Below are 66,739 nucleotides of genomic sequence, written 5' to 3' on the forward strand. Positions count from 1 at the left end.
AATGGCTGAGAGAAGAGCTGTGCTGAATAGAATGACTATTCCTGTCTGTGTGTCTTTTTTGTAACTTAAGGTTTTGCCTAGAGGGATTCTGTATGTTTTGAATTTAATTACCCTGTAAGGTATTTACCATCCTGATTTTACAGAGGTGATTCCTTTACTTCTATTAAAAGTCTTCTTGTAAGAAAACTGAATGCTTTTTCATTGTTCTAAGATCCAAGGGTTTGGGTCTGTGGTCACCTGTGTAAATTGGTGAGGATTTTTACCATGCCTTCCTCAGGAAGTGGGGTGCAAGGGTTGGGAGGATTTTGGGGGGAAAGACGTGTCCAAACTACGTTTCCCAGTAAACCCAGATAAAGTTTGGTGGTGGCAGTGGAAATCCAAGGGTAAAATAATTTTGTACCTTGGGGAAGTTTTAACTTAAGCTGGTAAAAGTAAGCTTCGGAGGTTTTCATGCAGGTACCCACATCTGTACCTTCGAGTTCAGAGTAGGGAAGGAACCTTGACAGCAGTGCATCCAGGAGCAACAGGGAGGGGCTGCTGCTGCTTTCCCCCCACCTGCATCTCTGCCCAGGAGGCTGTCCTGGCCGTAGAAAAATCCCTGAATTTGAGGTATGCTGCTCTAGATTCAAAATGCAGGGCCCCATTGGGACAGGGCAGCAGCCTGGGTTGGGCTGGGAAGATGCTGGAAGTTCTGGTGCCCAGAGAACTGGCCTGACTCACTTCTCAGCAGCAAGCGAGTCAATTCCACGTCCCCTCCCCGGAAAAATCATCCGGGAGCTAAGGGCAGCACTGGCGGCAGTCAGGGGGAGGGGGGGGCGGGTTCCCTTTAGTTCCCAGAGAGGCATGAGGGAACCCAGGGTGTCTCTAGAAGAAATTTTGGAGCTGACCTGGGGAAAACGCCTTTAATAACAGCCAGCTCACGTTTAAACTGACTTTTTTTAATCCATTTTATCACACTAACTAACCCTTGAATCCTAGTGTCACTCCCCATAAAATGGCTTCAGCCTTGTATTTTACCCAGGGTAAAACTAAACATCCCTTCAGGTACAATGGAGTGGAGATCAATCCCTTTTCAGAGTTAATGCACATGAAAGAACCATGTTATGTTTCATCCCTTATGTCCTGGTCCTATCGCCTTTCCCTCCTCTCCGTTACAAGTTGTGGTATTTTGCACAGAAACTTTATTTCCTCAGAGAGACCTGGGAACAAGGCCTGCCTGCTACACGGTACCAGATAAACACCTTTAATAGGAGTCAGCCGTCCCTGTCAGGAAATCATCTCCCACCTTCAGTTCAGTGACATCTGAATTGTTCCTTCTCCCGGTGGAGCCCAAGGATTGAAAGCAGCAAAATCAAACTTCTCTGTACAGAGCAGGAACACTCAGCTCTTTCTTCCTGCTGCTGCTGTTAGTCCGTGAAACAATAAGGCTGGAACGCAAGGCTGAGTTCACGCACCAGTGCCCTGAGACATTTCAGTGCCCCAGAGAAAACTTGACCCCTGCTATTGGAATCCCTGAGTGGCTGGAGATTTGAATGGGAAAGGGACTGTGTGAATGGTCAAAGTTGGAAATGAACAGTCTACAGCAATGGCATTAACACAAACACACTCTCATCGTGCTCCAGCCAGACGGGAAATGGGCAGAAATTCTCGCTCTTCAGCCTGGACACTGGTGCAGAATGGCACAGCAGTGAGTGTGCTGGGGGAGCTGGTCTGGGCAAACAACGGGAAGTGAGAACTCGCAGAGTACAGAACTATAACGTAGTGAGAAAAACTGAAAAGTCAGTTAAGGCGATGGACTAGAAATCCACTCGGGGCCCCCTGCGCAGGTTCGAATCCTGCCGACTATGGAAGCTTTAGCATGATCTCTTTGTTGCAAGGTCAGTGTCTGAGCATCCACAGTGCCAACGGGACCCAGAGCTGGTCTCACTCTTAGGGCTTATCTCTATGTGCCGGTGGATCGATGCGTGGCAATTAATCCACCGGGGCGGGGGGGGGGGGCAGTCGATTTAGTGGGTCTAGCGAAGTCCTGTTAAATCGACCCCTGATCGCTCTCCCGTCGACTCCGGTACGCCACCGGAAGGAGAAGCACAAGGTAAGTCGTAAGAGAAACTTTCCCGTCGACCCAGCACGGCGCAGACACCGCAATAAGTCGATCTAAGCTACATCAACTCCAGCTCCATTATTCACGTAGCTGGAGTTACGTAACTTAGGTCGACTGAGCCCCGTAATGTAGACCTGCCCGTAGGCTGTCTGCACTTAAAACATGGCTGTAGGACGTTGGAGTAGACAGTTGCTACGTTGATCGGAGGCATTTTCCCATCTCCGAAGTAGCCAGGTGGAGAGAAGAATTCTTCCATCCACCTAGCGCTATCCACGCCAGGGCTTTGGTCAGCTGAATGACATCGGTTAGGAGGGTGGATTTCTCACACCCGGAGAGACGTAGCTCTGCCCGTTAAGTGTCCAGAGTACATCAGCCCTTAGATCTCTCTGAGCATTTCAGTGCGTGCAATGAACCGTGAGAGGAAAACATCAACTCACAAACACAGAGACTGAATTCCCCACATTTAATCTCACTGCATTTTCCAGAAAGTCACAAAATCCAGTTCTCAGAGGAACAGCCGTGTTAGTCTGTATTCGCAAAAAGAAAAGGAGTACTTGTGGCACCTTAGAGACTAACCAATTTATTTGAGCATGAGCTTTGGTGAGCCACAGCTCACTTCATCAGATGTGTACCGTGGAAACTGCAGCAGACTTTATATACACACAGAGAATATGAAACAATACCTCCTCCCACCCCACTGTCCTGCTGGTAATATCTTTGAGAGCGTGAGGCACAAACTGTCAGCATAGTCTGTGTGGTATGTAGATTGTAATGGATTACCAGCAGGACAGTGGGGTGGGAGGAGGTATTGTTTCATATTCTCTGTGTGTATATAAAGTCTGCTGCAGTTTCCACGGTACACATCTGATGAAGTGAGCTGTGGCTCACGAAAGCTCATGCTCAAATAAATTGGTTAGTCTCTAAGGTGCCACAACTACTCCTTTTCTTTTTGCAAAATCCAGTTCATTCTTGCTAGGACAGAGAAACATTAAGTGACACTAATTCTTAGGCTTGAGTAAATAAAGTTATGGGTTTAATTAATATAGTAAAAATGAGGGCTGTCGATTAATTGCAGTTAACTCAAATCTACAATCGCAAATTCAAATCTACATCATAAGCAAAACTCCCACCCCAGAGTACGCTGGGCAGTGTCCTTCTCCTCAGTTTCTCCCCTTGCTGTGTGACAGTCCCATCCAATGTTCCTTTAACAGACCCCCCCCCGCGCTCCTTCCCCTAACCCCCACTCCCCACGGTCAGCAAACCCCAGGGGTGGGGGAGGGAGGGGAAGGCATCAAGCGATACCTCAGCTTCTGCTGCTGCCACTCCCTCAACTGGCTCTCAGTTTGCCCTGTTCGCTCTGCGTCACTGCTGCTCCACGGCATTGTTGTTTCCCTGCTGCTGGGAGCTCCCGCGTCGCCCCTTCTCCCGCCGTCGCCCGCCCGTCTCCTGCAACACCCCTTCCCCTGCCATCACCCACCCGTCTCCCGCATCGCCCCTTCCCCTGCCATCACCCGCCTGTCTCCCGCGTCGTCCCTTTCCCTGCCATCACCCGCCTGTCTCCCGCGTCGTCCCTTTCCCTGCCATCACCCGCCTGTCTCCCACGTTGCCCCTTCCCCTGCCATCACCCGTCCATCTCCCATGTCACCCCTTCCCCTGCCATCACCCGTCCATCTCCCATGTCACCCCTTCCCCTGCCATCACCCGCCTGTCTCCCGCATCGCCCCTTCCCCTGCCATCACCCGCCCGTCTCCGGTGTCGCCCCTTCTCCTGCCATCACCCACCTGTCTCCCGCATCGCCCCTTCCCCTGCCATCACCCGCCCGTCTCCCCCGTCGCCCCTTCTCCTGCCATCACCCGCCCATCTCCCGCATCGCCCCTTCCCCTGCCGTCGCCCGCCTGTCTCCCGCATCGCCCCTTCCCCTGCCGTCACCCGCCTGTCTCCCGCATCGCCCCTTCCCCTGCCATCACCCGCCCGTCTCCGGTGTCGCCCCTTCTCCTGCCATCACCCACCTGTCTCCCGCATCGCCCCTTCCCCTGCCATCACCCGCCCGTCTCCGGTGTCGCCCCTTCCCCTGCCATCACCCACCTGTCTCCCCCGTCGCCCCTTCTCCTGCCATCACCCGCCTGTCTCCTGCATCGCCCCTTCCCCTGCCGTCGCCCGCCTGTCTCCCGCGTTGCCCCTTCCCCTGCCGTCGCTCTTCTGTCTCCCACGTCGCCCCTTCCCCTGCCATCACCCTCCCATCTGCCATGTCACCCCTTCCCCTGCCGTCGCCCTCCCATCTCCCAGGTCGCTCCTTCCCCTGCTGTCTCCTGCATTGCCCCTTCCCCTTCCGTCGCCCACCTGTCTCCTGCGTTGCCACTCCCCCTGCCATCACCCGCCTGTCTCCCGCGTCGCCCCTTCCCCTGCCGTTGCCCGACTGTCTCCTGCCTCGCCCCTTCCCCTGCTGTCTCCTGTGTCACCCCTTCCCCTGCCATCACCCTCCCATCTCCCACATCACCCCTTCCCCTGCCATCACCCGCCTGTCTCCTGCAGCCTTTGCACGGCCACGTAATGGGGGAACCTCGCTACAACTGCATAGTGGGCAGCTTCTTTCATTGCAACACCAGGGGTGGGGCATGAACCACCATCTGGGGGAGACTAACCCCTTGCCCCGCCCCTGCCACCTGAGGCCCCGCCCCTTTCACAACCCCCCCTGGAGCCCAGAGCCGCCCCCCCCCCCCCCACTGCAGCATTCAGCTCCTGCCAGAGGCTTGTGCCCCCAGGCTTCCTCCCAGCCCCAGAGTGGGCTGCACGGCCCCAGCCGCCCCAGCACCGGGAGGCAGGTTACGTGGCCCTGACTCGACCTGCCATTGAGTCGCGGGGCTCTGCTCTCCGTCAGCTGGGGCAGGCCAGGCTGCGGCTGGGACTCAGGCTGGGGCAGCATGGTCGCCCTTCCCTGGTGAGCCATGAGACGGGCTGTGTGCAGCCAACAAGGAAGTGGGAGGGAGGCGTCTTTGAGCTGGCGCGTCTGGTACATTTCTCCCTTCCCTTCTCCTTGGGGGGAGGCAGGAAGGGAGTGAAACGTTCCCGGCTGAAGGTTTTGCGCTCGGCCTTAAGGATTAAGCCCGAACCCCCGGCACAGCTGCTGGGAGATGGGCTTCTGAGTTGCATGCAGAGCACTCTGAGGGCCACCAGCTGAAACCACTGGGGCCAAGAGGGACGGTTTTGACTTGGCAAAAAGGGGCCTTTGAGGCTCCTAGCAGGTCTTGAGGAGCAAGGAAGTAGCACAGGCTTATCACTGTCCCTGAGTGGGCTCGAACCACCATCCTCTCAGTTAACAGCCAAACGCACTGGCCCATTGCGCCACAGAGAGACATAGATATAAGCCTGTAGTGAGTGCAAAAGTCCCTAGCACAAAGGTCTCCCGGCTCCAGCACTCACCTGCGGCGGGAAGCAGAGCGCCGGGGCTGGGAGCTGGTGGAGTAGATTGGGCTGGGGCCGGGCTGCTCAGCGTCCCACCACGGCCGGTGAGTGCGGGCTGGGGCGGTTTTCCCTTTCCCCAACCCCACCTCCCGAGCGACACAGCTGGGTCCAGGGCAAGGGAAGCAGAGTGGGCTGCTCCCCGCCGCCCGCTAATGCCTGTGGGGCCCCCAAAAGTGCCCCCACAGCTCCTGCCTCCCAGACCGTGAGGGGAGGGGGAGGCCTGGGGCCCCACACAGCCCCCCAGAGGGCGGGCTGCATAGGGCACTCAAATGGCTAGGGACGGCCCTGAATGTGGTCATGTGGTTTTCCCAAACACAGGCTTGATTCTCTTTCCCTGTTACTAGAAGGTCTCATTGGCTCTCTGCCCCCGCACAGCTGGGGAGTGGGGACGTGTGGCCTTTTCCCCCAGCTGAAGGGTGATGCCTGCCTAGCGAGTGAGGGTCGGTTTGGGGGACCCCGCACTCCGGGCAGGCTAAGTGCAGATCTCTGCCCTTCACTCAACCAAGAAGGAATGTTTTTCGCTAACATCCCAAGTGGGCAAGTCTGTCCCCGCAGAGCAGCCCCATGCTCCGCACTCCCTGAGCCCCGGGGAGAAGGGACCTTCTGCGGCTGGAATCCCGCCCGGCTGGTGCCTTGAACTCGGGGTCAGCTGACACGAGAAAAGGAAGTGAGCGAGCTCGGCGCTCTCCGGCGCCACCTGCTGGACAGCAGAGGGAATTGAGTGAGCGACATCCTGGCAAACCTGGTGGCTGAACTTTCTGACTTTTCCTCACCCATAACTATTTCACATTTGGGAACAATGTATACCTTCAAATCAGCGGCACTGCTATGGGTACCCGCATGGCCCCACAGTATGCCAGCATGTTTATGGCTGATTTAGAACAACGCATCCTCAGCTCTCGTCCCCTAAAACCCCTACTCTACTTGCACTATATTGATGACATCTTCATCATCTGGACCCATGGAAAAGAAGCCCTTGAGGAATTCCACCATGATTTCAACAATTTCCATCCCACCATCAACCTTAGCCTGGTCCAGTCCACACAAGAGATCCACTTCCTGGACACTACAGTGCTAATAAGCGATGGTCACATAAACACCACCCTATACCGGAAACCTACTGACCGCTATTCCTACCTACATGCCTCCAGCTTTCACCCTGACCACACCACACGATCCATCGTCTACAGCCAAGCTCTGCGATACAACCGCATTTGCTCCAACCCCTCAGACAGAGACAAACACCTACAAGATCTCTGTCAAGCTTTCTTACAACTACAATACCCACCTGCGGAAGTGAAGAAACAGATTGATAGAGCCAGAAGAGTTCCCAGAAGTCACCTACTACAGGACAGGCCTAACAAAGAAAATAACAGAACGCCACCAGCTGTCACCTTCAGCCCCCAACTAAAACCCCTCCAACGCATTATTAAGGATCTACAACCTATCCTGAAGGATGACCCAACACTCTCACAAATCTTGGGAGACAGGCCAGTCCTTGCCTACAGACAGCCCCGCAACCTGAAGCAAATACTCACCAACAACCACATACCACACAACAGAACCACTAGCCCAGGAACCTATCCTTGCAACAAAGCCCGTTGCCAACTGTGCCCACATATCTATTCAGGGGACACCATCACAGGGCCTAATAATATCAGCCACACTATCAGAGGCTCGTTCACCTGCACATCCACCAATGTGATATATGCCATCATGTGCCAGCGATGCCCCCCTGCCATGTACATTGGTCAAACTGGACAGTCTCTATGTAAAAGAATAAATGGACACAAATCAGATGTCAAGAATTATAACATTCATAAATCAGTCGGAGAACACTTCAATCTCTCTGGTCACGCAATTACAGACATGAAGGTCGCTGTCCTACAACAAAAAAACTTCAAATCCAGACTCCAGCGAGAAACTGCTGAATTGGAATTCATTTGCAAATTGGATACTATTAATTTAGGCTTAAATAGAGACTGGGAGTGGCTAAGTCATTATGCAAGGTAGCCTATTTCCCCCTGTTTTTTCCTACCCCCCCCCCCCCAGACGTTCTGGTTAAACTTGGATTTAAACTTAGAGAGTGGTCAGTTTGGATGAGCTATTGCCAGCAGGAGAGTGTGTGTGTGTGTGTGTTTGTTTCCGGGGGCGGGGGAGGGTGAGAAAGCCTGGATTTGTGCTGGAAATGGCCCACCTTGATTATCACGCACATTGTAGGGAGAGTGGTCACTTTGGATAAGCTATTACCAGCAGGAGAGTGAGTTTGTGTGTGTGGTTTTTGGAGGGGGGTGAGGGAGTGAGAGAACCTGGATTTGTGCAGGAAATGGCCCACCTTGATTATCACACACATTGTGAAGAGAGTGGTCACTTTGGATAAGCTATTACCAGCAGGAGAGTGAGTTTGTGTGTGAGGGGGCGGAGGGTGAGAAAACCTGGATTTGTGCTGGAAATGGCCCAACTTGATGATCACTTTAGATAAGCTATTACCAGCAGGACAGTGGGGTGGGAGGAGGTATTGTTTCATGGTCTCTGTGTGTATATAATGTCCTCTGCAGTTTCCACGGTTTGCATCCGATGAAGTGAGCTGTAGCTCACGAAAGCTCATGCTCAAATAAATTGGTTAGTCTCTAAGGTGCCACAAGTCCTCCTTTTCATCCTGGCTAATTTAAATCTCACCTTGTTCTCTGCCTGCAGGCTGCCCTGGAGAGCTGGGGAGAGGCCTGAGCGTGGCTGCTCCTTATTTGCATATTAAAAGCGGCAGTTTGGGGCCATTGGGGTGAAATGTGAGTAAGTTTTGGGGCTGGGACCCACCTGTCTAGTGCAGGCGGTGCGGAGCCTGGCTGAGCAGAGCCTGCCCCTGGCAGGGTGCGTGGTCACCTTCAGCTGGGAGCATGTTGCCCAGCTTGGGGAACGTGCGCCAAGGGTTTGCAAACAGGTTAGGGAGAGATTGTGTGTGTGTTGGTTTCTTGCAGCATGGGGGCGGGGGCGGGAAGGGAGTGAAATGAAATGAAATGAAATGAAATGAAATGTGCCCAGCTGAAGGTTTTGCACTTGGCCTTGAGGATTAAGCCCAAGCCCCCGGCATGGCTGCTGGGAGATGGGTTTCTGACTCGCATCCAGCGCACTCTGCGGGCCACCAGTTGAACCCTCTGAGGCCAAGAGAGTCGGGTTTGGGGTGGCAAAAAGGGGCCTTTGAGGCTCCCAGCACATCTTGAGGCGCAAGGAAATAGCACGAGGTTACCAGCGTCCCTGGGTGGGCTTGAACCACCATCCTCTCAGTTAACAGCCGAATGCACTGACCCATTGTGCCACAGAGACACCTAGACACCTGTCTGCTGTTACCAAGGCTGTGCAGCCTGCAGATCTCCTGCCCAAGCTAGAGCTTGCAAGGCGCTAGTCCAGACAGGACCGGATTCACCGTGGCACCAATGGCTCCACCGTGCCAGGCCCAAGCTCAGACGGGCCCATAACACTCGCTTCCTCCCCTCTCGCAGCATTGCCAAAGTGGAGCCTCGGAGCAGCAGGGATCCAGCCTGGGAGCTGAGAGCCCGTGGGGCCCTGGGAGCTGTAGTTCCTTGGCCAGCTCCCTGCCTAGAGAGCCAGCCCTGGAGCAGGGAAGGAACTACATTTCCCAGCATTCCCTTGGCCACCATCCACAGGAAAGGGAGCGGGGGGAGTGGGGAAGCTGAGACCCCATGCGCTACAGCTTGCTGTGAATGGGGAGCTGGCTGCTCGAAGGGGGTGGCGCTGTGAATGGGGAACAAGTGTGCCCAAGGAGTAGAAGGCTTTGGTCCGGATATCACCCTCAAAGACTTCCCCAGGCTGGATGAGGGATGCTGATGTGACCTCGCCTGGCAGCCCCCAAAGGAGGAACTGGGTGGACTGAATGGACAGTGCCCCTCTCTGTCTGAAGCCTAGCAAGGGGGGGTCTGTGGATCCCACAAGAAGTGAAAATGAAAAGTAAGGGAGGGGAGGCTCTACTCGAGGACCTAGGCAGCTGTAGATACAGTACCAGGCCCGTAGGAGGATTTCCATTCTGAGCCAGGGAAGCAGAAATTGGCTTTTCCTTTCTTGATTTATCCAATATTCAGAAAGGGAATCGAGCACCTGCCTTCCACATTTGAACATTCTCAAAACTCAGGAGTGCTCAAGCTCAATTTGGGCTGCTTGTTACTTCATTTCTCCCCAATCAAATATGCTGATCCACTGAAACGTGCTGTGGAAAAAGTAGGATAAAATTGAGCAACAAATGCTGGCATCTCCCCAGTGCTAACTCGGACTGGAATTGCTATTTTCAACAGCCATTCTCATTTGTTTTAGTTTTGATTGTTGAAAGGGAAGACAGTAATATTGCACTGGCAAATTCCCCACAGAAACAAAGAGTGGAACAAGAGAATAACAAAAGCACCTCACTTTTTCCTCATTTATGTAGGACAGTCTTATTATATGGATCCAGATATCCTCCAATCACACAAGCTGAAAATTGTTCCACTTTACCGCAGTTCTGTAACCGTGCAGGGACCAGTCCCGTCCGTGTTCTGTGCACATCGAAAATTCCTCCTGAATTCAGAAGGGCCTTGCTTTTGTGATCACACTACCAGATATTTTCAGCCCTTGTAAGCGAAGCAGGTTTACATTTCGTAATTGGGCAGGAGGCCTCTCAGAAAAAGTTAGGTGTTGTAGGAGGTGTTGCTTATTCACTGGGGAATGTGAGACCTTCCTGTTACCATAGTAAACCAGTACAGCACAGAATGCGCTTTGCTCCCAGAGTCGAGAATGGGGTCCTTTGATTCTGTACGCAGCCCATTAAAGATAATGAAAAGACTCCCACTCACTTCAACAAGCTTTGGACAGAACTGGTTATACACAGGGTAACTCCACTGTCTTCCCAGGGTCCTGGGCCCACAGCGGAGGGGGGCCATGTGAGCTTGTTGCAGAGCTGCTGCTCAGGGATGGGAACTTCCTGGTACACCAGCCTCCAAAATCATCCAGGCTGCACTTTCTGCACGACTACGTGCTAGCTGAGGGGTGCGTGGGAATTGGTGGCCTCTGCTGCAGGTGATGGGCATCTCAGGCACTTAAAGCCATGGCCTAGAGGAGGGAAGAGCTTAACTGCAGAGTCTGCAGCTGCCTAGGGCCAGTGCTGAGGATTTAGAGGCCCTAGTGCCGCCATTGCTAGGTTCAAGCATGCTCAGCCTTGGAATTGCCACCCCTCCCTTGACTAGTAGCTGCGGCTATCTAAGGCTCTCCTCTGACAATTGGCCCCATGGCTATAGTCAGAGAAGCTGCAGGTGGCTCTGTGACTATTGAGGACCATAAAGCTAGAGCAAATAAAGAAACTGGAATTAACCTCAAGGAACAGAGGTCACCCATAGGAAAGGAATGTCAAGGGGATCAGGGAATGAGAAAGCAGGTGAGGCTTGCAGTGGGAGAATAGTCCCAGCTGGTTGGGGAGCATGTCCAAAGTAGAAAGGAAACAAGCGTGGGGAGAGGTGGTGGTGACCAAGCAGTAGACTAGCCTGTAGATGGGAGCAGAGGGAGAAAGGCTGGTGTGTTCAGATTCCCAAGGGCTAAGTCTTCACTTTGGGGAAATGGTTGGCAAGGGGCTTGCTCGAATGGCAGGATGGGTGCTGGGGAAGGGATTTGTCAGAACCTACCAGGTATCTGCTGGCTTTGGATCTTTGAGCTGAGAGTGGGACCACACACAGTGACTGGTGACATGGGATGGCACTGGAGGCATGGCTATAGAAGTTCTGAATGAGGAAGGAGATAAATCTGTGGGGAACTTCCCTGATCACTCTGAAAGTTCTGTTCACTGTGGACACTGGTAAACCCACATGGGTAGAGCTCAGTGAGAAGAACTGGGGGCTGAGGGAGCTGTGTATGGCAATGCAGCTAGTCATGTAGAGGTGTGTGATCAAAATGAAAAATGTCTCTGAGATTCAGGACCGGGGACACTAGGGCATCAATTGCCCTGCCACACCAGGCCCATGCTCGGAGCCCACAATGACGACATAGGGGCCCACAAATATGTTTGGCACCAGGGCCCACAAAAGGTTAATCTGCCCCTAAATCCAGATGCCAGGGGCTGTGGGTGAAGACCCAGCAGAGTGGCGCAGCGGCAGCGTGCTGGGCCCATAACCCAGATGTCGGTGGATCGAAACCGTCCTCTGCTAGGGCTGCACTTGTTTCTTTTTGCTCTGGGCCTTCACGCGAGGCAGCAACCAGCAGAGCCCCAAGAGCCTAGGCTATGAGGACAGAGGTGGCTGAGGCAGGGGCCTGCCAGGGAGCTCCCTGGCACCTCTGACTGCCTGGACTGAAGGCAAGAGGCCTGCGTGTGGTGAGGGCTCCTGTCCCAGCTGGAGGCAGCCGTGCTTCCTCGTCCCCTTCTCCCACCCGCACCGGCAGGCGGCTTCTGCGTAGAACAGGAGGGAGGCTCTCGGGACACTACACAGCTCTGTGCGGCTGTCAGGGGAAAGAGCTGAGGCTCCCGACTCGACCTGCCATTGACTCACGGGGCTCTGCGCTCTGTCAGCCGGGGTGGGCCAGGCTGTGGCCTGGGCAACATGGCCGCGCTTACCTGACGAGGCATGAGGCAGGCCAAGGGCTGTGTGCTGCCAACAGGGAAGTGGGAGGGAGGCGTCTTCGAGCCGGCGCGTCTCATCCGTTTCTCCCTTGCCACTTGAGTGGAGGTGGGAAGGGAGCGAAACATACCAGGTTCAAGGTTTTGCACTCTGCCGTGAGGATTGAGCCCAAGCCCCTGGTATGGCTGCGGGGAGATGGGATTCTGGGTCGCATCCAGTGCACTCTGAGGGCCACCAGCTGAAACCACTGAGGCCAAGAGGGGCAGTTTTCAGGTGGCAAAAGGGAAACTTTGAGGCTCCCAGCAGGTCTTGAGGAGCAAAGAAGTAGCACAGGGTTACCACCGTCCCTGGGTGGGCTCAAACCACCAGCCTTTCGGTTAACAGCCGAACGCGCTGACCCCTTGCGCCACAGAGACACCTAGAGACTGATGTGCTGTTACCAAAGCTGGTGCCTAGCAGCGTGCGTGTGTGGGGCAGAGTGTTGGGGTGTGGGAGGCAGTGAGGGGTGCAGGCTCTGGGAGAGAGCTTGGTGCAGGAGCGGGCTCCGGGCTGGGCAGAGTGTTGGGTTGTAGGAGGAGCTGTGGGGTGTGGACTCTGGGGGTGGAATTTGGGTGCAGGAGGGGTTCCGTGCCGGGGCAGAGTGTTGGGGTGCGGGGTCTGGAGGGAGCCCCGGGCTGGGGTTTGGGGTGCAGGCTCCGGCTGGGAGGTGCTTACCACAGGTGGTTCCCAGTCAGGAGCTGGCTGCTGGCACGTCTGTGCATGCGACCCCTGGGAGGGAGGGGGGCAGTGGGTCTCCGTGCGCTGACCACACCTGCAAGCACCGCCCTTACAGCTGCCATTGGCCGGTTCTAAGCCAATGGGAGCTGCGGGGACAGTTCTGGAGGTGGGGGCAGGGCATGGAGCTGCCTAACCCCCCACTTTCCCCATGGGCCCCAGAGATGTGCCAGCAGCCAGCCGGGTCTGGGAGGGGCCTGGGGCCAGGGCAGGCAGGCAGCCTCTGAGCCCCGCTGCGCTGCTGGACTTTTAGAAGCAAAGAGTGTGGGGCTGTCACTGAGCTGAAGGAGGGAAATGGTTAATTGAGAGAGGTGGGAGAAGAATAAAATAGTCCCAGAAGCAGAGGTGCTGGAATGCGGGGGAGGGAGTGGGGCCTGGACTCCAACTTTTAAAGGTTGGGGAGACTATGCCCTCAAACTCTTTACCAGCCCTAAGGACAAGGGACTGCAGGAGGGGGTGGAGACGAGCAAGCGGGGGCCAGGGTCTTGGGGAGATGGGGCGATGCGGGGTTGGGATCTTGGGGGAATGGGGGGGTCAGGGGGAAGGGGTGGGCCACAGTTTGGGTGCCTGTGGCCCGCACACTTTTAGGGGGCTTCTGCACCTCCGGCCCACAAGGATGACAAAAGATTAGCAGGCTACTGTTTTAGGTACTCAGCGCCCACTGGCAGCCAGCTCCTGCCCGCACCCCCCACCTGCTAGCCGGCCTGGCTCACAACCTCCTCCTCTTCTCCTTCAGCTCCTCCCACCTGCCATTGATCAGGTGTGTGGGAGGAGGGGGGAGAGGAAGAAATAGGGCGGCATGGCAAGAGACTGGACAGGGGTGGGGAGTAGGGCCTGAGATGGAGCAGGAGTCAAGCAAACCCTAGGAACTCTCAAAGTCAGCACTCTGAGTACAGAAGCCTTCCCTGTGTTATACCAGTAAAATAAAAACCAGCAGGATCTTATTAAAGGGGAAAAGGCAAAATGCCACATTTATTGTGAATACAGAAAGAATCATAGTAAGCAGTTAGTTATAGCTATAACATTCCATTCAATTTCATATTTATTCACACATTCATTCATAGGCACACACACTCCCACACACACAGAGGTTCTGCAAGGTTGTTATCATAGTTACCAGCCTTAGAGTTGCTCATGCCAAGCCACTGGCTAGGTGGCCTGGACATGAGAAGGGAGCAGGGCCTTGTCAGATGCTCATCTGATGCTCCTGGAAGTTGGTTTGCAGAATCAGACCCCAAAGTTCTCACTTTCTAGAGTCCATTTTTATAGGAATTTCTTCCTATGCCAGTCTATGGGAATTGCTTCATCATGCTGTTGCTGAATCAATCAGCAGATGGCACATTCCTGACGGCTCCGTGCTGCCAGATGTTATCTTGTTCTTTGGTTCTCCCATCCTTGAGGCTGTTGGGTGGATTCCAGTCTGCCCTCCGGGGGTCCTCTGGTTATTTCCACTTGACGCCTTCTTCAGCTGATGGACACTGGATTCTTAGGCTGGCACCTCCCTGATCATTCAGTTATTATCCACACCAAGCATCCATCCACATACATCCTCTATCTCTATTTTAATCACAATTGTTAACAAAGCGAGATGAATACAACAAAAGGGCGGGGAGTCTCTGGGTGCTGTTTCTGTTCTTACAGAATATTGCTTTGAGTCTCTTTCTGTGTGAGTAGTTGTTGTTACAAAGAATTGCTTTGAGAATAGACTCTGTCTTAGAATGTACTAACACAATTAGCTATTCGACATTGGTGAGGCCTCATCTGGAGTACTGTGTCCAGTTTTGGGCCCCACACTTCAAGAAGGATGTGGATAAATTGGAGAGAGTCCAGCGAAGGGCAACAAAAATGATTAGGGGTCTGGAACACATGAGTTATGAGGAGAGGCTGAGGGAGCTGGGATTGTTTAGCCTGCAGAAGAGAAGAATGAGGGGGGATTTGATAGCTGCTTTCAACTACCTGAAAGGGGGTTCCAAAGAGGATGGCTCTAGACTGTTCTCAATGGTATCAGATGACAGAACGAGGAGTAATGGTCTCAAGCTGCAGTGGGGGAGGTTTAGATTGGATATTAGGAAAAACTTTTTCACTAAGATGGTGGTGAAACACTGGAATGCGTTACCTAGGGAGGTGGTAGAATCTCCTTCCTTAGAGGTTTTTAAGGTCAGGCTTGACAAAGCCCTGGCTGGGATGATTTAACTGGGAATTGGTCCTGCTTCGAGCAGGGGGTTGGACTAGATGACCTTCTGGGGTCCCTTCCAACCCTTATATTCTATGATTCTATGATTCACACAGAGAGGGAGAGAAACAGTACCAAAAACCAAGACACCTCTTAATTAGTAATACCCTGGAAGTTAAACTATGGGGAATCAAACTCATTTGTGATTTTAATACAGAACTTCTTTAATATGATACAACACCTGAGTCTGAGCTACCAGGATCCCTGCCACAGAGCAGGGTGCACAAGTCTAAGCCTCCCTTTCCCACACATGGCTCTGGACAGCACCAGGAATGATTTGGCTCCTGGCACACAAGGGCTGAGTTGCCTGGACAGGGGCTTGATGCCTGGTCCCACCCATTAAGAGCCTGATGCTCTGTGGACTGAGCTGGCCAGGCTTGCTGAGAGCCTCTCCCCGTCCGCTTTTTCCTCCACAGTCACTGCCAGTTCCTCCTCCTCTTCCTCCCTCCTGCACCTCAGGGTCAATAAATCTCTACACCTAGACAGCCAGCCCACCTGCTGCACCCCAATCCCCCATGCCTAAGCCTTCCTGCCAAAGTCCTGCACCTGGCTCCATAGAATTAAGTCTCACATCTCGCTGGGAACTCGACTTCTTGTGCCCAGAGAGCCTCTGCCCCCCTCAGTAGCTGACCTGAGAAACTCAGTATCAAGTTTCCTTCCCCACTCTGAACTCTAGGGTACAGATGTGGGGACCTGCATGAAAACCTCCGAAGCTTACTTTTACCAGCTTAGGTTAAAACTTCCCCAAGGTACAAATTATTTTACCCTTTGCCCTTGGATTTCCACTGCTACCACCAAACTTTATCTGGGTTCCTGAAAAAATGGAGTTTGGACATGTCTTTCCCCCCAGAATCCTCCCATCCCTTGCACCCCACTTCCTGGGGAAGGTTTGGTAAAAATCCTCACCAATTTGCATAGGTGACCACAGACCCAAACCCTTGGATCTTAGAACAATGAAAAAGCATTCAGTTTCCTTACAAGAAGACTTTTAATTGAAGTAAAAAGAAAAGAATAACCTCTGTAAAATCAGGATGGTGAATACCTTACAGGGTAATTAGATTCAAAACATACAGAATCCCTCTAGACAAAACCTTAAGTTACAAAAAAGACACACAGACAGGAATATTCGTTCTATTCAGCACAGCTATTTTCTCAGCCATCTAAAGAAATCATAATCTAACACTTAGCTAGCTAGATTACTTACTAAGTTCTAAGACTCCATTCCTGTTCTGTCTCCGGCAAAAGCATCACCCAGACAGACACAAACCCTTTGTTTTTCTCCCCCCTCCCAGCTTTTGAAAGTCTCTTGTCTCCTCATTGTTCATTTTGGTCAGGTGCCAGCAAGGTTACCTTTAGCTTCTTAACCCTTTACAGGTGAGAGGATTTTTCCTCTGGCCAGGAGGGATTTTAAAGGGGTTTACCCTTCCCTTTATATTTATGACACTCAGTGTCCACCTTTTCCAAAGAACTCTATGGAGAGGCTTCTCTCATGTGGCCTAATGGATAAGGCATCTGACTTTGGATGAAGTGATTGAGGGTTCGAGTCCCTTCGTGGTTGGACTTGTGCAGTTTTCCCTTTGTGCTGAAAGTCCTGCTTTCTTCAGGGTTGGATCCTCTTCTTGGCTGCTCAGGCCAATGCTCTGGCTTCAGCTAGACCCCCGGCAAGGAGTTGGGTTTGGGCGTCACAAAGGCTAGGGCGTGAGCCCCAGGTGCGTCCAGTCTAGCCTTTGTCATTCCTGACTTGCCAAAGTAAATGGGCAGATGCCCGGGCTAGCGTGTAGAGCAGTTTCCCTCCTCCAAATGTGCGGTTGTCCCTGTGCTTGAGGGGGCTAAATAGCGCCTTGGGAGCTGGCTGTTTCTCTGCTTCTCCCCAGCTGGGTAAAAGCCTCTTGGGGTAAAATCTCCTGCCCTGCTGCAACAGTGAGTACCTGGAGTGGGAACGGTCAGAGGCCCCACCAGGGTGGCCCTGCTTTCCTACCATCTTCTGATGCTGGCCACTGAGAATCAGCAGCCGCCCTGCATGCTGGTCTGTGGGTGACATTCAGTGGGTGTTCGGCATGCAAGGGAGCAGGCTGGCCAGATGTCTTATGCCCATCTGATGGCCACACATACACACGGTCCTCCCCTCCTCTTGCCCTACCCTCAGTTGCTCTGTGGCTTATAAACCTTCCCTTGGAGCTGTCAGCACCAGCCGCCTCTGCTGTAGGTGCCCAGACGAGGAGAGGTGTGCTGGTCTCCAGCCTGGGAATCTTCCTCCCTCCTACCTAGCCCTGACTTTGAAGCTTGGCCCTGCCACTCCTTTCTTCAAGCGCCATGTGGGAAAGAGGAAAAGTGTGACAGCAAGCACAAGGGCCAAACTTGTGGGCATCAGGTGAAGCAGCGAGAATCCCAACCACCAGGTCAAACCACAGGACTGCAGGCATCAGTAGCCAGCCCTAGAGCCCCAAACCATGGCAGCCATCCCACCCAAAGACCTGGCTCCAGTGGGCACGAGTCACCCAGTAGAAGGTAAACAACTCGCTTTTGCTCAGCTGGAGACAGGAACACTTTGAGCTCCAGAGATTTACCACAAGGTCACACTGAGATTTGAACTCAGCTTGCAGAATTCAGAGTCCTGAGTGCTGACCATTACACCATGGGACCAGCTTCTGCTGCCTTCTCTGGCCATCAGTGACCCTCACGGGGCTGGCTTGTGTAAGGGAACTGTTGGCCCTTTACTAAAACTTTATGGGGTTTTTTGGTTGGCTAGTTCCCAGTCCCAATAGAAAGGGGAAGAGTCAGTGGGAAATCAGGACCCTGAGAGTGACAGGGCCCTGGGGCAATGGTCACCAAGTGGTAGGGAACAAGTGAGAATTGGTTGATGGAGAAAAATTCCTGGTGAAAATTGGCAAAGCTGTGGATATTTTGAAAAGTTACAGTGAATTTACACATGAAGATACAAACAGAGAGACAAACACACAGAGAGAAAGAGAAAATCACACAGTGCACAGGCCCACACAGACATAAACAAAAACCGCACACACACACACACACAAAGCCATACACACATAAGGGAAAGCCACTCAAAACATACAAAGAACAAACCCACACCAAAAACACAGAAAAAGCACACAACAAGAAAACACAAAATCCACATACCAAAAGAATACTAAGCAAAAAACAATATGCATGCAAAAATCATACACACACGCACACAAAACTGGGGAAGGCATTCACAAAAATCACCCAGGACGCACATGCACATCAACACGACAGACACAAAACATACCAACACAAACAGAGAGACAAACACACAGAGAGAAAGAGAAAATCACACACTGCACAGGCCCACACAGGTATAAACAAAAACCACACACACAGGCAGTGTTTGAGTCTCATAGCCAAGAGAGTGTTCCCAAAGGTGGTTCGGTGAGCAAAGATTGAGGAGGGTCGGGGGGTGAAGAATCACAGAATGGGCCATGCTCTGGGCTCTGTTTGACCCCTCCTGACACTGGTGGCTGGTGGATAGCGGAGCATTGTAGATGTGTGAAATCTGCCCTGCACTTGATAAAGGGAGGGACCTCAGTGTCTTCTGAGCTGGGATTGTATTTTCCACAGGGCAAAATGATTGGCAGAAGCCATTTGCTTAAAGAAAACCAGTGCTCCAGGTGAGGTTTGAATTCACAACCTCAGCACTATTCCACACAGGACTGCTCTATAAGTACTATGTGCTAACCCATTGCACCAGTAGAACCCCTAGTTAGGGGCTTGTCTCCTTGTTCCATGGATGTATGTATGGATGAGGGGGTTGCATTAGCTAAAACAAATCCACATTAAATGCTGCAGGACGGTAGCAACAGAGGTGGGGAGCCTCCTTCCGTGTGATCGAGCTGCTTCCCACCTTCCGCTGCTGAGGGGAAGGTTGGTGCTTTGAGCCGCCCGGTGCTGGAACTTCTCCTGGGTGAGGTTAATGAGACTCTGAAGAAGGGAAGGGAAGTCTTTTCTATCTGTAGGCTCATTGGTCCCCTGTTGGGGCAATGCAGAGGCAAGTCCCGACCTGGGTGAGTCACAAAGAGGCTGTGTCCCATGGTGTATGTGTGGGAGAGGGATAGGGCAGGGTTGGGGTGGGCTCCAGGGGAAAAGGTTGGGTGTGACAGTGTGTGGCGGAGGGGGAAGGGTGTGTTTCTTAGGATATAAATGAGGGCAAACACAGGGGTAGTGACAGTGAAGCCCCGGGTCTGAGTGTTATGACCCTGTGCGGTGCTGCCATTCACCTTCCCCTCCTGTGGTCTCAGGTGTCATTGGAATCCAGCATTTTTCACCTGTCACCGTCCCAGAGGTGTCACACATGTCCCAAATACAAAGTGTCCCTCTTGGAGACGCGAGGACTGGAGCGGATTTCAGCTGCTGGACAGCTCTGCTGGGTTTTCTACATTCGCGAGGCAAATGCTGAGTGTTTACATTCATTTGAAGCATCCCCATTCAGTGGACTCCTGAACACACTAGAGATGGGTCTGGAAATCGATTTTCAATCGAAAAAGTTTTTAAAGGGAAGTGCTTGGATTTGAACTAGGAACCCATTGCCCTGCTGGCAAATATTCAATCAGTGAGCTACACTCTCAACAAAGGACTCCTGGAGGAGGAACAGTTTTGTTAGTGAACTTTATTTCTACACAAACACCACAGCTAACAAAATCCCCACACCCGCTCTGTGTCACCAGAGCACAACAACTTTCCTTGGAGCACACACTGCTCCCCAGCTCTGTGCCCTTCCATCTCCCCAGCATTGCTCCAATGCCTTAAAGCAGGGTCTCAAACTCACTTTCCCTTAGGGCCAGTGTCAGTCCTCAAATTCTCCCAGTGGGCCAATAATGTCACTCATGCCACACAGAACCCGCTCCCCAAAACTCCACCCCCCAAAAACTCTGGCCCCAACCTGCCTAAGGCTCTGGGAGGGAGTTTGGGTGGGAGAAAGGTCTGGGGTAGGGGATTGGGGTGCAGGCTCTGGGAGGGCGTTTGGGTGCAGAAGAGGTGAGAGGCTGGGCTCTGGGAGGGAGTTTGGGTGGGGGAGGGGGTCTTGGGTGCAGGCTCTGGGATGGAGTTTGGGTCCTGGGTGGAGGCTCTGGACTGGGGCAGGGGGTGGGGGTGCAGGAGGAAGGGGTGGGGGTGCAGGCTCTGGGAGGGGGTCGGAGGTCCAGTGCTTACCTGGGGCTCCAAGGTCGGGGGGGACCTCCTCACCCTGCTGCCCCCAGGCACTACCCCCACCATTGGCCGCAGAGGTGCTCGGGGCATTGGCAGCACGAGCAGGGAGGGGCCAGCAGCCACTGGAGCGAGCAGGAAGATGCCGCTCAGCTCTGCTGTGCTGCCCGGGCCCCTGAAGTGGCAGGGGGGAGCATCTGGGGGCAGCAGGTGGGGCCGAGAGAGAGAACCGGCCCCAAAACTGCTGGAGCCCTGCGGGCCACATTGGGAGGCTCGCAAGCCGCAAATGGCCTGGAGGCTGGGAGTTTGAGACCCCGGATATAATTGCTTCGGCCTTGCAGTTCACCAAGTCCAAAAGTAAACATCTCTTCAAATCCAAGGGAGTGGAGATCAATCAATGTTCAGAGTCATCCCACGTGAAAGCACCACATTGTGGGTTCAAGCTGGCCCCATCGTGTGGCCATCATCTTTCCCTCCTCTCCCTTAGAAGTTTTGGTATTTGCATAGAAACTTTCTTCCCTCAGGAGAGACCTGGGAACCAGGGTTGCCAGCCAGACAAACACCTTTAAGAGGAGGTGTCCCTCTCCCAGTCAAAAAATGATCTCCCACCTTCAGTTCAGTGACAGCCTGAAGTGTTCCTTATCCCACCAGAGCTGGCAGTGGGGCCAGATATAAAGAGTGAAACACGACACATCATAGCTATGCCCACAGTGACTGCAAAATCTTTTTATATACTTCTTATTACCTCAATGTCTTGGTTTCTCTGGAGTCTAGACCTTGACTGTCCCTTGTCCAAGAAATTTGGACCTTGACAAAAAGAATCGACTACCTGATTAAGGCCACGGATTTGACACCCACCGGGGTGTCCTACACAGGTACCAGACTAACAGCAATGGCCACCATAGTTTTTAATCAGGGCAATAAATTGAAACAAACTCCTGTTAAATCATTTCTCAGCCAGAGCCCTTCACCCACATTCCATAGGGCATTGGGCCACCATGTGGATGTTTCATTTCCCACCTCAATTTCACACAGAGACACAATTCCCGGATGACTGGAAAAAGGCTAATGTAGTGCCAATCTTTAAAAAACGGAAGGAGGAGGATCCTGGGAACTACAGGCCAGTCAGCCTCACTTCAGTCCCCAGAAAAATCATGGAGCAGGTCCTCAAAGAATCAATCCTGAAGCACTTAGAGAAGAGGAAAGTGATCAGGAACAGTCAGCATGGATTCACCAAGGGAAGGTCATGCCTGACTAATCTAATCACCTTCTATGATGAGATTACTGGTTCTGTGGATGAAGGGAAAGCAGTGGATGTATTGTTTCTTGACTTTAGCAAAGCTTTTGACACGGTCTCCCACAGTATTCTTGTCAGCAAGTTAAAGAAGTACGGGCTGGATGAATGCACTATAAGGTGAGTAGAAAGTTGGCTAGATTGTCGGGCTCAACAAGTTGTGATCAATGGCTCCATGTCTAGTTGGCAGCCGGTGTCAAGTGGAGTGCCCCAGGGGTCAGTCCTGGGGCTGGTTTTGTTCAATATCTTCATAAATGATCTGGAGGATGGTGTGGATTGCACTCTCAGCAAATTTGCAGATGACACTAAACTGGGAGGAGTGGTAAATACGCTGGAGGGCAGGGATAGGATACAGAGGGACCTAGACAAATTGGAGGATTGGGCCAAAAGAAATCTGATGAGGTTCAATAAGGATAAGTGCAGGGTCCTGCACTTAGGACGGAAGAACCCAATGCACAGCTACAGACTAGGGACCGAATGGCTAGGCAGCAGTTCTGCAGAAAAGGACCTAGGGGTGACAGTGGACGAGAAGCTGGATATGAGTCAGCAGTGTGCCCTTGTTGCCAAGAAGGCCAATGGCATTTTGGGATGTATAAGTAGGGGCATAGCGAGCAGATCGAGGGACGTGATCGTCCCCCTCTATTCGACATTGGTGAGGCCTCATCTGGAGTACTGTGTCCAGTTTTGGGCCCCACACTACAAGAAGGATGTGGATAAATTGGAAAGAGTCCAGCGAAGGGCAACAAAAATGATTAGGGGTCTGGAACACATGACTTATGAGGAGAGGCTGAGGGAACCGGGATTGTTTAGTCTGCAGAAGAGAAGAATGAGGGGGGATTTGATAGCTGCTTTCAACTAACTGAGAGGTGGTTCCAGAGAGGATGGTTCTAGACTATTCTCAGTGGTAGAAGAGGACAGGACAAGGAGTAATGGTCTCAAGTTGCAGTGGGGGAGGTTTAGGTTGGATATTAGGAAAAACTTTTTCACTAGGAGGGTGGTGAAACACTGGAATGCGTTGCCTAGGGAGGTGGTGGAATCTCTTTCCTTAGAAGTTTTTAAGGTCAGGCTTGACAAAGCCCTGGCTGGGATGATTTAATTGGGGATTGGTCCTGCTTTTGAGCAGGGGGTTGGACTAGATGACCTCCTGAGGTCCCTTCCAACCCTGATATTCTATGATTCTATTTCCTTTGCACAGATCCATGAACAGCAAAACCTCCTTGTGTCTCTTGTCTGAGCCAGGGCACTCAATTCCAGTGAACCCTTCTCTCCTGCAATAGCAATAGTCAGACAGAGGGACGTAGCCACCTGCGTCCCTGCCGGGGAGACATTGGCTCGGCTCTTTCTTTTTGCTGCTCTTGTTAGTCCATGAAACATCAAGGATGGAATGCAAGGCTGAGTTCACGCACCAACCCCCTGAAAAGTTTCCATGCCCCAGAGAAAACCTGACCCCTGCTATTGGAACGATGTGCTGGAGATTTGACTAGGAAAGGGACTGTTTGCTTGTCAATGTGGGGAATGAACAATGATCTACAGCAATGTCGTTAACACAAACACGCTCTCATCATGCTCCAGCCGGAAGGGAAATGAGCAGGAATTCTCGCTGTTCAGCCATGGACACACTTACACTAATGCACAGCCTTGAGTGTGCTGGGGAAGCTGGTCTGAGGAAACCATTTGAAGTGACAATTCTGTGAGGACTGAATCATAGTGTAGTGGAACAGCTGTACATCAAGTAGTTGTGGCCGAGTGGTTAAGGCGATGGACTAGAAATCCATTGGGGTTGCCCCGCGCAGGTTCAAATCCTGCCAACTACGGAAGCACTGGGCTGTTATTATTACTGTAGTCTTAGTGCCTGAGCATCCACAGTGTGAACTGGAGCCAGATCTGGTCTCTTTGGCTGTCTACACTTAAAATGTTGCTGTGACACTTCTCTAGCACCTTGGGTAGACCGTCACTACACTGACTGGAGGGGTTTTCCCATCCCTGTAATAGCGACAGGGACAGAACAATTCTTCCTTTTATTTAGCGTTATCTAACCAGGGCTTAGGTCAGCTTAACTCTATTGGTTTGGGGGTGTGGATTTTTCACACCCTGAGACACGTAGCTCTGCCAGTTAAGTGACCAGCGTACAGCAGCCCTTAGATCCCTTTGAGTATTGCAGTGCATTCACTGAACTGTGAGAGGAAAACATCAGCTCACAAACACAGAGACTGAATTCCCCACAGTTAATCTCTCTGCACTTTCAAGAAAGTCACAAAATTGAATTCATTCCTGCTAGGACAGAGAAAAAATAAGTGACACTAAATTTTTGGCTTGATTAAATAAAGTTAAGGGTTTAATTACTACAGTAAAAATATGTACTGATTCCTCCAAATAACACCATTACTTGAAATAGAAACACAGACAAATCTTGTCAGTGACGACTAATTTAACAAATGATCTTCCCATTATTAATTTCCACTGTGCCCCCACTGCAGGTCTGTGCCCCTTCAGTGTAACTGCTCTGCATTTGCCTTCCAAAGAACTGGCCTGACTCACTTCTCAGCAGCAAACGAGTCAATTCCACATTGCCTCCCCAGAAAAATCAGCCTGGAGCTAAGGGCAGCACTGGCGGGGGAGGGGAGGTTCCCTTTAGTTCCCAGCGAGGCATGAGGGAACCGAGCGCATCTCTCGAAGAACTTTTGGAGCTGACCTGGGGAAAGCGCCAGGCTGCGGCCGGGACTCAGGCTGGGGCAGCATGGCCGCGCTTCCCTGGTGAGCCATGAGACACGCCAAGGGCTGTGTGCAGCCAACAGGGAAATGGGAGGGAGGCGTCTTCGAGCTGGCGCGTCTCGTCTGTTTCTCCCTTGCCGCTTGGGGGGAGGCGGGAAGGGAGCGAAACGTGCCCAGCTGAAGGTTTTGCACTAGGCCTTGAGGATTAAGCCCGAGCCCCCGGCATGGCTGCTGGGAGATGGGTTTCTGACTCGCACCCAGCGCACTCTTCGAGTAACCAGCTGAACCCCCTGAGGCCAAGAGAGTCGGGTTTGAGGTGGCAAAAAGGGGCCTTTGAGGCTCCCAGCATATCTTGAGGCGCAAGGAAATAGCACGAGGTTACCAGCGTCCCTGGGTGGGCTCAAACCACCATCCTCTCGGTTAACAGCCGAATGCACTGACCCATTGCGCCACAGAGACACCTAGAGATCTGTCTGCTGTTACCAAGGCTGTGCAGCCTGCAGATCTCCTGCCCAAGCTAGAGCTTGCAAGGTGCTAGTCCGGACAGGACCGGATTCACCGTGGCACCAATGGCTCCATCATGCCAGGCCCAAGCTCAGACGGGGCCCATAACACTTGCTTCCTCCCCTCTCGCAGCTCTGCCAAAGTGGAGTCTTGGAGCAGCAGGGATCCAGCCTGGGAGCTGAGAGCCCATGCGGCCCTGGGAGTTGTAGTTCCTTGGCCAGCTCCCTGCCTAGAGAGCCAGCCCTGGAGCAGGGAAGGAACTACATTTCCCAGCATTCCCTTGGCCACCATCCACAGGAAAGGGAGCGGGGGGAGTGGGGAAGCTGAGACCCCATGCGCTGCAGCTTGCTGTGAATGGGGAGCTGGCTGCTCGAAGGGGGTGGCGCTGTGAATGGGGAACAAGTGTGCCCAAGGAGTAGAAGGCTTTGATCCTGATATCACCCTCAAAGATTTCCCCAGGCTGGATGAGGGATGCTGGTGTGACCTCGCCTGGCAGCCCCCAAAGGAGGAACTGGGTGGACTGAATGGACAGTGCCCCTCTCTGTCTGAAGCCTAGCAAGGGGGGGTCTGTGGATCCGACAAAAAGTGAAAATGAAAAGTAAGGGAGGGGAGGCTCTACTCGAGGACCTAGGCAGCTGTAGATACAGTACCAGGCCCGTAGGAGGATTTCCATTCTGAGCCAGGGAAGCAGAAATTGGCTTTTCCTTTCTTGATTTATCCAATATTCAGAAAGGGAATCGAGCACCTGCCTTCCACATTTGAACATTCTCAAAACTCAGGAGTGCTCAAGCTCAATTTGGGCTGCTTGTTACTTCATTTCTCCTCAATCAAATATGCTGATCCACTGAAACGTGCTGTGGAAAAAGTAGAATAAAATTGAGCAACAAATGCTGGCATCTCCCCAGTGCTAACTCGGACTGGAATTGCTATTTTCAACAGCCATTCTCATTTGTTTTAGTTTTGATTGTTGAAAGGGAAGACAGTAATATTGCACTGGCAAATTCCCCACAGAAACAAAGAGTGGAACAAGAGAATAACAAAAGCACCTCACTTTTTCCTCATTTATGTAGGACAGTCTTATCATATGGATCCAGATATCCTCCAATCACACAAGCTGAAAATTGTTCCACTTTACCGCAGTTCTGTAACCGTGCAGGGACCAGTCCCGTCTGTGTTCTGTGCACCTCGAAAATTCCTCCTGAATTCAGAAGGGCCTTGCTTTTGTGACCACACTACCAGATATTTTCAGCCCTTGTAAGCGAAGCAGGTTTACATTTCGTAATTGGGCAGGAGGCCTCTCAGAAAAAGTTAGGTGTTGTAGAAGGTGTTGCTTATTCACTGGGGAATGTGAGACCTTCCTGTTACCATAGTAAACCAGTACAGCACAGAATGCGCTTTGCTCCCAGAGTCGAGAATGGGGTCCTTTGATTCTGTATGCAGCCCATTAAAGAAAATGAAAAGACTCCCACTCACTTCAACAAGCTTTGGACAGAACTGGTTATACACAGCGTAACTCCACTGTCTTCCCAGGGTCCTGGGCCCACAGCGGAGGGGGGCCATGTGAGCTTGTTGCAGAGCTGCTGCTCAGGGATGGGAACTTCCTGGTACCCCAGCCTCCAAAATCATCCAGGCTGCACTTTCTGCATGACTACGTGCTAGCTGAGGGGTGCGTGGGAATTGGTGGCCTCTGCTGCAGGTGATGGGCATCTCAGGCACTTAAAGCCATGGCCTAGAGGAGAGAAGCGCTTAACTGCAGAGTCTGCAGCTGCGTAGGGCCAGTGCTGAGGATTTAGAGGCCCTAGTGCCGCCGTTGCTAGGTTCAAGCATGCTCAGCCTTGGAATTGCCACCCCTCCCTTGACTAGTAGCTGCGGCTATCTAAGGCTGGCCTCTGACAATTGGCCCCATGGCTATAGTTAGAGAAGCTGCAGGTGGCTCTGTGACTACTGGGGGACATTAAGCTAGGAGCAGATAAAGAAACTGAAATGAACCTCAAGGAACAGAGGTCACCCATAGGAAAGGAATGTCAAGGGGATTAGGGAAAGAGGAAGCAGGTGAGGCTTGCAGTGGGAGAATAGTCCCAGCTGGTTGGGGAGCATGTCCAAAGTAGAAAGGAAACAAGCGTGGGGAGAGGTGGTGGTGACCAAGCAGTAGACTAGCCTGTAGATGGGAGCAGAGGGAGAAAGGCTGGTGTGTTCAGATTCCCAAGGGCTAAGTCCTCACTTTGGGGAAATGGTGTTGGCAAGGGGCTTGCTCGAATGGCAGGATGGGTGCTGGGGAAGGGATTTGTCAGAACTGACCAGGCATCTGCTGGCTTTGGATCTTTGAGCTGAGAGTGGGAGCACACACAGTGACTGGTGACATGGGGTGGCACTGGAGGCATGGCTATAGAAGGTCTGAATGAGGAAGGAGATAAATCTGTGGGGAACTTCCCTGATCACTCTGAAAGTTCTGTTCACTGTGGACACTGGTAAACCCACATGGGTAGAGCTCAGTGAGAAGAACTGGGGGCTGAGGGAGCTGTGTATGGCAATGCAGCTAGTCATGTAGAGGTGTGTGATCAAAATGAAAAATGTCTCTGAGATTCAGGACCGGGGACACTAGGGCATCAATTGCCCTGCCACACCAGGCCCATGCTCGGAGCCCACAATGACGACATGGGGCCCACAAATATGCTTGGCACCAGGGCCCACAAAAGGTTAATGTGCCCCTAAATCCAGATGCTGGGGGCTGTGGTTGAAGGCACAGCAGAGTGGCGCATCGGCAGCGTGCTGGGCCCATAACCCAGATGTCGGTGGATCGAAACCATCCTCTGCTAGGGATGCACTTGTTTCTTTTTGCTCTGGGCCTTCACGCGAGGCAGCAATCAGCAGAGCCCCAAGAGCCTAGGCCATGAGGCCGGAGGTGGCTGAGGCGGGGGCCAACAGGGAAGTGGGAGAGAGGCGTCTTCGAGCCGGCGCGTCTCATCCGTTTCTCCCTTGCCGCTTGAGTGGAGGCGGGAAGGGAGCGAAACATACCAGGTTCGAGGTTTTGCACTCTGCCGTGAGGATTGAGCCTAAGCCCCTGGTATGGCTGCGGGGAGATGGGATTCTGGGTCGCATCCAGTGCACTCTGAGGGCCACCAGCTGAAACCACTGAGGCCAAGAGGGGCAGTTTTCAGGTGGCAAAAGGGAAACTTTGAGGCTCCCAGCAGGTCTTGAGGAGCAAAGAAGTAGCACAGGGTTACCACCGTTCCTGGGTGGGCTCGAACCACCAGCCTTTTAGTTAACAGCCAAACACGCTGACCCCTTGCGCCACAGAGACACCTAGAGACTGATGTGCTGTTACCAGAGCTGGTGCCTAGCAGCGTGCGCGTGTGGGGCAGAGTGTTCGGTTGTGGGAGGCAGTGAGGGGTGCAGGCTCTGGGAGAGAGCTTGGTGCAGGAGCGGGCTCCGGGCTGGGCAGAGTGTTGGGTTGTAGGAGGAGCTGTGGGGTGTGGACTCTGGGGGTGGAATTTGGGTGCAGGAGGGGTTCCGTGCCGGGGCAGAGTGTTGGGGTGCGGGGTCTGGAGGGAGCCCCGGGCTGGGGTTTGGGGTGCAGGCTCCGGCTGGGAGGTGCTTACCACAGGTGGTTCCCAGTCAGGAGCTGGCTGCTGGCATGTCTGTGCATGCGACACCTGGGAGGGAGGGGGGCAGCGGGTCTCTGTGTGCTGACCTCACCTGCAAGCACCGCTCCTACAGCTGCCATTGGCCGGTTCCAAGCCAATGGGAGCTGCGGGGACAGTTCTGGAGGTGGGGGCAGGGCATGGAGCTGCCTAACCCCCCACTTTCCCCACGGGCCCCAGAGATGTGCCAGCAGCCAGTCGGGTCTGGGAGGGGCCCGGGGTCAGGGCAGGCAGGCAGCCTCTGAGCCCCGCTGCGCTGCTGGACTTTTAGCGGCCCAGAGATCGGGATCGACTGGCTGGGGCTCCAGGTTTGACCAGTTGATCGCAATCGACGGGTGGTGACCACTGTTATAAAGAGTAAACTGAAATGGCCATGCGATGGTGCCAGAGGCTAAGAAATGAAAAGCCCCAAGATCCCTCACTCCTCATTAACTCTGAACAGGGGTTTAATTCAAATCCCTTTCGTTCTGTGGCTAGTAAAATATAAGGTTCTAGCTATTTGAAGAGTTGTGACACTGGGGTTATGGATGCTGTAACCATATCTCAGACTGAATAATGATTTTAGATCTGATTCCTGGCAGCTTCCCAAAAGCAAACCCAATTGGTTCTTCCCTACAATTGGTGATCCTGGGCAGCAGGGGATCCCCTTCATCTGCTGGGGAACCTCTCTGGGTCCCACTGTCAAATCTCCTCTATTTTCCAGCACTTCAGGTGCTTCTGACTCCTTGGGGAGGTTTTCCTTGCAAGGTCTCTGTGTCAATCTTTGCGTGTAGGAAGCAAAGAGTGTGGGGCTGTCACTGAGCTGAAGGAGGGAAATGGTTAATTGAGAGAGATGGCTGAAGAATAAAATAGTCCCAGAAGCAGAGGTGCTGGAATGTGGGGGAGGGAGTGGGGCCTGGCCCCCAACTTTTAAAGGTGGGGAGACTATGCCCTCCAACTCTTCACTCTCTGCCCTCCAACTCTCCAAGTCTTTCTCAAAACTCTCAGCCCCGGGTCTGAGTGTTATGAGAGAGAAAGATCCCAACTTCTTAAACAATCCTCTAGCAAGACAAAGAACCTCACGTCTATCGATTCGCAAAACACTCCCAAGAAATTGTAACAATAGTTTGTCATAAAGAAAGTAAAGTACTAGAATGTTCCAATTTTTTCCAGCCCCTTGAAGAAATCTGCTCTCAAGAAGCCTTGTCACAGTAAAACTTTCTGCTTTTCTAACCAGAAGATTCTCCCCAAAAGGAGCTGCACCGTTCCTGGAGACACTGCAATACCAGGCCGATGTGTGGGGTGGACAGAGCAAGCTCCTAGTCCGTCCCCCTGTTTCAAAAATCAATTTAATAGACAGTCCTCAAATAAATGACATATCAGCTATTAAACTGATAAGAACAGATTTAATAATTTTATTAAGATAATGTTGAAATAAAAAGAAGACGGTACAGGGTTCAAGCATAGAAATTTCTGGTTATGAGGGGATAAGGTACAGATTATCAAGGGGTGCGAAATTTGGTTTAGGAGCTGGTGGCATAAGGAATACATAATCTGCAATCTCTCTGATTGGGGGTAAAAGTTTAACCGATCAAAGTACAGACATTGAGATATGGGGGTATGTTGTCCATATAATGGCTATGTTCAGGTGTGGAGTATAATGAGCGGATACAATGATGGGGATGGATCTACCCTCATTTGGTGGGATTTAATGTTCAGGGAGTTTATGATTCCAGTTCATACGGTCCAATGGAAAAAGCCTCTCAGTCCCTTTCCCATAGTGGATGCACGATGTCGAACCAGCTCACACCTCCTGGTACTGTTGGTGGCCAGTGATGTGTTCGATGTAGATGTCCCTGGACCATCGGATGGTGTCCGAGACCATGAGGCGCCGCATGAGCCGCGCGTAGTGTTGACCGATCCCACAGGTCCGCAGCACACGCTCGTTGCAGGGGTCCCAAGCGCCCAGGGCTCCGACGATCAGGGCGTCCATCTGCACCTCGTAGCCCTTCGTTCTCAGGGTGTTGGCCAGAGGGGCGTATTTTTCCAGCTTACGAGCTCGGGCTTCTCGGAAGGCCGGGGTCCTGTTCTCGAAGGGGACCGTGATGTCGACGAGGATGATCTTTTTCTGGGCCTCGTCGGTGACTACCACGTCGGGTCGCAGCCGGCTGTCAGTGCCGGGGATGGCGCAGTTCATGGCGACCTCCCCCAGGCTTGGTGCAATGGCTTTCACCAGGTGGTCCTGGATGGCGTTGTGGCGCAGCTGCCAGGCTCTGGAGTGGGGCTTGCAGCTGCACAGGATGTGGGGCAGGGTCTTGTTGGAGTAGCTGCACTTCCTGCAACGCTTGTCTCGGTTCCCGTGGTGGATGGCTCCGTTGAGCGGGACGCAGTTGAGCCGGGTGCAGTGGCTGAACCGCTAGTCACCGAAACGGGTGAAGCCGCCCCCAGGCAAGGAAGTGGCTGCTGGCGTCCCACTTGCTGGTCAGTCGAAGGCTTTACCCTGGTCTGGTTTATGCTTCAGAGCTTCCATGTACAGTGAGTGGATGGCCGCCTTCAGGGTCCTCTCCAGCATGCCCCTGGCGCTCGGGGTGACAATGGTGTTGTCCTCAGACCTGATCTGCGGCCCCAGGACTCCCAGCTCCTGGCGCTCCTCGCACCACTCCCAGCGGCAGCCGATGCGCTTCCCCAGGTGATGCGTGGCACTGCGAGCGCGGGACCACAGTGAAGCGATGTCGCGCCCATCCCGTCCGAATTCACCATCCAGGGAACCGCTCAGGAAGTTGGCGGTTTCTTGGTTGGAGGGGGCTCTGCCGATCGCTTCTTTGTTGCATCATGGAGGGCGTTTGCTGCGATGTTCCTTATCATGGCGTCGGGACACGTCAGCAGGTGGAAGGTGTGGGTGATCACCGCGATGTCACACAGGTCACCCATGTGGGGGACATTGGCACCACCATGCCTGCTTGTGATATACACCAGCTCGTTGCTGGCTCTCTGGGGAAGGAACAGCCACTTCTTCACCAGCTGCCGGACGATCTTGTCTGCCTTGTTGAGGGGTACCTTCATGACAGCGGATCCCCTTAGGACAAATGAGATGCAGGGGATCAGGAAGGTGTTCAGGGCATTTATCTTTTGCCACGGTGCTAGCTGTGAGGCGTCGAACTTGGCGGTATCCTGCAAGATCTCCTGGATGGTGTCCTCGCGTGTCTGCCGGACACGGAAACCTGTCGGCGTGCGGACGTGCCGGTAGGCCTGCCCCTCTGCCAGGGGGATGACGGGCTCGCCCTGGATCTGGAACCCTGTCGTCTGCACCGAGTCCCTTTTGCTGCCGTCGATGTGGAGAGATACGCACTTCTTTGCATTGAAGTGGAGCCCCATCCAATCGGCAGCTTGACTGGTGGCATCCAGAATACTTTGGAGGTTCTCTGGGTCATCCGCGGTCAGGACCAGGTCATCCGCATAAGCCAGGATGCTCACCCTCTCACTGTGGAGGTTGAAGCCATCTGCGCCATTGGAGATCGCTCGCAGCAACGGCTCCATGGCAAGGTTAAAGATGATGGGGCTGAGGGGACAGCCCTGCTTAACTCTGCTCCGGATCGGGACCTCGGCGGTCTCCCCTTCTACCGAGCGAATGGTGGTGCTGCATCCCTCGTACACCTCTCGGATCACACGGAGGAAGTTCTCTGGCATCCCAAACTCCTGGAGCGTGGCAAAGATGTGGTGGTGGGTCATGGACCCAAAGGCGTTAGCCAGGTCGAGACATGCTACCGTGCACTGCCTCCGCGCCCTTCCGGCCGTTTCAATGGTGGTTTGGAGGACAAAGTGGTGTTCATAGCAGCCCTCGCAGGACATGAAGCCTTTCTGGGTGGAGCTGATGGCTCCCCCGGTCACCGACCGCTCCGTGATCCTCGACGCCAGGCAGCTGGCATAGAGCTTGGAGATCGTGGAGCAGAGGGAGATGGGCCTCCAGTTGCTGGGGTCATCCCGCTCACCCTTCTTGTACACCAGTACCGTCATGGCCTTCTTCCAGGAGCTGGGAGTCCGGCAGAATCACTTGCACTGGTTGAAGAGCGTGGCGAGGACCAGGCAGCTGGGATCTCCCTTTTTCAGGAGGCTGTAGCGGATGCCGTCTTTCCCAGGAGCTGTGTTTTTTGTTTTTGAGAGTCTGGTCATCACTTCCCTGGGCGTAAAGTCAGTTTCCAGGACACCTGGTTTGTCGACACGGGGCAGGGGGCAGAGGCACTCTGGGCGCTGAGCCTCATTCTGGGCTGTGCGGTCGAATACATCCTTGAAGTAGCTGTAGAGACGCTCAGATGGGATCGTGCAGTAGGGCGAGGGCCCATCGAGGATCTTTCTCACGGCTTTGGAGTGGTTCGCCCGGTACAGCTTTTGGATCCTTGAAGCTGCTGCTGGATAGTAGCGGCGGCTGGCGTCTCTACTTCTGGCTCCCCTGGTGGTGGTGTTGAGGTTTGGAGCAGGCGTTCTGCGGGCAGGCAGGGCGTTCTCCTGGTTGGAACTTCTCCTGCGAGCGGTTTCCACAGACAGTTCTTGGGTGAGCCTGTCTACGAGGAGGTCAAAGTCGTCAAAGGAAGCTGCCGCCTGTAGCTCCTCGGTCCAGGCAGTCTGCCACGGAGTGGCAGCCCTCACCATCGGCTGCTGGCCCTCATGGTCCTTGACCTCGTCTCATGCAGGCTCAAAGCCTGCATGGACGGCCTGCCTGGAGAGACGTGGTCCGGCTCGGGGGTTGCTGGGACACCGCTGGTCCTTCTAGGAGTGACTGCTGCCTGGGCGGTTGCTGCTGGAGGGTGAGATCTACCGTAGGCAGCGTCGCTCAGAACGGACTCGGGGGCCGTGCTGGACCGTCTGGTGATGAGGGCCTGGTGCTTTACTGTGGCTGCAGGGCTGGTTCCTCCAGTAACGTCTGGAGCTCGCAGGGCGGTCTGAGGCTTGGCACTGGCTCCTCCGGCAGTTGGAGTTCGCAGGGCGGTCTGAGGTGTAGCTCTGGCTCCTCTGGCAGTTGGAGTTCGAAGGGTGGTCTGAGGTGTAGGTCTGGTTCCTCCAGCAGTTGGAGTTCGCGGGGCGGTCTGAGGAGCGGCTCTGGCTCCTCCGGCAGTTGGAGTTCACGGGGCGGTCTGAGGTGTAGCTCTGGTTCCTCCAGCAGTTGCAGTTCGCGGGGCGGTCTCAGGAGCGGCTCTGGCTCCTCCGGCAGTTGGAGTTCGCAGGGCGGTCTGAGGAGCGTCTCTGGTTCCTCCGACAGTTGGAGTTCGCAGGGCGGTCGGAGGTGTAGCTCTGGCTCCTCCGGCAGTTGGAGTTCGCGGGGCGGTCTGAGGGACGGCTCTGGTTCCTCCGGCAGTTGGAGTTCGCAGGCCGGTCTGAGGGGCGGCTCTGGCTCCTCCAGCAGTTGGAGTTCGCAGGGCGGTCAGAGGTGTAGCTCTGGCTCCTCCGGCAGTTGGAGTTCGCGGGGCGGTCTGAGGGGCAGCTCTGGCTCCTCCGGCAGTTGGAGTTCGCAGGGCGGTCTGAGGTGTAGCTCTGGCTCCTCCGGCAGTTGGAGTTCACGGGGCGGTCTGAGGAGCGGCTCTGGCTCCTCCGGCAGTTGGAGTTCACGGGGTGGTCTGAGGAGCGGCTCTGGTTCCTCCGGCAGTTGGAGTTCGTGGGGCGGTCTGAGGTGTGGCTCTGGCTCCTCCGGCAGTTGGAGTTCACGGGGTGGTCTGAGGAGCGGCTCTGGTTCCTCCGGCAGTTGGAGTTCGTGGGGCGGTCTGAGGTGTGGCTCTGGCTCCTCTGGCAGTTGGAGTTCACGGGGCGGTCTGAGGAGCGGCTCTGGCTCCTCCGGCAGTTGGAGTTCGCGGGGCGGTCTGAGGAGCGGCTCTGGTTCCTCCGGCAGTTGGAGTTCGCGGGGCGGTCTGAGGGGCAGCTCTGGCTTCTCCGGCAGTTGGAGTTCACAAGGCAGTCTGAGGAGCGGCTCTTGCTCCTCCGGCAGTTGGAGTTCACGGGGCGGTCTGAGGAGCGGCTCTGGCTCCTCCGGCAGTTGGAGTTCACGGGGCGGTCTGAGGAGAGGCTCTGGTTCCTCCGGCAGTTGGAGTTCGCGGGGCGGTCTGAGGGGCAGCTCTGGCTCCTCCGGCAGTTGGAGTTCACAAGGCAGTCTGAGGAGCGGCTCTTGCTCCTCCGGCAGTTGGAGTTCACGGGGCGGTCTGAGGAGCGGCTCTGGCTCCTCCGGCAGTTGGAGTTCGCGGGGCGGTCTGAGGAGCGGCTGTGGTTCCTCCGGCAGTTGGAGTTCGTGGGGCGGTCTGAGGTGTGGCTCTGGCTCCTCCGGCAGTTGGAGTTCACGGGGCGGTCTGAGGAGCGGCTCTGGTTCCTCCGGCAGTTGGAGTTCGCAGGGCGGTCTGAGGTGTAGCTCTGGTTCCTCCGGCAGTTGGAGTTCGCGGGGCGGTCTGAAAGGTGCCTCTGGTTCCTCTGGCAGTTGGAGTTCACGAGGGAGTCTGAGGAGCGGCTCCTGCTCCTCCGGCAGTTGGAGTTCGCAGGGCGGTCTGAGGTGTAGCTCTGGCTCCTCCGGCAGTTGGAGTTCGCAGGGCGGTCTGAGGTGTAGCTCTGGCTTCTCCGGCAGTTGGAGTTCGCGGGGCGGTCTGAGGTGTAGCTCTGGCTCCTCCGGCAGTTGGAGTTCACGGGGCGGTCTGAGGAGCGGCTCTGGCTCCTCCGGCAGTTGGAGTTCGCGGGGCGGTCTGAGGAGCGGCTCTGGATCCTCCGGCAGTTGGAGGTCGTGGGGCGGTCTGAGGTGTGGCTCTGGCTCCTCCGGCAGTTGGAGTTCACGGGGCGGTCTGAGGAGCGGCTCTGGTTCCTCCGGCAGTTGGAGTTCGTGGGGCGGTCTGAGGTGTGGCTCTGGCTCCTCCGGCAGTTGGAGTTCACGGGGCGGTCTGAGGAGCGGCTCTTGCTCCTCCGGCAGTTGGAGTTCGCGGGGCGGTCTGAGGAGCGGCTCTGGTTCCTCCGGCAGTTGGAGTTCGCGGGGCGGTCTGAGGGGCAGCTCTGGCTCCTCCGGCAGTTGGAGTTCACAAGGCAGTCTGAGGAGCGGCTCTTGCTCCTCCGGCAGTTGGAGTTCACGGGGCGGTCTGAGGTGTAGCTCTGGCTCCTCCGGCAGTTGGAGTACGCAGGGCGGTCTGAGGTGTAGCTCTGGCTCCTCCGGCAGTTGGAGTTCACGGGGCGGTCTGAGGAGCGGCTCTGGCTCCTCCGGCAGTTGGAGTTCGCGGGGCGGTCTGAGGAGCGGCTCTGGTTCCTCCGGCAGTTGGAGTACGCAGGGCGGTCTGAGGTGTAGCTCTGGTTCCTCCGGCAGTTGGAGTTCGCGGGGTGGTCTGAAAGGTGCCTCTGGTTCCTCTGGCAGTTGGAGTTCACGAGGCAGTCTGAGGAGCGGCTCTTGCTCCTCCGGCAGTTGGAGTTCGCAGGGCGGTCTGAGGGGCAGCTCTGGCTTCTCCGGCAGTTGGAGTTCACAAGGCAGTCTGAGGAGCGGCTCTTGCTCCTCCGGCAGTTGGAGTTCACGGGGCGGTCTGAGGAGCGGCTCTGGCTCCTCCGGCAGTTGGAGTTCACGGGGCGGTCTGAGGAGAGGCTCTGGTTCCTCCGGCAGTTGGAGTTCGCGGGGCGGTCTGAGGGGCAGCTCTGGCTCCTCCGGCAGTTGGAGTTCTCGGGGCGGTCTGAGGAGCGGCTCTTGCTCCTCCGGCAGTTGGAGTTCACGGGGCGGTCTGAGGAGCGGCTCTGGCTCCTCCGGCAGTTGGAGTTCGCGGGGCGGTCTGAGGAGCGGCTGTGGTTCCTCCGGCAGTTGGAGTTCGTGGGGCGGTCTGAGGTGTGGCTCTGGCTCCTCCGGCAGTTGGAGTTCACGGGGCGGTCTGAGGAGCGGCTCTTGCTCCTCCGGCAGTTGGAGTTCGCAGGGCGGTCTGAGGTGGGGCTCTGGCTCCTCCGGCAGTTGGAGTTCACGGGGCGGTCTGAGGGGCGGCTCTGGCTCCTCCGGCAGTTGGAGTTTGCAGGGCGGTCTGAGGAGCGGCTCTGGTTCCTCCGGCAGTTGGAGTTCGCGGGGCGGTCTGAGCAGCGGCTCTGGCTCCTCCGGCAGTTGGAGTTCGCGGGGCGGTCTGAGGGGTGGCTCTGGCTCCTCCGGCAGTTGGAGTTCGCGGGGCGGTCTGAGGAGCGGCTCTGGTTCCACCGGCAGTTGGAGTTCGCGGGGCGGTCTGAGGGGCGGCTCTGGCTCCTCCGGCATTTGGAGTTCGCGGGGCGGTCTGAGGAGCGGCTCTGGTTCCTCCGGCAGTTGGAGTTCACGGGGCGGTCTGAGGTGTAGCTCTGGCTCCTCTGGCAGTTGGAGTTCCCAGGGCGGTCTGAGGTGTAGCTCTGGCTTCTCCGGCAGTTGGAGTTCGCGGGGCGGTCTGAGGTGTGGCTCTGGTTCCTCCGGCAGTTGGAGTTCGCAGGGCGGTGTGAGGTGTAGCTCTGGTTCCTCCGGCAGTTGGAGTTCACGGGGCGGTCTGAGGAGCGGCTCTGGCTCCTCCGGCAGTTGGAGTTCGCGGGGCGGTCTGAGGAGCGGCTCTGGTTCCTCCGGCAGTTGGAGTTCGTGGGGCGGTCTGAGGAGCGGCTCTGGCTCCTCCGGCAGTTGGAGTTCGCAGGGCGGTCTGAGGGGCGGCTCTGGTTCCTCCGGCAGTTGGAGTTCGCGGGGCGGTCTGAGGGGCGGCTCTGGCTCCTCCGGCAGTTGGAGTTCGCAGGGCGGTCTGAGGTGTAGCTCTGGCTCCTCCGGTAGTTGGAGTTCGCAGGGCGGTCTGAGGTGTAGCTCTGGTTTCTCCGGCAGTTGGAGTTCGCGGGGCGGTCTGAGGAGCGGCTATGGTTCCTCCGGCAGTTGGAGTTCACGGGGCGGTCTGAGGTGTAGCTCTGGCTCCTCCGGCAGTTGGAGTTCACGGGGCGGTCTGAGGAGCGGCTCTGGCTCCTCCGGCAGTTGGAGTTCGCGGGGCGGTCTGAGGAGCGGCTCTGGTTCCTCCAGCAGTTGGAGTTCGCAGGGCGGTCTGAGGTGTAGCTCTGGTTCCTCCGGCAGTTGGAGTTCGCGGGGCGGTCTGAAAGGTGCCTCTGGTTCCTCTGGCAGTTGGAGTTCACGAGGGAGTCTGAGGAGCGGCTCTTGCTCCTCCGGCAGTTGGAGTTCGCAGGGCGGTCTGAGGTGTAGCTCTGGCTCCTCCGGCAGTTGGAGTTCGCAGGGCGGTCTGAGGTGTAGCTCTGGCTTCTCCGGCAGTTGGAGTTCGCGTGGCGGTCTGAGGTGTAGCTCTGGCTCCTCCGGCAGTTGGAGTTCACGGGGCGGTCTGAGGAGCGGCTCTTGCTCCTCCGGCAGTTGGAGTTCGCGGGGCGGTCTGAGGAGCGGCTCTGGTTCCTCCGGCAGTTGGAGTTCGCGGGGCGGTCTGAGGGGCAGCTCTGGCTCCTCCGGCAGTTGGAGTTCACAAGGCAGTCTGAGGAGTGACTCTTGCTCCTCCGGCAGTTGGAGTTCACGGGGCGGTCTGAGGTGTAGCTCTGGTTCCTCCGGCAGTTGGAGTTCGCGGGGCGGTCTGAAAGGTGCCTCTGGTTCCTCTGGCAGTTGGAGTTCACGAGGGAGTCTGAGGAGCGGCTCTTGCTCCTCCGGCAGTTGGAGTTCGCAGGGCGGTCTGAGGTGTAGCTCTGGCTCCTCCGGCAGTTGGAGTACGCAGGGCGGTCTGCGGTGTAGCTCTGGCTCCTCCGGCAGTTGGAGTTCACGGGGCGGTCTGAGGAGCGGCTCTGGCTCCTCCGGCAGTTGGAGTTCGCGGGGCGGTCTGAGGAGCGGCTCTGGTTCCTCCGGCAGTTGGAGTACGCAGGGCGGTCTGAGGTGTAGCTCTGGTTCCTCCGGCAGTTGGAGTTCGCGGGGTGGTCTGAAAGGTGCCTCTGGTTCCTCTGGCAGTTGGAGTTCACGAGGCAGTCTGAGGAGCGGCTCTTGCTCCTCCGGCAGTTGGAGTTCGCAGGGCGGTCTGAGGTGTAGCTCTGGCTCCTCCGGCAGTTGGAGTTCGCAGGGCGGTCTGAGGTGTCCCTCTGGCTCCTCCGGCAGTTGGAGTTCGCAGGGCGGTCTGAGGTGTAGCTCTGGCTTCTCCGGCAGTTGGAGTTCGCGGGGCGGTCTGAGGTGTGGCTCTGGTTCCTCCGGCAGTTGGAGTTCGCAGGGCGGTCTGAGGTGTAGCTCTGGCTCCTCCGGCAGTTGGAGTTCACGGGGCGGTCTGAGGAGCGGCTCTGGCTCCTCCGGCAGTTGGAGTTCGCGGGGCGGTCTGAGGAGCGGCTCTGGATCCTCCGGCAGTTGGAGGTCGTGGGGCGGTCTGAGGTGTGGCTCTGGCTCCTCCGGCAGTTGGAGTTCACGGGGCGGTCTGAGGAGCGGCTCTGGTTCCTCCGGCAGTTGGAGTTCGCAGGGCGGTCTGAGGTGTAGCTCTGGCTCCTCCGGCAGTTGGAGTTCGCAGGGCGGTCTGAGGTGTAGCTCTGGCTCCTCCGGCAGTTGGAGTTCGCAGGGCGGTCTTAGGTGTAGCTCTGGCTCCTCCGGAAGTTGGAGTTCGCAGGGCGGTCTGAGGTGTAGCTCTGGCTTCTCCGGCAGTTGGAGTTCGCGGGGCGGTCTGAGGTGTGGCTCTGGTTCCTCCGGCAGTTGGAGTTCGCAGGGCGGTCTGAGGAGCGGCTCTGGCTCCTCCGGCAGTTGGAGTTCACGGGGCGGTCTGAGGTGTAGCTCTGGTTCCTCCAGCAGTTGGAGTTCGCGGGGCGGTCTGAGGAGCGGCTCTGGCTCCTCCGGCAGTTGGAGTTTGCGGGGCGGTCTGAGGAGCGGCTCTGGTTCCTCCGGCAGTTGGAGTACGCAGGGCGGTCTGAGGTGTAGCTCTGGTTCCTCCGGCAGTTGGAGTTCGCGGGGTGGTCTGAAAGGTGCCTCTGGTTCCTCTGGCAGTTGGAGTTCACGAGGCAGTCTGAGGAGCGGCTCTGGTTCCTCCGGCAGTTGGAGTTCGTGGGGCGGTCTGAGGAGCGGCTCTGGCTCCTCCGGCAGTTGGAGTTCGCAGGGCGGTCTGAGGGGCGGCTCTGGTTCCTCCGGCAGTTGGAGTTCGCGGGGCGGTCTGAGGGGCGGCTCTGGCTCCTCCGGCAGTTGGAGTTCGCAGGGCGGTCTGAGGTGTAGCTCTGGCTCCTCCGGTAGTTGGAGTTCGCAGGGCGGTCTGAGGTGTAGCTCTGGTTTCTCCGGCAGTTGGAGTTCGCGGGGCGGTCTGAGGAGCGGCTATGGTTCCTCCGGCAGTTGGAGTTCACGGGGCGGTCTGAGGTGTAGCTCTGGCTCCTCCGGCAGTTGGAGTTCACGGGGCGGTCTGAGGAGCGGCTCTGGCTCCTCCGGCAGTTGGAGTTCGCGGGGCGGTCTGAGGAGCGGCTCTGGTTCCTCCGGCAGTTGGAGTTCGCAGGGCGGTCTGAGGTGTAGCTCTGGTTCCTCCGGCAGTTGGAGTTCGCGGGGCGGTCTGAAAGGTGCCTCTGGTTCCTCTGGCAGTTGGAGTTCACGAGGGAGTCTGAGGAGCGGCTCTTGCTCCTCCGGCAGTTGGAGTTCGCAGGGCGGTCTGAGGTGTAGCTCTGGCTCCTCCGGCAGTTGGAGTTCGCAGGGCGGTCTGAGGTGTAGCTCTGGCTTCTCCGGCAGTTGGAGTTCGCGTGGCGGTCTGAGGTGTAGCTCTGGCTCCTCCGGCAGTTGGAGTTCACGGGGCGGTCTGAGGAGCGGCTCTTGCTCCTCCGGCAGTTGGAGTTCGCGGGGCGGTCTGAGGAGCGGCTCTGGTTCCTCCGGCAGTTGGAGTTCGCGGGGCGGTCTGAGGGGCAGCTCTGGCTCCTCCGGCAGTTGGAGTTCACAAGGCAGTCTGAGGAGTGACTCTTGCTCCTCCGGCAGTTGGAGTTCACGGGGCGGTCTGAGGTGTAGCTCTGGCTCCTCCGGCAGTTGGAGTACGCAGGGCGGTCTGCGGTGTAGCTCTGGCTCCTCCGGCAGTTGGAGTTCACGGGGCGGTCTGAGGAGCGGCTCTGGCTCCTCCGGCAGTTGGAGTTCGCGGGGCGGTCTGAGGAGCGGCTCTGGTTCCTCCGGCAGTTGGAGTACGCAGGGCGGTCTGAGGTGTAGCTCTGGTTCCTCCGGCAGTTGGAGTTCGCGGGGTGGTCTGAAAGGTGCCTCTGGTTCCTCTGGCAGTTGGAGTTCACGAGGCAGTCTGAGGAGCGGCTCTTGCTCCTCCGGCAGTTGGAGTTCGCAGGGCGGTCTGAGGTGTAGCTCTGGCTCCTCCGGCAGTTGGAGTTCGCAGGGCGGTCTGAGGTGTCCCTCTGGCTCCTCCGGCAGTTGGAGTTCGCAGGGCGGTCTGAGGTGTAGCTCTGGCTTCTCCGGCAGTTGGAGTTCGCGGGGCGGTCTGAGGTGTGGCTCTGGTTCCTCCGGCAGTTGGAGTTCGCAGGGCGGTCTGAGGTGTAGCTCTGGCTCCTCCGGCAGTTGGAGTTCACGGGGCGGTCTGAGGAGCGGCTCTGGCTCCTCCGGCAGTTGGAGTTCGCGGGGCGGTCTGAGGAGCGGCTCTGGATCCTCCGGCAGTTGGAGGTCGTGGGGCGGTCTGAGGTGTGGCTCTGGCTCCTCCGGCAGTTGGAGTTCACGGGGCGGTCTGAGGAGCGGCTCTGGTTCCTCCGGCAGTTGGAGTTCGTGGGGCGGTCTGAGGTGTGGCTCTGGCTCCTCCGGCAGTTGGAGTTCACGGGGCGGTCTGAGGAGCGGCTCTGGCTCCTCCGGCAGTTGGAGTTCGCGGGGCGGTCTGAGGAGCGGCTCTGGTTCCTCCGGCAGTTGGAGTTCGCGGGGCGGTCTGAGGGGCAGCTCTGGCTCCTCCGGCAGTTGGAGTTCACAAGGCAGTCTGAGGAGCGGCTCTTGCTCCTCCGGCAGTTGGAGTTCACGGGGCGGTCTGAGGAGCGGCTCTGGCTCCTCCGGCAGTTGGAGTTCGCGGGGCGGTCTGAGGAGCGGCTCTTGCTCCTCCGGCAGTTGGAGTTCGCAGGGAAGTCTGAGGTGTGGCTCTGGCTCCTCCGGCAGTTGGAGTTCATGGGGCGGTCTGAGGGGCGGCTCTGGCTCCTCCGGCAGTTGGAGTTCGCAGGGCGGTCTGAGGAGCGGCTCTGGTTCCTCCGGCAGTTGGAGTTCGCGGGGCGGTGTGAGGAGCGGCTCTGGTTCCTCCGACAGTTGGAGTTCGCGGGGCGGTCTGAGGAGCGGCTCTGGCTCCTCCGGCAGTTGGAGTTCGCGGGGCGGTCTGAGGGGCGGCTCTGGCTCCTCCGGCAGTTGGAGTTCACGGGGCGGTCTGAGGGGCGGCTCTGGCTCCTCCGGTAGTTGCAGTTCGCGGGGCGGTCTGAGGAGCGGCTCTGGTTCCTCCGGCAGTTGGAGTTCGTGGGGCGGTCTGAGGGGCGGCTCTGGCTCCTCCGGCAGTTGGAGTTCGCGGGGCGGTCTGAGGAGCGGATCTGGTTCCTCCGGCAGTTGGAGTTCGCAGGGCGGTGTGAGGTGTAGCTCTGGTTCCTCCGGCAGTTGGAGTTCACGGGGCGGTCTGAGGAGCGGCTCTGGCTCCTCCGGCTGTTAGAGTTCGCGGGGCGGTCTGCGGAGCGGCTCTGGTTCCTCCGGCAGTAGGAGTTCGCGGGGCGGTCTGAGGGGCGGCTCTGGCTCCTCCGGCAGTTGGAGTTCGCAGGGCGGTCTGAGGTGTAGCTCTGGCTCCTCCGGCAGTTGGAGTTCTCAGGGCGGTCTGAGGTGTAGCTCTGGTTTCTGCGGCAGTTGGAGTTCGCGGGGTGGTCTGAGGAGCGTCTCTGGCTCCTCCGGCTGTTGGAGTTCGCGGGGCGGTCTGAGGAGCGGCTCTGGTTCCTCCGGCAGTTGGAGTTCACGGGGCGGTCTGAGGTGTAGCTCTGGCTCCTCCGGCAGTTGGAGTACGCAGGGCGGTCTGAGGTGTAGCTCTGGCTCCTCCGGCAGTTGGAGTTCACGGGGCGGTCTGAGGAGCGGCTCTGGCTCCTCCGGCAGTTGGAGTTCACGGGGCGGTCTGAGGAGCGGCTCTTGCTCCTCCGGCAGTTGGAGTTCGCAGGGCGGTCTGAGGTGGGGCTCTGGCTCCTCCGGCAGTTGGAGTTCACGGGGCGGTCTGAGGGGCGGCTCTGGCTCCTCCGGCAGTTGGAGTTTGCAGGGCGGTCTGAGGAGCGGCTCTGGTTCCTCCGGCAGTTGGAGTTCGCGGGGCGGTCTGAGCAGCGGCTCTGGCTCCTCCGGCAGTTGGAGTTCGCGGGGCGGTCTGAGGGGTGGCTCTGGCTCCTCCGGCAGTTGGAGTTCGCGGGGCGGTCTGAGGAGCGGCTCTGGTTCCACCGGCAGTTGGAGTTCGTGGAGCGGTCTGAGGGGCGGCTCTGGCTCCTCCGGCATTTGGAGTTCGCGGGGCGGTCTGAGGAGCGGCTCTGGTTCCTCCGGCAGTTGGAGTTCACGGGGCGGTCTGAGGTGTAGCTCTGGCTCCTCTGGCAGTTGGAGTTCCCAGGGCGGTCTGAGGTGTAGCTCTGGCTTCTCCGGCAGTTGGAGTTCGCGGGGCGGTCTGAGGTGTGGCTCTGGTTCCTCCGGCAGTTGGAGTTCGCAGGGCGGTGTGAGGTGTAGCTCTGGTTCCTCCGGCAGTTGGAGTTCACGGGGCGGTCTGAGGAGCGGCTCTGGCTCCTCCGGCAGTTGGAGTTCGCGGGGCGGTCTGAGGAGCGGCTCTGGTTCCTCCGGCAGTTGGAGTTCGTGGGGCGGTCTGAGGAGCGGCTCTGGCTCCTCCGGCAGTTGGAGTTCGCAGGGCGGTCTGAGGGGCGGCTCTGGTTCCTCCGGCAGTTGGAGTTCGCGGGGCGGTCTGAGGGGCGGCTCTGGCTCCTCCGGCAGTTGGAGTTCGCAGGGCGGTCTGAGGTGTAGCTCTGGCTCCTCCGGTAGTTGGAGTTCGCAGGGCGGTCTGAGGTGTAGCTCTGGTTTCTCCGGCAGTTGGAGTTCGCGGGGCGGTCTGAGGAGCGGCTATGGTTCCTCCGGCAGTTGGAGTTCACGGGGCGGTCTGAGGTGTAGCTCTGGCTCCTCCGGCAGTTGGAGTTCACGGGGCGGTCTGAGGAGCGGCTCTGGCTCCTCCGGCAGTTGGAGTTCGCGGGGCGGTCTGAGGAGCGGCTCTGGTTCCTCCGGCAGTTGGAGTTCGCAGGGCGGTCTGAGGTGTAGCTCTGGTTCCTCCGGCAGTTGGAGTTCGCGGGGCGGTCTGAGGGGCGGCTCTGGCTCCTCCGGCAGTTGGAGTTCGCGGGGCGGTCTGAGGAGCGGCTCTGGTTCCTCCGGCAGTTGGAGTTCGCGGGGCGGTCTGAGGGGCAGCTCTGGCTCCTCCGGCAGTTGGAGTTCACAAGGCAGTCTGAGGAGTGACTCTTGCTCCTCCGGCAGTTGGAGTTCACGGGGCGGTCTGAGGTGTAGCTCTGGCTCCTCCGGCAGTTGGAGTACGCAGGGCGGTCTGCGGTGTAGCTCTGGCTCCTCCGGCAGTTGGAGTTCACGGGGCGGTCTGAGGAGCGGCTCTGGCTCCTCCGGCAGTTGGAGTTCGCGGGGCGGTCTGAGGAGCGGCTCTGGATCCTCCGGCAGTTGGAGGTCGTGGGGCGGTCTGAGGTGTGGCTCTGGCTCCTCCGGCAGTTGGAGTTCACGGGGCGGTCTGAGGAGCGGCTCTGGTTCCTCCGGCAGTTGGAGTTCGTGGGGCGGTCTGAGGTGTGGCTCTGGCTCCTCCGGCAGTTGGAGTTCACGGGGCGGTCTGAGGAGCGGCTCTGGCTCCTCCGGCAGTTGGAGTTCGCGGGGCGGTCTGAGGAGCGGCTCTGGTTCCTCCGGCAGTTGGAGTTCGCGGGGCGGTCTGAGGGGCAGCTCTGGCTCCTCCGGCAGTTGGAGTTCACAAGGCAGTCTGAGGAGCGGCTCTTGCTCCTCCGGCAGTTGGAGTTCACGGGGCGGTCTGAGGAGCGGCTCTGGCTCCTCCGGCAGTTGGAGTTCGCGGGGCGGTCTGAGGAGCGGCTCTTGCTCCTCCGGCAGTTGGAGTTCGCAGGGAAGTCTGAGGTGTGGCTCTGGCTCCTCCGGCAGTTGGAGTTCATGGGGCGGTCTGAGGGGCGGCTCTGGCTCCTCCGGCAGTTGGAGTTCGCAGGGCGGTCTGAGGAGCGGCTCTGGTTCCTCCGGCAGTTGGAGTTCGCGGGGCGGTGTGAGGAGCGGCTCTGGTTCCTCCGACAGTTGGAGTTCGCGGGGCGGTCTGAGGAGCGGCTCTGGCTCCTCCGGCAGTTGGAGTTCGCGGGGCGGTCTGAGGGGCGGCTCTGGCTCCTCCGGCAGTTGGAGTTCACGGGGCGGTCTGAGGGGCGGCTCTGGCTCCTCCGGTAGTTGCAGTTCGCGGGGCGGTCTGAGGAGCGGCTCTGGTTCCTCCGGCAGTTGGAGTTCGTGGGGCGGTCTGAGGGGCGGCTCTGGCTCCTCCGGCAGTTGGAGTTCGCGGGGCGGTCTGAGGAGCGGATCTGGTTCCTCCGGCAGTTGGAGTTCGCAGGGCGGTGTGAGGTGTAGCTCTGGTTCCTCCGGCAGTTGGAGTTCACGGGGCGGTCTGAGGAGCGGCTCTGGCTCCTCCGGCTGTTAGAGTTCGCGGGGCGGTCTGCGGAGCGGCTCTGGTTCCTCCGGCAGTAGGAGTTCGCGGGGCGGTCTGAGGGGCGGCTCTGGCTCCTCCGGCAGTTGGAGTTCGCAGGGCGGTCTGAGGTGTAGCTCTGGCTCCTCCGGCAGTTGGAGTTCTCAGGGCGGTCTGAGGTGTAGCTCTGGTTTCTGCGGCAGTTGGAGTTCGCGGGGTGGTCTGAGGAGCGTCTCTGGCTCCTCCGGCTGTTGGAGTTCGCGGGGCGGTCTGAGGAGCGGCTCTGGTTCCTCCGGCAGTTGGAGTTCACGGGGCGGTCTGAGGTGTAGCTCTGGCTCCTCCGGCAGTTGGAGTACGCAGGGCGGTCTGAGGTGTAGCTCTGGCTCCTCCGGCAGTTGGAGTTCACGGGGCGGTCTGAGGAGCGGCTCTGGCTCCTCCGGCAGTTGGAGTTCACGGGGCGGTCTGAGGAGCGGCTCTTGCTCCTCCGGCAGTTGGAGTTCGCAGGGCGGTCTGAGGTGGGGCTCTGGCTCCTCCGGCAGTTGGAGTTCACGGGGCGGTCTGAGGGGCGGCTCTGGCTCCTCCGGCAGTTGGAGTTTGCAGGGCGGTCTGAGGAGCGGCTCTGGTTCCTCCGGCAGTTGGAGTTCGCGGGGCGGTCTGAGCAGCGGCTCTGGCTCCTCCGGCAGTTGGAGTTCGCGGGGCGGTCTGAGGGGTGGCTCTGGCTCCTCCGGCAGTTGGAGTTCGCGGGGCGGTCTGAGGAGCGGCTCTGGTTCCACCGGCAGTTGGAGTTCGTGGAGCGGTCTGAGGGGCGGCTCTGGCTCCTCCGGCATTTGGAGTTCGCGGGGCGGTCTGAGGAGCGGCTCTGGTTCCTCCGGCAGTTGGAGTTCACGGGGCGGTCTGAGGTGTAGCTCTGGCTCCTCTGGCAGTTGGAGTTCCCAGGGCGGTCTGAGGTGTAGCTCTGGCTTCTCCGGCAGTTGGAGTTCGCGGGGCGGTCTGAGGTGTGGCTCTGGTTCCTCCGGCAGTTGGAGTTCGCAGGGCGGTGTGAGGTGTAGCTCTGGTTCCTCCGGCAGTTGGAGTTCACGGGGCGGTCTGAGGAGCGGCTCTGGCTCCTCCGGCAGTTGGAGTTCGCGGGGCGGTCTGAGGAGCGGCTCTGGTTCCTCCGGCAGTTGGAGTTCGTGGGGCGGTCTGAGGAGCGGCTCTGGCTCCTCCGGCAGTTGGAGTTCGCAGGGCGGTCTGAGGGGCGGCTCTGGTTCCTCCGGCAGTTGGAGTTCACGGGGCGGTCTGAGGGGCGGCTCTGGCTCCTCCGGCAGTTGGAGTTCGCAGGGCGGTCTGAGGTGTAGCTCTGGCTCCTCCGGTAGTTGGAGTTCGCAGGGCGGTCTGAGGTGTAGCTCTGGTTTCTCCGGCAGTTGGAGTTCGCGGGGCGGTCTGAGGAGCGGCTATGGTTCCTCCGGCAGTTGGAGTTCACGGGGCGGTCTGAGGTGTAGCTCTGGCTCCTCCGGCAGTTGGAGTTCACGGGGCGGTCTGAGGAGCGGCTCTGGCTCCTCCGGCAGTTGGAGTTCGCGGGGCGGTCTGAGGAGCGGCTCTGGTTCGTCCGGCAGTTGGAGTTCGCAGGGCGGTCTGAGGTGTAGCTCTGGTTCCTCCGGCAGTTGGAGTTCGCGGGGCGGTCTGAGGGGCGGCTCTGGCTCCTCCGGCAGTTGGAGTTCGCGGGGCGGTCTGAGGAGCGGCTCTGGTTCCTCCGGCAGTTGGAGTTCGCGGGGCGGTCTGAGGGGCAGCTCTGGCTCCTCCGGCAGTTGGAGTTCACAAGGCAGTCTGAGGAGTGACTCTTGCTCCTCCGGCAGTTGGAGTTCACGGGGCGGTCTGAGGTGTAGCTCTGGCTCCTCCGGCAGTTGGAGTACGCAGGGCGGTCTGCGGTGTAGCTCTGGCTCCTCCGGCAGTTGGAGTTCACGGGGCGGTCTGAGGAGCGGCTCTGGCTCCTCCGGCAGTTGGAGTTCGCGGGGCGGTCTGAGGAGCGGCTCTGGTTCCTCCGGCAGTTGGAGTACGCAGGGCGGTCTGAGGTGTAGCTCTGGTTCCTCCGGCAGTTGGAGTTCGCGGGGTGGTCTGAAAGGTGCCTCTGGTTCCTCTGGCAGTTGGAGTTCACGAGGCAGTCTGAGGAGCGGCTCTTGCTCCTCCGGCAGTTGGAGTTCGCAGGGCGGTCTGAGGTGTAGCTCTGGCTCCTCCGGCAGTTGGAGTTCGCAGGGCGGTCTGAGGTGTACCTCTGGCTCCTCCGGCAGTTGGAGTTCGCAGGGCGGTCTGAGGTGTAGCTCTGGCTTCTCCGGCAGTTGGAGTTCGCGGGGCGGTCTGAGGTGTGGCTCTGGTTCCTCCGGCAGTTGGAGTTCGCAGGGCGGTCTGAGGTGTAGCTCTGGCTCCTCCGGCAGTTGGAGTTCACGGGGCGGTCTGAGGAGCGGCTCTGGCTCCTCCGGCAGTTGGAGTTCGCGGGGCGGTCTGAGGAGCGGCTCTGGATCCTCCGGCAGTTGGAGGTCGTGGGGCGGTCTGAGGTGTGGCTCTGGCTCCTCCGGCAGTTGGAGTTCACGGGGCGGTCTGAGGAGCGGCTCTGGTTCCTCCGGCAGTTGGAGTTCGTGGGGCGGTCTGAGGTGTGGCTCTGGCTCCTCCGGCAGTTGGAGTTCACGGGGCGGTCTGAGGAGCGGCTCTGGCTCCTCCGGCAGTTGGAGTTCGCGGGGCGGTCTGAGGAGCGGCTCTGGTTCCTCCGGCAGTTGGAGTTCGCGGGGCGGTCTGAGGGGCAGCTCTGGCTCCTCCGGCAGTTGGAGTTCACAAGGCAGTCTGAGGAGCGGCTCTTGCTCCTCCGGCAGTTGGAGTTCACGGGGCGGTCTGAGGAGCGGCTCTGGCTCCTCCGGCAGTTGGAGTTTGCGGGGCGGTCTGAGGAGCGGCTCTTGCTCCTCCGGCAGTTGGAGTTCGCAGGGAAGTCTGAGGTGTGGCTCTGGCTCCTCCGGCAGTTGGAGTTCATGGGGCGGTCTGAGGGGCGGCTCTGGCTCCTCCGGCAGTTGGAGTTCGCAGGGCGGTCTGAGGAGCGGCTCTGGTTCCTCCGGCAGTTGGAGTTCGCGGGGCGGTCTGAGGAGCGGCTCTGGTTCCTCCGACAGTTGGAGTTCGCGGGGCGGTCTGAGGAGCGGCTCTGGCTCCTCCGGCAGTTGGAGTTCGCGGGGCGGTCTGAGGGGCGGCTCTGGCTCCTCCGGCAGTTGGAGTTCACGGGGCGGTCTGAGGGGCGGCTCTGGCTCCTCCGGTAGTTGCAGTTCGCGGGGCGGTCTGAGGAGCGGCTCTGGTTCCTCCGGCAGTTGGAGTTCATGGGGCGGTCTGAGGGGCGGCTCTGGCTCCTCCGGCAGTTGGAGTTCGCGGGGCGGTCTGAGGAGCGGATCTGGTTCCTCCGGCAGTTGGAGTTCGCAGGGCGGTGTGAGGTGTAGCTTTGGTTCCTCCGGCAGTTGGAGTTCACGGGGCGGTCTGAGGAGCGGCTCTGGCTCCTCCGGCTGTTAGAGTTCGCGGGGCGGTCTGCGGAGCGGCTCTGGTTCCTCCGGCAGTAGGAGTTCGCGGGGCGGTCTGAGGGGCGGCTCTGGCTCCTCCGGCAGTTGGAGTTCGCAGGGCGGTCTGAGGTGTAGCTCTGGCTCCTCCGGCAGTTGGAGTTCTCAGGGCGGTCTGAGGTGTAGCTCTGGTTTCTGCGGCAGTTGGAGTTCGCGGGGTGGTCTGAGGAGCGTCTCTGGCTCCTCCGGCTGTTGGAGTTCGCGGGGCGGTCTGAGGAGCGGCTCTGGTTCCTCCGGCAGTTGGAGTTCACGGGGCGGTCTGAGGTGTAGCTCTGGCTCCTCCGGCAGTTGGAGTACGCAGGGCGGTCTGAGGTGTAGCTCTGGCTCCTCCGGCAGTTGGAGTTCACGGGGCGGTCTGAGGAGCGGCTCTGGCTCCTCCGGCAGTTGGAGTTCACGGGGCGGTCTGAGGAGCGGCTCTTGCTCCTCCGGCAGTTGGAGTTCGCAGGGCGGTCTGAGGTGGGGCTCTGGCTCCTCCGGCAGTTGGAGTTCACGGGGCGGTCTGAGGGGCGGCTCTGGCTCCTCCGGCAGTTGGAGTTTGCAGGGCGGTCTGAGGAGCGGCTCTGGTTCCTCCGGCAGTTGGAGTTCGCGGGGCGGTCTGAGCAGCGGCTCTGGCTCCTCCGGCAGTTGGAGTTCGCGGGGCGGTCTGAGGGGTGGCTCTGGCTCCTCCGGCAGTTGGAGTTCGCGGGGCGGTCTGAGGAGCGGCTCTGGTTCCACCGGCAGTTGGAGTTCGCGGGGCGGTCTGAGGGGCGGCTCTGGCTCCTCCGGCATTTGGAGTTCGCGGGGCGGTCTGAGGAGCGGCTCTGGTTCCTCCGGCAGTTGGAGTTCACGGGGCGGTCTGAGGTGTAGCTCTGGCTCCTCTGGCAGTTGGAGTTCCCAGGGCGGTCTGAGGTGTAGCTCTGGCTTCTCCGGCAGTTGGAGTTCGCGGGGCGGTCTGAGGTGTGGCTCTGGTTCCTCCGGCAGTTGGAGTTCGCAGGGCGGTGTGAGGTGTAGCTCTGGTTCCTCCGGCAGTTGGAGTTCACGGGGCGGTCTGAGGAGCGGCTCTGGCTCCTCCGGCAGTTGGAGTTCGCGGGGCGGTCTGAGGAGCGGCTCTGGTTCCTCCGGCAGTTGGAGTTCGTGGGGCGGTCTGAGGAGCGGCTCTGGCTCCTCCGGCAGTTGGAGTTCGCAGGGCGGTCTGAGGGGCGGCTCTGGTTCCTCCGGCAGTTGGAGTTCGCGGGGCGGTCTGAGGGGCGGCTCTGGCTCCTCCGGCAGTTGGAGTTCGCAGGGCGGTCTGAGGTGTAGCTCTGGCTCCTCCGGTAGTTGGAGTTCGCAGGGCGGTCTGAGGTGTAGCTCTGGTTTCTCCGGCAGTTGGAGTTCGCGGGGCGGTCTGAGGAGCGGCTATGGTTCCTCCGGCAGTTGGAGTTCACGGGGCGGTCTGAGGTGTAGCTCTGGCTCCTCCGGCAGTTGGAGTTCACGGGGCGGTCTGAGGAGCGGCTCTGGCTCCTCCGGCAGTTGGAGTTCGCGGGGCGGTCTGAGGAGCGGCTCTGGTTCCTCCGGCAGTTGGAGTTCGCAGGGCGGTCTGAGGTGTAGCTCTGGTTCCTCCGGCAGTTGGAGTTCGCGGGGCGGTCTGAAAGGTGCCTCTGGTTCCTCTGGCAGTTGGAGTTCACGAGGGAGTCTGAGGAGCGGCTCTTGCTCCTCCGGCAGTTGGAGTTCGCAGGGCGGTCTGAGGTGTAGCTCTGGCTCCTCCGGCAGTTGGAGTTCGCAGGGCGGTCTGAGGTGTAGCTCTGGCTTCTCCGGCAGTTGGAGTTCGCGTGGCGGTCTGAGGTGTAGCTCTGGCTCCTCCGGCAGTTGGAGTTCACGGGGCGGTCTGAGGAGCGGCTCTTGCTCCTCCGGCAGTTGGAGTTCGCGGGGCGGTCTGAGGAGCGGCTCTGGTTCCTCCGGCAGTTGGAGTTCGCGGGGCGGTCTGAGGGGCAGCTCTGGCTCCTCCGGCAGTTGGAGTTCACAAGGCAGTCTGAGGAGTGACTCTTGCTCCTCCGGCAGTTGGAGTTCACGGGGCGGTCTGAGGTGTAGCTCTGGTTCCTCCGGCAGTTGGAGTTCGCGGGGCGGTCTGAAAGGTGCCTCTGGTTCCTCTGGCAGTTGGAGTTCACGAGGGAGTCTGAGGAGCGGCTCTTGCTCCTCCGGCAGTTGGAGTTCGCAGGGCGGTCTGAGGTGTAGCTCTGGCTCCTCCGGCAGTTGGAGTACGCAGGGCGGTCTGCGGTGTAGCTCTGGCTCCTCCGGCAGTTGGAGTTCACGGGGCGGTCTGAGGAGCGGCTCTGGCTCCTCCGGCAGTTGGAGTTCGCGGGGCGGTCTGAGGAGCGGCTCTGGATCCTCCGGCAGTTGGAGGTCGTGGGGCGGTCTGAGGTGTGGCTCTGGTTCCTCCGGCAGTTGGAGTTCGCGGGGCGGTCTGAGGGGCGGCTCTGGCTCCTCCGGCAGTTGGAGTTCGCAGGGCGGTCTGAGGTGTAGCTCTGGCTCCTCCGGTAGTTGGAGTTCGCAGGGCGGTCTGAGGTGTAGCTCTGGTTTCTCCGGCAGTTGGAGTTCGCGGGGCGGTCTGAGGAGCGGCTATGGTTCCTCCGGCAGTTGGAGTTCACGGGGCGGTCTGAGGTGTAGCTCTGGCTCCTCCGGCAGTTGGAGTTCACGGGGCGGTCTGAGGAGCGGCTCTGGCTCCTCCGGCAGTTGGAGTTCGCGGGGCGGTCTGAGGAGCGGCTCTGGTTCCTCCGGCAGTTGGAGTTCGCAGGGCGGTCTGAGGTGTAGCTCTGGTTCCTCCGGCAGTTGGAGTTCGCGGGGCGGTCTGAAAGGTGCCTCTGGTTCCTCTGGCAGTTGGAGTTCACGAGGGAGTCTGAGGAGCGGCTCTTGCTCCTCCGGCAGTTGGAGTTCGCAGGGCGGTCTGAGGTGTAGCTCTGGCTCCTCCGGCAGTTGGAGTTCGCAGGGCGGTCTGAGGTGTAGCTCTGGCTTCTCCGGCAGTTGGAGTTCGCGTGGCGGTCTGAGGTGTAGCTCTGGCTCCTCCGGCAGTTGGAGTTCACGGGGCGGTCTGAGGAGCGGCTCTTGCTCCTCCGGCAGTTGGAGTTCGCGGGGCGGTCTGAGGAGCGGCTCTGGTTCCTCCGGCAGTTGGAGTTCGCGGGGCGGTCTGAGGGGCAGCTCTGGCTCCTCCGGCAGTTGGAGTTCACAAGGCAGTCTGAGGAGTGACTCTTGCTCCTCCGGCAGTTGGAGTTCACGGGGCGGTCTGAGGTGTAGCTCTGGTTCCTCCGGCAGTTGGAGTTCGCGGGGCGGTCTGAAAGGTGCCTCTGGTTCCTCTGGCAGTTGGAGTTCACGAGGGAGTCTGAGGAGCGGCTCTTGCTCCTCCGGCAGTTGGAGTTCGCAGGGCGGTCTGAGGTGTAGCTCTGGCTCCTCCGGCAGTTGGAGTACGCAGGGCGGTCTGCGGTGTAGCTCTGGCTCCTCCGGCAGTTGGAGTTCACGGGGCGGTCTGAGGAGCGGCTCTGGCTCCTCCGGCAGTTGGAGTTCGCGGGGCGGTCTGAGGAGCGGCTCTGGTTCCTCCGGCAGTTGGAGTACGCAGGGCGGTCTGAGGTGTAGCTCTGGTTCCTCCGGCAGTTGGAGTTCGCGGGGTGGTCTGAAAGGTGCCTCTGGTTCCTCTGGCAGTTGGAGTTCACGAGGCAGTCTGAGGAGCGGCTCTTGCTCCTCCGGCAGTTGGAGTTCGCAGGGCGGTCTGAGGTGTAGCTCTGGCTCCTCCGGCAGTTGGAGTTCGCAGGGCGGTCTGAGGTGTACCTCTGGCTCCTCCGGCAGTTGGAGTTCGCAGGGCGGTCTGAGGTGTAGCTCTGGCTTCTCCGGCAGTTGGAGTTCGCGGGGCGGTCTGAGGTGTGGCTCTGGTTCCTCCGGCAGTTGGAGTTCGCAGGGCGGTCTGAGGTGTAGCTCTGGCTCCTCCGGCAGTTGGAGTTCACGGGGCGGTCTGAGGAGCGGCTCTGGCTCCTCCGGCAGTTGGAGTTCGCGGGGCGGTCTGAGGAGCGGCTCTGGATCCTCCGGCAGTTGGAGGTCGTGGGGCGGTCTGAGGTGTGGCTCTGGCTCCTCCGGCAGTTGGAGTTCACGGGGCGGTCTGAGGAGCGGCTCTGGTTCCTCCGGCAGTTGGAGTTCGCAGGGCGGTCTGAGGTGTAGCTCTGGCTCCTCCGGCAGTTGGAGTTCGCAGGGCGGTCTGAGGTGTAGCTCTGGCTCCTCCGGCAGTTGGAGTTCGCAGGGCGGTCTTAGGTGTAGCTCTGGCTCCTCCGGAAGTTGGAGTTCGCAGGGCGGTCTGAGGTGTAGCTCTGGCTTCTCCGGCAGTTGGAGTTCGCGGGGCGGTCTGAGGTGTGGCTCTGGTTCCTCCGGCAGTTGGAGTTCGCAGGGCGGTCTGAGGAGCGGCTCTGGCTCCTCCGGCAGTTGGAGTTCACGGGGCGGTCTGAGGTGTAGCTCTGGTTCCTCCAGCAGTTGGAGTTCGCGGGGCGGTCTGAGGAGCGGCTCTGGCTCCTCCGGCAGTTGGAGTTTGCGGGGCGGTCTGAGGAGCGGCTCTGGTTCCTCCGGCAGTTGGAGTACGCAGGGCGGTCTGAGGTGTAGCTCTGGTTCCTCCGGCAGTTGGAGTTCGCGGGGTGGTCTGAAAGGTGCCTCTGGTTCCTCTGGCAGTTGGAGTTCACGAGGCAGTCTGAGGAGCGGCTCTGGTTCCTCCGGCAGTTGGAGTTCGTGGGGCGGTCTGAGGAGCGGCTCTGGCTCCTCCGGCAGTTGGAGTTCGCAGGGCGGTCTGAGGGGCGGCTCTGGTTCCTCCGGCAGTTGGAGTTCGCGGGGCGGTCTGAGGGGCGGCTCTGGCTCCTCCGGCAGTTGGAGTTCGCAGGGCGGTCTGAGGTGTAGCTCTGGCTCCTCCGGTAGTTGGAGTTCGCAGGGCGGTCTGAGGTGTAGCTCTGGTTTCTCCGGCAGTTGGAGTTCGCGGGGCGGTCTGAGGAGCGGCTATGGTTCCTCCGGCAGTTGGAGTTCACGGGGCGGTCTGAGGTGTAGCTCTGGCTCCTCCGGCAGTTGGAGTTCACGGGGCGGTCTGAGGAGCGGCTCTGGCTCCTCCGGCAGTTGGAGTTCGCGGGGCGGTCTGAGGAGCGGCTCTGGTTCCTCCGGCAGTTGGAGTTCGCAGGGCGGTCTGAGGTGTAGCTCTGGTTCCTCCGGCAGTTGGAGTTCGCGGGGCGGTCTGAAAGGTGCCTCTGGTTCCTCTGGCAGTTGGAGTTCACGAGGGAGTCTGAGGAGCGGCTCTTGCTCCTCCGGCAGTTGGAGTTCGCAGGGCGGTCTGAGGTGTACCTCTGGCTCCTCCGGCAGTTGGAGTTCGCAGGGCGGTCTGAGGTGTAGCTCTGGCTTCTCCGGCAGTTGGAGTTCGCGTGGCGGTCTGAGGTGTAGCTCTGGCTCCTCCGGCAGTTGGAGTTCACGGGGCGGTCTGAGGAGCGGCTCTTGCTCCTCCGGCAGTTGGAGTTCGCGGGGCGGTCTGAGGAGCGGCTCTGGTTCCTCCGGCAGTTGGAGTTCGCGGGGCGGTCTGAGGGGCAGCTCTGGCTCCTCCGGCAGTTGGAGTTCACAAGGCAGTCTGAGGAGTGACTCTTGCTCCTCCGGCAGTTGGAGTTCACGGGGCGGTCTGAGGTGTAGCTCTGGCTCCTCCGGCAGTTGGAGTACGCAGGGCGGTCTGCGGTGTAGCTCTGGCACCTCCGGCAGTTGGAGTTCACGGGGCGGTCTGAGGAGCGGCTCTGGCTCCTCCGGCAGTTGGAGTTCGCGGGGCGGTCTGAGGAGCGGCTCTGGTTCCTCCGGCAGTTGGAGTACGCAGGGCGGTCTGAGGTGTAGCTCTGGTTCCTCCGGCAGTTGGAGTTCGCGGGGTGGTCTGAAAGGTGCCTCTGGTTCCTCTGGCAGTTGGAGTTCACGAGGCAGTCTGAGGAGCGGCTCTTGCTCCTCCGGCAGTTGGAGTTCGCAGGGCGGTCTGAGGTGTAGCTCTGGCTCCTCCGGCAGTTGGAGTTCGCAGGGCGGTCTGAGGTGTACCTCTGGCTCCTCCGGCAGTTGGAGTTCGCAGGGCGGTCTGAGGTGTAGCTCTGGCTTCTCCGGCAGTTGGAGTTCGCGGGGCGGTCTGAGGTGTGGCTCTGGTTCCTCCGGCAGTTGGAGTTCGCAGGGCGGTCTGAGGTGTAGCTCTGGCTCCTCCGGCAGTTGGAGTTCACGGGGCGGTCTGAGGAGCGGCTCTGGCTCCTCCGGCAGTTGGAGTTCGCGGGGCGGTCTGAGGAGCGGCTCTGGATCCTCCGGCAGTTGGAGGTCGTGGGGCGGTCTGAGGTGTGGCTCTGGCTCCTCCGGCAGTTGGAGTTCACGGGGCGGTCTGAGGAGCGGCTCTGGTTCCTCCGGCAGTTGGAGTTCGTGGGGCGGTCTGAGGTGTGGCTCTGGCTCCTCCGGCAGTTGGAGTTCACGGGGCGGTCTGAGGAGCGGCTCTGGCTCCTCCGGCAGTTGGAGTTCGCGGGGCGGTCTGAGGAGCGGCTCTGGTTCCTCCGGCAGTTGGAGTTCGCGGGGCGGTCTGAGGGGCAGCTCTGGCTCCTCCGGCAGTTGGAGTTCACAAGGCAGTCTGAGGAGCGGCTCTTGCTCCTCCGGCAGTTGGAGTTCACGGGGCGGTCTGAGGAGCGGCTCTGGCTCCTCCGGCAGTTGGAGTTCGCGGGGCGGTCTGAGGAGCGGCTCTTGCTCCTCCGGCAGTTGGAGTTCGCAGGGAAGTCTGAGGTGTGGCTCTGGCTCCTCCGGCAGTTGGAGTTCATGGGGCGGTCTGAGGGGCGGCTCTGGCTCCTCCGGCAGTTGGAGTTCGCAGGGCGGTCTGAGGAGCGGCTCTGGTTCCTCCGGCAGTTGGAGTTCGCGGGGCGGTCTGAGGAGCGGCTCTGGTTCCTCCGACAGTTGAAGTTCGCGGGGCGGTCTGAGGAGCGGCTCTGGCTCCTCCGGCAGTTGGAGTTCGCGGGGCGGTCTGAGGGGCGGCTCTGGCTCCTCCGGCAGTTGGAGTTCACGGGGCGGTCTGAGGGGCGGCTCTGGCTCCTCCGGTAGTTGCAGTTCGCGGGGCGGTCTGAGGAGCGGCTCTGGTTCCTCCGGCAGTTGGAGTTCGTGGGGCGGTCTGAGGGGCGGCTCTGGCTCCTCCGGCAGTTGGAGTTCGCGGGGCGGTCTGAGGAGCGGATCTGGTTCCTCCGGCAGTTGGAGTTCGCAGGGCGGTGTGAGGTGTAGCTCTGGTTCCTCCGGCAGTTGGAGTTCACGGGGCGGTCTGAGGAGCGGCTCTGGCTCCTCCGGCTGTTAGAGTTCGCGGGGCGGTCTGCGGAGCGGCTCTGGTTCCTCCGGCAGTAGGAGTTCGCGGGGCGGTCTGAGGGGCGGCTCTGGCTCCTCCGGCAGTTGGAGTTCGCAGGGCGGTCTGAGGTGTAGCTCTGGCTCCTCCGGCAGTTGGAGTTCTCAGGGCGGTCTGAGGTGTAGCTCTGGTTTCTGCGGCAGTTGGAGTTCGCGGGGTGGTCTGAGGAGCGTCTCTGGCTCCTCCGGCTGTTGGAGTTCGCGGGGCGGTCTGAGGAGCGGCTCTGGTTCCTCCGGCAGTTGGAGTTCACGGGGCGGTCTGAGGTGTAGCTCTGGCTCCTCCGGCAGTTGGAGTACGCAGGGCGGTCTGAGGTGTAGCTCTGGCTCCTCCGGCAGTTGGAGTTCACGGGGCGGTCTGAGGAGCGGCTCTGGCTCCTCCGGCAGTTGGAGTTCACGGGGCGGTCTGAGGTGTAGCTCTGGCTCCTCCGGCAGTTGGAGTACGCAGGGCGGTCTGAGGTGTAGCTCTGGTCCTCCGGCAGTTGGAGTTCACGGGGCGGTCTGAGGAGCGGCTCTGGCTCCTCCGGCAGTTGGAGTTCGCGGGGCGGTCTGAGGAGCGGCTCTGGTTCCTCTGGCAGTTGGAGTTCGCAGGGCGGTCTGAGGTGTAGCTCTGGTTCCTCCGGCAGTTGGAGTTCGCGGGGCGGTCTGAAAGGTGCCTCTGGTTCCTCTGGCAGTTGGAGTTCATGAGGCAGTCTGAGGAGCGGCTCTTGCTCCTCCGGCAGTTGGAGTTCGCAGGGCGGTCTGAGGTGTAGCTCTGGCTCCTCCGGCAGTTGGAGTTCGCAGGGCGGTCTGAGGTGTAGCTCTGGCTCCTCCGGAAGTTGGAGTTCGCAGGGCGGTCTGAGGTGTAGCTCTGGCTTCTCCGGCAGTTGGAGTTCGCGGGGCGGTCTGAGGTGTGGCTCTGGTTCCTCCGGCAGTTGGAGTTCGCAGGGCGGTCTGAGGAGCGGCTCTGGCTCCTCCGGCAGTTGGAGTTCACGGGGCGGTCTGAGGTGTAGCTCTGGTTCCTCCAGCAGTTGGAGTTCGCGGGGCGGTCTGAGGAGCGGCTCTGGCTCCTCCGGCAGTTGGAGTTCGCGGGGCGGTCTGAGGAGCGGCTCTGGTTCCTCCGGCAGTTGGAGTACGCAGGGCGGTCTGAGGTGTAGCTCTGGTTCCTCCGGCAGTTGGAGTTCGCGGGGTGGTCTGAAAGGTGCCTCTGGTTCCTCTGGCAGTTGGAGTTCGCGGGGCGGTCTGAGGAGCGGCTCTGGCTCCTCCGGCAGTTGGAGTTCGCGGGGCGGTCTGAGGAGCGGCTCTGGTTCCTCCGGCAGTTGGAGTTCGCAGGGCGGTCTGAGGTGTAGCTCTGGCTTCTCCGGCAGTTGGAGTTCGCGGGGCGGTCTGAGGTGTGGCTCTGGTTCCTCCGGCAGTTGGAGTTCGCAGGGCGGTCTGAGGTGTAGCTCTGGCTCCTCCGGCAGTTGGAGTTCACGGGGCGGTCTGAGGAGCGGCTCTGGCTCCTCCGGCAGTTGGAGTTCGCGGGGCGGTCTGAGGAGCGGCTCTGGATCCTCCGGCAGTTGGAGGTCGTGGGGCGGTCTGAGGTGTGGCTCTGGCTCCTCCGGCAGTTGGAGTTCACGGGGCGGTCTGAGGAGCGGCTCTGGTTGCTCCGGCAGTTGGAGTTCGTGGGGCGGTCTGAGGTGTGGCTCTGGCTCCTCCGGCAGTTGGAGTTCACGGGGCGGTCTGAGGAGCGGCTCTGGCTCCTCCGGCAGTTGGAGTTCGCGGGGCGGTCTGAGGAGCGGCTCTGGTTCCTCCGGCAGTTGGAGTTCGCGGGGCGGTCTGAGGGGCAGCTCTGGCTCCTCCGGCAGTTGGAGTTCACAAGGCAGTCTGAGGAGCGGCTCTTGCTCCTCCGGCAGTTGGAGTTCACGGGGCGGTCTGAGGAGCGGCTCTGGCTCCTCCGGCAGTTGGAGTTCGCGGGGCGGTCTGAGGAGCGGCTCTTGCTCCTCCGGCAGTTGGAGTTCGCAGGGAAGTCTGAGGTGTGGCTCTGGCTCCTCCGGCAGTTGGAGTTCATGGGGCGGTCTGAGGGGCGGCTCTGGCTCCTCCGGCAGTTGGAGTTCGCAGGGCGGTCTGAGGAGCGGCTCTGGTTCCTCCGGCAGTAGGAGTTCGCGGGGCGGTCTGAGGAGCGGCTCTGGTTCCTCCGAAAGTTGGAGTTCGCGGGGCGGTCTGAGGAGCGGCTCTGGCTCCTCCGGCAGTTGGAGTTCGCGGGGCGGTCTGAGGGGCGGCTCTGGCTCCTCCGGCAGTTGGAGTTCACGGGGCGGTCTGAGGGGCGGCTCTGGCTCCTCCGGTAGTTGCAGTTCGCGGGGCGGTCTGAGGAGCGGCTCTGGCTCCTCCGGCTGTTGGAGTTCGCGGGGCGGTCTGCGGAGCGGCTCTGGTTCCTCCGGCAGTAGGAGTTCGCGGGGCGGTCTGAGGGGCGGCTCTGGCTCCTCCGGCAGTTGGAGTTCGCAGGGCGGTCTGAGGTGTAGCTCTGGCTCCTCCGGCAGTTGGAGTTCTCAGGGCGGTCTGAGGTGTAGCTCTGGTTTCTGCGGCAGTTGGAGTTCGCGGGGTGGTCTGAGGAGCGTCTCTGGCTCCTCCGGCTGTTGGAGTTCGCGGGGCGGTCTGAGGAGCGGCTCTGGTTCCTCCGGCAGTTGGAGTTCACGGGGCGGTCTGAGGAGCGGCTCTGGCTCCTCCGGCAGTTGGAGTTCGCGGGGCGGTCTGAGGAGCAGCTCTGGTTCCTCCGGCAGTTGGAGTTCGCAGGGCGGTCTGAGGTGTAGCTCTGGTTCCTCCGGCAGTTGGAGTTCGCGGGGCGGTCTGAGGAGCGGCTCTCGCTCCTCCGGCAGTTGGAGTTCGCAGGGCGGTCTGAGGAGCGTCACTGGTTCCTCCGACAGTGGGAGTTCGCAGGGCGGTCTGAGGTGTAGCTCTGGCTCCGCCGTCAGTTGGAGTTCACGGGGCGGTCTGAGGAGCGGCTCTGGCTCCTCCGGCAGTTGGAGTTCACGGGGCGGTCTGAGGAGCGGCTCTGGATCCTCCGGCAGTTGGAGGTCGTGGGGCGGTCTGAGGTGTGGCTCTGGCTCCTCCGGCAGTTGGAGTTCACGGGGCGGTCTGAGGAGCGGCTCTGGTTCCTCCGGCAGTTGGAGTTCGTGGGGCGGTCTGAGGTGTGGCTCTGGCTCCTCCGGCAGTTGGAGTTCACGGGGCGGTCTGAGGAGCGGCTCTGGCTCCTCCGGCAGTTGGAGTTCGCGGGGCTGTCTGAGGAGCGGCTCTGGTTCCTCCGGCAGTTGGAGTTCGCGGGGCGGTCTGAGGGGCAGCTCTTGCTCCTCCGGCAGTTGGAGTTCACAAGGCAGTCTGAGGAGCGGCTCTTGCTCCTCCGGCAGTTGGAGTTCACGGGGCGGTCTGAGGAGCGGCTCTGGCTCCTCCGGCAGTTGGAGTTCGCGGGGCGGTCTGAGGAGCGTCTCTTGCTCCTCCGGCAGTTGGAGTTCGCAGGGCAGTCTGAGGTGTGGCTCTGGCTCCTCCGGCAGTTGGAGTTCACGGGGCGGTCTGAGGGGCGGCTCTGGCTCCTCCGGCAGTTGGAGTTCGCAGGGCGGTCTGAGGAGCGGCTCTGGTTCCTCCGGCAGTTGGAGTTCGCGGGGCGGTCTGAGGAGCGGCTATGGTTCCTCCGACAGTTGGAGTTCGCGGGGCGGTCTGAGCAGCGGCTCTGGCTCCTCCGGCAGTTGGAGTTCGCGGGGCGGTCTGAGGGGCGGCTCTGGCTCCTCCGGCAGTTGGAGTTCACGGGGCGGTCTGAGGGGCGGCTCTGGCACCTCCGGTAGTTGGAGTTCGCGGGGTGGTCTGAGGAGCGGCTCTGGTTCCTCCGGCAGTTGGAGTTCGCGGGGCGGTCTGAGGGGCGGCTCTGGCTCCTCCGGCAGTTGGAGTTCGCGGGGCGGTCTGAGGAGCGGCTCTGGTTCCTCCGGCAGTTGGAGTTCACGGGGCGGTCTGAGGTGTAGCTCTGGCTCCTCCGGCAGTTGGAGTTCCCAGGGCGGTCTGAGGTGTAGCTCTGGCTTCTCCGGCAGTTGGAGTTCGCCGGGCGGTCTGAGGTGTGGCTCTGGTTCCTCCGGCAGTTGGAGTTCGCAGGGATGTCTGAGGTGTGGCTCTGGTTCCTCCGGCAGTTGGAGTTCGCAGGGCGGTGTGAGGTGTAGCTCTGGTTCCTCCGGCAGTTGGAGTTCACGGGGCGGTCTGAGGAGCGGCTCTGGCTCCTCCGGCTGTTGGAGTTCGCGGGGCGGTCTGAGGAGCGGCTCTGGTTCCTCCGGCAGTTGGAGTTCGCGGGGCGGTCTGAGGGGCGGCTCTGGCTCCTCCGGCAGTTGGAGTTCGCAGGGCGGTCTGAGGTGTAGCTCTGGCTCCTCCGGCAGTTGGAGTTCTCAGGGCGGTCTGAGGTGTAGCTCTGGTTTCTCCGGCAGTTGGAGTTCGCGGGGCGGTCTGAGCAGCGGCTCTGGCTCCTCCGGCTGTTGGAGTTCGCGGGGCGGTCTGAGGTGTAGCTCTGGCTCCTCCGGCAGTTGGAGTACGCAGGGCGGTCTGAGGTGTAGCTCTGGCTCCTCCGGCAGTTGGAGTTCGCGGGGCGGTCTGAGGTGTAGCTCTGGCTCCTCCGGCAGTTGGAGTTCGCAGGGCGGTCTGAGGTGTAGCTCGGGCTCCTCCGGCAGTTGGAGTTCGCAGGGCGGTCTGAGGAGCGGCTCTCGCTCCTCCGGCAGTTGGAGTTCGCAGGGCGGTCTGAGGAGCGTCTCTGGTTCCTCCGACAGTTGGAGTTCGCAGGGCGGTCTGAGGTGCAGCTCTGGTTCCTCCGGCAGTTGGAGTTCACAGGGCGGTCTGAGGAGCGGCTCTGATTCCTCCGGTAGTTGGAGTTCGCAGGGCGGTCTGAGGTGTAGCTCTGGCTTCTCCGGCAGTTGGAGTTCGCCGGGCGGTGTGAGGTGTGGCTCTGGTTCCTCCGGCAGTTGGAGTTCGCAGGGCTGTCTGAGGAGCGGCTCTGGCTCCTCCGGCTGTTGGGGTTCGCGGGGCGGTCTGAGGAGCGGCTCTGGTTCCTCCGGCAGTTGGAGTTCGCGGGGCGGTCTGAGGGGCGGCTCTGGCTCCTCCGGCAGTTGGAGTTCGCGAGGCGGTCTGAGGTGTAGCTCTGGCTTCTCCGGCAGTTGGAGTTCGCAGGGCAGTCTGAGGTGTGGCTCTGGCTCCTCCGGCAGTTGGAGTTCACGGGGCGGTCTGAGGAGCGGCTCTGGTTCCTCCGGCAGTTGGAGTTCGCAGGGCGGTCTGAGGGGCGGCTCTGGCTCCTCCGGCAGTTGGAGTTCACGGGGCGGTCTGAGGAGCGGCTCTGGCTCCTGCGGCAGTTGGAGTTCGCGGGGCGGTCTGAGGTGCGGCTCTGGTTCCTCCGACAGTTGGAGTTCGCGGGGCGGTCTGAGGTGTAGCTCTGGCTCCTCCGGCAGTTGGAGTTCGCAGGGCGGTCTGAGGTGTAGCTCTGGCTCCTCCGGCAGTTGGAGTTCGCAGGGCGGTCTGAGGAGCGGCTCTGGTTCCTCCGGCAGTTGGAGTTCACGGGGCGGTCTGAGGAGCGGCTCTGGCTCCTCCGGCAGTTGGAGTTCGCGGGGCGGTCTGAGGAGCGGCTCTGGTTCCTCCGACAGTTGGAGTTCGCGGGGCGGTCTGAGCAGCGGCTCTGGCTCCTCCGGCAGTTGGAGTTCGCGGGGCGGTCTGAGGGGCGGCTCTGGCTCCTCCGGCAGTTGGAGTTCGCAGGGCGGTCAGAGGTGTAGCTCTGGCTCCTCCGGCAGCTGGAGTTCGCGGGGCGGTCTGAGGTGTAGCTCTGGCTCCTCCGGCAGTTGGAGTTCACAGGGCGGTCTGAGGAGCGGCTCTGGCTCCTCCGGCAGTTGGAGTTCGCGGGGCGGTCTGAGGAGCGGCTCTGGTTCCTCCGGCAGTTGGAGTTCGCGGGGCGGTCTGAGGGGTGGCTCTGGTTCCTCCGGCAGTTGGAGTTCGCGGGGCGGTCTGAGGAGTGGCTCTGGTTCCTCCGGCAGTTGGAGTTCGCAGGGCGGTCTGAGGTGTAGCTCTGGCTCCTCCGGCAGTTGGAGTTCGCAGGGCGGTCTGAGGTGTAGCTCTGGCTCCTCCGGCAGTTGGAGTTCGCAGGGCGGTCTGAGGAGCGGCTCTGGTTCCTCCGGCAGTTGGAGTTCGCAGGGCGGTCTGAGGTGTGGCTCTGGTTCCTCCGGCAGTTGGAGTTCGCAGGGCGGTCTGAGGGGCGGCTCTGGGTCCTCCGGCAGTTGGAGTTCGCAGGGCGGTCTGAGGAGCGGCTCTGGTTCCTCCGGCAGTTGGAGTTCGCGGGGCAGTCTGAGGAGCGGCTCTGGCTCCTCCGGCAGTTGGAGGTCACGGGGCGGTCTGAGGTGTAGCTCTGGTTCCTCCGGTAGTTGGAGTTCGCGGGGCGGTCTGAGCAGCGGCTCTGGCTCCTCCGGCAGTTGGAGTTCACGGGGCGATCTGAGGGGCGGCTCTGGTTCCTCCGGCAGTTGGAGTTCACGGGCCGGTCTGAGGTGTAGCTCTGGCTCCTCCGGCAGTTGGAGTTCGTAGGGCGGTCTGAGGTGTAGCTCTGGCTTCTCCGGCAGTTGGAGTTCGCGGGGCGGTCTGAGGTGTGGCTCTGGTTCCTCCGGCAGTTGGAGTTCGCAGGGCGGTGTGAGGTGTAGCTCTGGTTCCTCTGGCAGTTGGAGTTCACGGGGCGGTCTGAGGATCGGCTCTGGCTCCTCCGGCAATTGGAGTTAGCGGTGCAGTCTGAGGAGCGGCTCTGGTTCCTCCGGCGTTTGGAGTTCGCGGGCGGTCTGAGGGGCGGCTCTGGCTTCTCCGGCAGTTGGAGTTCACGAGGCAGTCTGAGGAGCGGCTCTTGCTCCTCCGGCAGTTGGAGTTCGCAGGGCGGTCTGAGGTGTGGCTCTGGTTCCTCCGGCAGTTGGAGTTCGCAGGGCGGTCTGAGGTGTAGCTCTGGCTCCTTCGGCAGTTGGAGTTCACGGGGCAGTCTAAGGAGCGGCTCTGGCTCCTCCGGCAGTTGGAGTTCGCGGGGCGGTCTGAGGAGCGGCTCTGGATCCTCCGGCAGTTGGAGGTCGTGGGGCGGTCTGAGGTGTGGCTCTGGCTCCTCCGGCAGTTGGAGTTCACGGGGCGGTCTGAGGAGCGGCTCTGGCTCCTCCGGCAGTTGGAGTTCGCGGGGCGGTCTGAGGAGCGGCTCTGGTTCCTCCGGCAGTTGGAGTTCGCGGGGCGGTCTGAGGGGCAGCTCTGGCTCCTCCGGCAGTTGGAGTTCACAAGGCAGTCTGAGGAGCGGCTCTTGCTCCTCCGGCAGTTGGAGTTCACGGGGGGGTCTGAGGAGCGGCTCTGGCTCCTCCGGCAGTTGGAGTTCGCGGGGCGGTCTGAGGAGCGGCTCTGGTTCCTCCGGCAGTTGGAGTTCGTGGGGCGGTCTGAGGTGTGGCTCTGGCTCCTCCGGCAGTTGGAGTTCACGGGGCGGTCTGAGGAGCGGCTCTTGCTCCTCCGGCAGTTGGAGTTCGCGGGGCGGTCTGAGGTGTGGCTCTGGCTCCTCCGGCAGTTGGAGTTCTCGGGGCGGTCTGAGGGGCGGCTCTGGCTCCTCCGGCAGTTGGAGTTCGCAGGGCGGTCTGAGGAGCGGCTCTGGTTCCTCCGGCAGTTGGAGTTCGCAGGGCGGTCTGAGGAGTGGCTCTGGTTCCTCCGGCAGTTGGAGTTCGCGGTGCGGTCTGAGGGGCGGCTCTGGCTCCTCCGGCAGTTGGAGTTCGCGGGGCGGTCTGAGGAGCGGCTCTGGTTCCTCCAGCAGTTGGAGTTCGCGGGGCGGTCTGAGGGGCGGCTCTGGCGCCTCCGGCAGTTGGAGTTCGCGGGGCGGTCTGAGGAGCGGCTCTGGTTCCTCCGGCAGTTGGAGTTTACGGGGCGGTCTGAGGTGTAGCTCTGGCTTCTCCGGCAGTTGGAGTTCGCGGGGCGGTCTGAGGAGCGTCTCTGGTTCCTCCGGCAGTTGGAGTTCACAGGGCGGTCTGAGGAGCGGCTCTGATTCCTCCGGCAGTTGGAGTTCGCAGGGCGGTCTGAGGTGTAGCTCTGGCTCCTCCGGCAGTTGGAGTTCGCGGGGTGGTCTGAGGGGCAGCTCTGGCTCCTCCGGCAGTTGGAGTTCGCGGGCGGTCTGAGGGGTGGCTCTGGTTCCTCCGGCAGTTGGAGTTCGCGGGGCGGTCTGAGGAGTGGCTCTGGTTCCTCCGGCAGTTGGAGTTCGCAGGGCGGTCTGAGGTGTAGCTCTGGCTCCTCCGGCAGTTGGAGTTCGCAGGGCGGTCTGAGGAGCGGCTCTGGTTCCTCCGGCAGTTGGAGTTCACGGGGCGGTCTGAGGAGCGGCTCTGGCTCCTCCGGCAGTTGGAGTTCGCGGGGCGGTCTGAGGAGCGGCTCTGGTTCCTCCGACAGTTGGAGTTCGCGGGGCGGTCTGAGCAGCGGCTCTGGCTCCTCCGGCAGTTGGAGTTCGCGGGGCGGTCTGAGGGGCGGCTCTGGCTCCTCCGGCAGTTGGAGTTCGCAGGGCGGTCAGAGGTGTAGCTCTGGCTCCTCCGGCAGCTGGAGTTCGCGGGGCGGTCTGAGGTGTAGCTCTGGCTCCTCCGGCAGTTGGAGTTCACAGGGCGGTCTGAGGAGCGGCTCTGGCTCCTCCGGCAGTTGGAGTTCGCGGGGCGGTCTGAGGAGCGGCTCTGGTTCCTCCGGCAGTTGGAGTTCGCGGGGCGGTCTGAGGGGTGGCTCTGGTTCCTCCGGCAGTTGGAGTTCGCGGGGCGGTCTAAGGAGTGGCTCTGGTTCCTCCGGCAGTTGGAGTTCGCAGGGCGGTCTGAGGTGTAGCTCTGGCTCCTCCGGCAGTTGGAGTTCGCAGGGCGGTCTGAGGTGTAGCTCTGGCTCCTCCGGCAGTTGGAGTTCGCAGGGCGGTCTGAGGAGCGGCTCTGGTTCCTCCGGCAGTTGGAGTTCGCAGTGCGGTCTGAGGTGTGGCTCTGGTTCCTCCGGCAGTTGGAGTTCGCAGGGCGGTCTGAGGGGCGGCTCTGGGTCCTCCGGCAGTTGGAGTTCGCAGGGCGGTCTGAGGAGCGGCTCTGGTTCCTCCGGCAGTTGGAGTTCGCGGGGCAGTCTGAGGAGCGGCTCTGGCTCCTCCGGCAGTTGGAGGTCACGGGGCGGTCTGAGGTGTAGCTCTGGTTCCTCCGGTAGTTGGAGTTCGCGGGGCGGTCTGAGCAGCGGCTCTGGCTCCTCCGGCAGTTGGAGTTCACGGGGCGATCTGAGGGGCGGCTCTGGTTCCTCCGGCAGTTGGAGTTCACGGGCCGGTCTGAGGTGTAGCTCTGGCTCCTCCGGCAGTTGGAGTTCGTAGGGCGGTCTGAGGTGTAGCTCTGGCTTCTCCGGCAGTTGGAGTTCGCGGGGCGGTCTGAGGTGTGGCTCTGGTTCCTCCGGCAGTTGGAGTTCGCAGGGCGGTGTGAGGTGTAGCTCTGGTTCCTCTGGCAGTTGGAGTTCACGGGGCGGTCTGAGGAGCGGCTCTGCCTCCTCCGGCAATTGGAGTTAGCGGTGCAGTCTGAGGAGCGGCTCTGGTTCCTCCGGCGTTTGGAGTTCGCGGGCGGTCTGAGGGGCGGCTCTGGCTTCTCCGGCAGTTGGAGTTCACGAGGCAGTCTGAGGAGCGGCTCTTGCTCCTCCGGCAGTTGGAGTTCGCAGGGCGGTCTGAGGTGTGGCTCTGGTTCCTCCGGCAGTTGGAGTTCGCAGGGCGGTCTGAGGTGTAGCTCTGGCTCCTCCGGCAGTTGGAGTTCACGGGGCAGTCTGAGGAGCGGCTCTGGCTCCTCCGGCAGTTGGAGTTCGCGGGGCGGTCTGAGGAGCGGCTCTGGATCCTCCGGCAGTTGGAGGTCGTGGGGCGGTCTGAGGTGTGGCTCTGGCTCCTCCGGCAGTTGGAGTTCACGGGGCGGTCTGAGGAGCGGCTCTGGCTCCTCCGGCAGTTGGAGTTCGCGGGGCGGTCTGAGGAGCGGCTCTGGTTCCTCCGGCAGTTGGAGTTCGCGGGGCGGTCTGAGGGGCAGCTCTGGCTCCTCCGGCAGTTGGAGTTCACAAGGCAGTCTGAGGAGCGGCTCTTGCTCCTCCGGCAGTTGGAGTTCACGGGGGGGTCTGAGGAGCGGCTCTGGCTCCTCCGGCAGTTGGAGTTCGCGGGGCGGTCTGAGGAGCGGCTCTGGTTCCTCCGGCAGTTGGAGTTCGTGGGGCGGTCTGAGGTGTGGCTCTGGCTCCTCCGGCAGTTGGAGTTCACGGGGCGGTCTGAGGAGCGGCTCTTGCTCCTCCGGCAGTTGGAGTTCGCGGGGCGGTCTGAGGTGTGGCTCTGGCTCCTCCGGCAGTTGGAGTTCTCGGGGCGGTCTGAGGGGCGGCTCTGGCTCCTCCGGCAGTTGGAGTTCGCAGGGCGGTCTGAGGAGCGGCTCTGGTTCCTCCGGCAGTTGGAGTTCGCAGGGCGGTCTGAGGAGTGGCTCTGGTTCCTCCGGCAGTTGGAGTTCGCGGTGCGGTCTGAGGGGCGGCTCTGGCTCCTCCGGCAGTTGGAGTTCGCGGGGCGGTCTGAGGAGCGGCTCTGGTTCCTCCAGCAGTTGGAGTTCGCGGGGCGGTCTGAGGGGCGGCTCTGGCGCCTCCGGCAGTTGGAGTTCGCGGGGCGGTCTGAGGAGCGGCTCTGGTTCCTCCGGCAGTTGGAGTTTACGGGGCGGTCTGAGGTGTAGCTCTGGCTCCTCCGGCAGTTGGAGTTCGCAGGGCGGTCTGAGGTGTAGCTCTGGCTTCTCCGGCAGTTGGAGTTCGCGGGGCGGTCTGAGGAGCGTCTCTGGTTCCTCCGGCAG

General features: G+C 59.8%; 5 non-coding genes and 1 pseudogene across 5 annotated transcripts; 1 reads left to right on the plus strand and 5 right to left on the minus strand.

The window, feature by feature from the left end:
• Positions 1-8,810: 8,810 nt before the first annotated feature.
• On the minus strand, positions 8,811-8,884 carry TRNAN-GUU (transfer RNA asparagine (anticodon GUU)). Its single transcript has one exon. It is a non-coding gene; the product is annotated as a tRNA-Asn (tRNA).
• Positions 8,885-12,492: 3,608 nt separating this feature from the next.
• On the minus strand, positions 12,493-12,566 carry TRNAN-GUU (transfer RNA asparagine (anticodon GUU)). Its single transcript has one exon. It is a non-coding gene; the product is annotated as a tRNA-Asn (tRNA).
• Positions 12,567-23,361: 10,795 nt separating this feature from the next.
• On the plus strand, positions 23,362-23,443 carry TRNAS-AGA (transfer RNA serine (anticodon AGA)). Its single transcript has one exon. It is a non-coding gene; the product is annotated as a tRNA-Ser (tRNA).
• A 1,283-nt stretch (positions 23,444-24,726) lies between these two features.
• TRNAN-GUU (transfer RNA asparagine (anticodon GUU)) lies at positions 24,727-24,800 on the minus strand. Its single transcript has one exon. It is a non-coding gene; the product is annotated as a tRNA-Asn (tRNA).
• Positions 24,801-28,072: 3,272 nt separating this feature from the next.
• On the minus strand, positions 28,073-28,146 carry TRNAN-GUU (transfer RNA asparagine (anticodon GUU)). The gene has a single exon. It is a non-coding gene; the product is annotated as a tRNA-Asn (tRNA).
• A 1,571-nt stretch (positions 28,147-29,717) lies between these two features.
• Positions 29,718-29,892, minus strand: LOC142068687 (U2 spliceosomal RNA; annotated as a pseudogene).
• Between the last annotated feature and the right edge of the window lie 36,847 nt (positions 29,893-66,739).

Source organism: Caretta caretta, chromosome 12 (genome assembly GCF_965140235.1).
Source record: "Caretta caretta isolate rCarCar2 chromosome 12, rCarCar1.hap1, whole genome shotgun sequence".
Taxonomy (NCBI): Eukaryota; Metazoa; Chordata; order Testudines; family Cheloniidae; genus Caretta; species Caretta caretta.